The sequence below is a fragment of the Dermacentor silvarum genome, chromosome 2 (genome assembly GCF_013339745.2).
Source record: "Dermacentor silvarum isolate Dsil-2018 chromosome 2, BIME_Dsil_1.4, whole genome shotgun sequence".
Classification (NCBI taxonomy): domain Eukaryota; kingdom Metazoa; phylum Arthropoda; class Arachnida; order Ixodida; family Ixodidae; genus Dermacentor; species Dermacentor silvarum.
Window position 1 is genome coordinate 172,595,448 of NC_051155.1, and position 63,429 is coordinate 172,658,876.

Here is a 63,429-nt window from a genome sequence, read left to right on the forward strand (position 1 = left end):
AGTGTTCGAAGTAACAAAAAAAAAAGAACGCTGTATATGCAGACGTCATTTGCTATAGCGTCGACGAAATGAGGCCATGAAACGTATAAAATGTAAGGAATTGACAGACTATATAGGCAAGTGTAAGCAGATCGCAGTGTAAATGTTTGTAAGAGTTAAACGTTTGCCGCATGCGCAGTCAGAACTCAAGAAGAAAGAAATGGCAGAATGTGTGTCAAAGGAGAAAACAATAAGACATGGAAATTAAACATTTCTCCAATGGTGTTGCTCCTTATCTGGCCATTGTTTACAACATCATTTCCCCTGCTTTTTTTTTCCTGAAGCACGAAGCAGCATGCCACTTAATGATTAACCAAGCTTTTGATGACCTCTGTGATAGCGCAATTGAATGCAATGTCCCCGTAACGAGCCGACGACCTTATTAAAGAACGTATTTTGTTGCAAATGTCATTAGTTGCCCACCACTAATATTTTTCTCAAACCCAGCTTGTCAGAAAGTGAGTGCTAAATTGGCCATGACTTAACTATTTCGTGTGATAATTTGTTTTGTCATTGGTGACTTTACTTATCTGTCGAGCATACGCATATATCGCGAATGGTGAAAGAAGAAAATAATTCAATGAGGTTCATGGTGATAAATACTTAGAAATCATCGTTCAAAAAATGATAGCATAGACTCTCACGAGGTCCCAGCAGATGGTAACGGCAAGCACGTAAGGGTCAGTGCTCCAGGACACACGCCCAGGAAAAACGTGCCGTTCTTGCACCTCGCTTGCATGGATGCGACACAGCAGCCGCCAACTATAGGCCTTGAAAGGCATCATTACGAACGTCAACACGGAAAGCAAGTTTACCGTCGTTGCTTTGGAGTCCGACAGAAAGCACAACCGGAACATTGCATTCGAAGTGTGCATAACGCCTCGAGACGCGGTCCTGCATGCTACACGTGAGAGGGAACGGGGTAGCCGACCGACATCGTCTGACGAGAGTTTCGCAAGTGCGTTCTGCGAAGCTGTATCCGAGGGCTCGAAAACCCAAGTGAGCGGCTTTGGAGGAAGCCACGTTCGCGAGTTGGAAATAGCCAAGCGGAGCCCAACTTGGTCACGTCTGACAGGAGAGGAGTCAACGGAGGAACATACAAGTGAAGCGAAATGGTAATGGGTATGGACCGAACAACGGCCTTCACCGTTCGAGAAGTGAAGGCCAAATCGAAGAGCTTGTTTATCGGGGAGGGGGAGGTGTCGGTGTATGTGATAGTGTGTAAGCACATGATTGACTGCACGTGCCGGCGGCTTTACCCGCGCCATCGTGACAAAGCTACTAGTGTCCCCGATTCCTCATTCAAGAGTCGACCAACCAGCGCGCATGCGCAGCAAAGCACTCACGTTTCAGTGACGGCAGCAATACGCGGGGAGACTGTGGCGGGCCAGCGCAGCAAGCGCGTGCGCCGCGCCATAGTGAAGTCTAGTCGCCTATGTGTTCGAACGCTCGCTTAAACATTTTTCAGAGTTCATCTGATGTATTAACTTATTTAATTACCGTCTTTTCATTGTGACAAGGCCATTTACCTCTGGGACTCGGGGCTGCAAAGTATACTGCTTTGGTAACCCGAACGGAAGCGACGACGTTTCAAGGTAAATGCCCTTTTACGGAGCCTTGACGAACGTCCTGGCTGATCGCGCGAACTGCGACATTTTGTTGGATCGATTGATTGTTCTGCTGGAGGCAAACGATTGATCATCAAGAATACAGGGCTAGGTATAAGACACGAAAGAAAATCTATTATTCCCTTTATGTTGATATGATAATAAGCTTGGTGCTCTCATTTGTCATATTCTCAGTGCAATTCATATTCAGTAATGAGAATGTGCTCACACTTTGCATCCTGGAAGGCACCGAATCGTCATTATGCGTTACCGAGGTGGAGGGTTTAGAAGGAGCCAATGCGTTTAAATGGAACGAGGACATAGCCAGAGAGAGTTATAATACGACAGTGAAGCAAAAGTTAACCTCATCTGGGAAATATTTATTGCATTGCTTAAGTACCAGATAAGAGAATTTCAGCAGTGGCGAAGCTTTGAAATGATTGAAAATGACGCGAAAGTGATAAACCTGGGGGCGGTCTGTGTCCCCGTTAAATTCAGCGGAGGAGCTTCTTATGGAGTTAGAAACGAGGGCAACGCCTAGCTTTGGCTAGTATATTTTCGTTTAATTGCAAACGAGATTTCATTACGCGCAAGAGTAATGGAAGAAAAAAATGAAGCCTCCTTCCTCAAAATGGTTCTGCTCAAACATAGCCTTGTTCAGAGAAAGAAACCAAGAAAACACACCCACAAACATTGTGCAGCGTAATAAATTGGACATTGTACACTAAATTGTACAGGCGAAGAAGGACCTTCGTATTCATAGCCAAGAGGCCGTATTTCTCCGCTGTCATATTTCTTCGCAGTAGAGGTACAAATATATTTGAAAGAGCGATCTTCCCGTCCACTGGCTCATTTAGCGCTTCTGTTCTGTGTCCATTTTGGCGTGATATACTCCTTAACAGCCAGCTTTGGGAAATCACTATACTGTCTCTGGACAATCTCCTTTCAAATGGTTCAGAGATAAAACTGCAGTATTTCCTGAAGGCCGTTTCCGGCGTGCGTTGAACATGGTAGTAACGTAAAAAAGCAAAGTGCTGTTAGCAACTGTGCCTTTATCAAAACCTGCCAGCACGCGTCCTGTACAGCTGACACAACAGTGCTTGCTACGAAACATGTGTGCGTCGCCTCGGGTAAAATAGCTTTTTTTCCCCTTTTTTTGTGTCTCGCCTCTGTGGGATCGTTTCAGATAGATTTGGCACGCACATTAAAGCATGCCTTACTCCAGCTGAAGCTCTTTGCCATATTCGCCCCAGAGGGCTGCACAGCAGCTTAGGCGGGAGAGCGCGTAGCGAGCCAGATTTAGAGTTCAAATCGGACTCCGTATACGTTGGACTCTGTACGCTTTCTCATTTATGTGAAATGTACATTTTGCGTACTGCGCATATGCTGTGTGCCGTTAAAGTGTATCACGCTAACATTGTGCAACGTTCTAGCCTAGATGAACTTTGACGACTATAATTCTAACCTTGCAGATAAGCCCACTTCGTCATGCCTATTTTTTCCATCACAAGAAGCGAACGATCGTCACAAGCGCCTCAAGAAGGGACGCCTTCTGCCGGGGACGCAACTCAGTCCATGGAGTTTGAGAAAGTGCTCGAAGAAGTGGGTGGCTTCGGCCTCTTTAACAAGACCATCATGATGCTGGCTCTGGTGATAGCCACGGGAAATACCGCAATGGCCTACTTCTTTCACGTTTTTTTACTCATCACGCCAACTAGCCAGTGGTGCTTCGTGAACGGCACTTCTCCCGAAGACTTTGCCGACTTCACAGCGCTGCCGCAGCAGCGCTGTCAGCTTGTGGGCCTGTCCAGCGATGGTGCAAATGCTACCACGGTCGACGGCAGTGCCCACACATGCCCAACTGGATGGAAGTTCAACCCAGACGAGTTCTTCACATCGATTGCGATGGAGGTGCGTGAGTATTTGCCGTGATACATATATCCCCTCCAGACCTGAAGGCAGTTGAGAACATATTCGCTTTTCAAGCGCGTTTTTATTACCCTCTTACTGGTATGTGATGGACTCCAAAAACTCATTTTTTTTTCAAATGTCATCTTTCTCAAGCTTTTGAGTTGGTTTGGTCATTCATTAGGTTTTTCGGGAGTTCAGCATTGGCGAAGAACGCCCCAAGTTAGGACAACACTAGATGTCTTACTCGAACCAATTTTCCCAGTGCACAAAAAATTATGCGAACCATTTTTTCAATTTTCACACTGCAGTTCTTTTTCACAATTTTCGTAGTTACACAGGTGCGAAAAGTGTAATAATAGCACGAATAGAAATAAAGGTCACTTGTCCTACATCTTTGCTGGGCAATGTATACTCTTGTGCAAAACCGATAGCGGTCAGCCCATTTACTGAATGACATCTGATACAAACACCTGCGCAAAAAAATTGGAGCATTGCGTTTCGATATCTTCCTTATAAATGGGTTGTAGCGGGTAGATCGAGGTGGAAGATAGCTCGGCTACTCCATTTATGTCATTTACAGCGGTGTCGCTGCAACCGCTTTTACCGCTTTTCGGCACCGCTTTTATAGCGGTGCCGATTTCCCTGCCTGGGACATAAAGAGCTGTCACGCAGCAGTGCCACAGTCTAATCACTTGCCTCAAGGTTAGGCTTTCTAGGCACAAACTTAGCATCCAATTGGCCTATACGCGATCTTCGAGATCGGGGAAAAATGGTAGGCTCACAAAATGTAGGAAAAAATATGTAACGGAAATAAACATTTTTCCAACAAAAACAACTATTAATCTACACGAAATGTTTTCAGTAGATAATGTCATCTAATAGGAATAGTTTTATGGAGAGACCAGCAAGGTTATTAAGCCTGCAAAACTAAGATTGCGCAAGCGCAATTTGTCTGCTCCGTGTCCGTGCGGGACAACACTGATTTACGTGGGTTTGCGAACGTTTATGGTTGTAATGTTTTCGCCTATTTCTTTTTTTCTTTGACTGTGATCGTACAGGTTGCAGTGGATTGCGCTTGTAGTCGCAGCTGGATGACACCTGATTTCCTGGAGCCTCCTCGTTAAGAGCATTCTTGTTTTAACCAACTTGAAAAGAAAAATAAAGCTTCCAGATTTATCGTGATGGCAATGTATATTAGCAGATATGTTATTGGGGCAATGGTTCGTGTGGAAACCATGCGCTGGTGTAGCACGCTTTCTATTCAGCGCCACTCCATTCTTTTTCGTCATTTGTTTACGAAACGAGAGTTTTTTTCGTTGAATACCTTGAAAATGTGTTTTTTTAAGTTTCTGTTTGCGAGCTTTTTGTCACGGACATCTATTGCGAGTTTCAGGACAGAGGGAACGCTCGCGCGCATTCCTCGGCAATCTGTTCTAGGCCGCAAATTTGGACCGTTTTAATAATGCGAAAGCATTATATGCCCCATTTAGCAAAAATCCGTCGTTGTTGGTGTGACCGAAATATGGTACCAACAATGGCCGACGGCGCAAAGAGTAAAAACACGTAAACAATGCTCAGATTCACGTAAAATTTCTCAGGAAAGGTCCTGTAACCAAAGTAAATTAATGGATCTGAAAAGAAAAAATAATTGGCACATTTAGGTCTGTGTGGGAATCGAAGCCGGACCTCCGAGATGCGAGACGAGCACGCTTCTCCTGGTTCTGGTTGACTAAAGATGTTGCCTAGTGCGTGCGTCATTGTACACGTCACGTCGCAGTCATCTGGCTCACTAAAGGTCTTGCCTAGTGCGTGCGTCATTGGGCACGTGACGGCGCCGCCAATAGGGAGGAGGTGGTGCCACGTCATGATGTATAAAATGAGTGCGTTCATGACGTTCCGAGGTCTACAAACGGCATAATGTTTCGCATTCCAACACGCAAACAATCTTAAGTGCCTATGCTGAATTGTTTTTTTTTTATGGTTACTACATTTTCATTTGTTCATTCCATCTCCGACTACATGCCACGGCTCTTGCTCGTTACGTGAGGAGCACAATAAACCTACCGCTTAATATACCCGATGCCATAATGGCAACAGCGTGACGTGCTTCAATATTGATCGGTTACTGTTGAACGACAATGTCTGTCGTTGATTCTACCTCAAAGTTCGTTGATTATATCTCAAGCGCAGGTATAGTATATTGTTCTGAACGACCTTCGTAAAGAATGCTTAATGGCCTCGTTCGCCATGAATGGGTAGCCAGAGCCCATTACTGCCTAATTCAGTTTTTTGGAGTGGCAGGAACGTTTGCCTCTATAATTCTGCCTCATACCTTGGCAACAACGTTCATTTTGACTTGGAAAAGTGGCTATAGCCTGAACTGGTGTTAACTGTGCTACAAGTGCTACTGTGCTGTGCGGTTATAGTATGCGGTGACAGTGACAAACTGTGATTGTGTTCCCTTTCTCTCTCTCTCTCTACTTTCCTTTCATGTTACCTACCCCTGCCCTCTGTCCCCAGCGTAGGGTAGCAAACCGGATATTCCCCACTGATTAAGCTCCCTGCCTCTACCCCTTAATTCTGTCCGTCTGTCTCTGTCTTTGTCGAACTATGCAACATGGCATGCATAATTCTTGTAGTGAAATGGTAATATGAGAGATTGCATTGATTACTCTTGAATGACCATGACGTTCTTAGCGCTAACTTCTGTGGTCACTCACATTTCGTCTTGAATGTATTCAATGAGCAGAATATTTCGGCCTCGTTCGACATGTAGTATAAGCAATTTGATAAGCAGTGCCTCTGAGAGCAGCTTCACTTGAATGAAGCTCGGTATATCGAAACAATACGCCAGCCAAAATTAACGGCACGTGGACCTGTCTATAATGCCAAAACAGGGGTTTATGCTCCCGCAACTGTGGCTTAGCGGCTATGGTATTGCGCTGTTAAGCACGAGGTCACGGGATCAAATCCCGGCCGTGGCGGCCGCGTTTCCATGAAGGCGAAATGAAAAAAAAAAAAAAAAAAAAAAACGCCCACGTCCCGTGCATGTGGGCCACGTTAAAGATCCCCAGGTGGTCAAAATTAATCCCGAGTCCCCCACTACGGCGTACCTCATAATCAAATAGTGGTTTTGGCACGTAAAACCCCATAACTCATTCATACAGAGGTTTATGGGGTGAAGAGGCACCCTCATTAAAGGAGGTGCGCTGTTGTGAACCACCCAGAATTAATTGAAGCTTGTTTTAGTATTCAATATGACGCATAACACACCATCTCCCAGACATGGAGGGTTGAGTCGCAAGAAAAGGCACGCGATTTGGCGGCGCCATTTCACAAATACTGTTTCCAGCTCTAGCATTGCGCAGCGCAACGTCTTCTCTGTATCGTTTATTTGTCTTCCCCCCCCCCCCCCCCCCCCTTTTTTTTTTGTTTCAGAATGGCTGGGTATGTGCCGACAGCTGGAAAACGTACACCATTCATACAGTTTTCTGGGCGGGATCAATGACGAGCTACTTTGTCTCCGGATTGCTAGCCGATAGGTATGAATGACATTCATGTCATTTCTTGTCATTCACGTCAATTCCCGAATGCGTGTTTTCCTTGACACGCATTCGGTAATTAAGGCAGTTTTCACAGCGTTGTACTTTGCGCAGTTGTACTTTTTCTTTTGCACTTGAAGCGGACTGACGTCCGTGAATATTGTCTGTTACGCTGCATTTATGAATTCCATTTTATATTTTATTTTTCATGATATGTGTTCTGTAGGGTTCGTAATAACCCGCCGCAATATTTTTCATGTACGAATGCAATCAAGCGAAAAACTAAATTTGCTGTAACAGCAACGGAGCTTCGGTAAGTAGAGGAAAAATTCCTTGATAAATCAGTCCTTTAAGACAAGTAACATGAAAAGAACAGGAGAACAGAAACAAAGCACTAACCCGCTGCAATATTTTCCATGTACGAATGCAATCAAGCGAAAAACTAAATTTGCTGTAACAGCAACGGAGCTTCGGTAAGTAGAGGAAAAAGCTCTGCTAAATCAGTCCTCTAAAACCAGTAACATGAAAAGAACGGGGGAACAGAAACAAAGCGCTTCTCATTGGGCCAATGCTCAAATAATTCCTGAGAATATCTTTAGGGCTAGTGAGAGAATGGCGATGCAAATGTTAGTTAAAAAATGAATGAGCTGAAGACCTTTTTAAAATAAACTTGTCACACCACGAATATAAAATGCACTGTCCGTGAAGTATTCGCTCAATTGCTACTGATTCCCTAATATCTGCCGATAGAAAATACTAACACTAATAAATCATACATAATACGATCAATGCTGACAACTGCACTGATTCTTTATTGTCGGGTGCGCGGGGTTCCTGCTGTTAGAACAAAAAAAAGTTATTAGTGTTATTCCCGCAAACGGCGCGAATAGCAATTCTGTGCGGTTGACGGTCACCTGTATTGACTCAGTCAATTTCCATAAACGCTAAATAATTGCTTGTCGAAAAGAGATCAAAGTTCTGAAAAAAATAATGCTGCTGAAGGAAGTGTCGTCGACACATGTAATAAGGCCCATTGTGAGGAAAACATTACAGGATGTAGCGTAGTACGTAAGAGATAGAATTGCCACATGAACGCCAAGTGACAGACGTCAAACAGAAATCGCAGATTATCATGTGTCATGCAGGCTTCCGCCACGAAACCGAAAACAAAGCTTGCGTAAGCCATTTTGTTTCTGCATTGCTTCGAAAACTTTTGTCGTTGTCACACATCTGATAAGTTCATCTGATAAGTTGCGATACCTTGTTTAGCAGATGAAGAACAGTAACCGGACGTTAGCAGTCTATAGCCAGTAAATTTCTGTTTATTTTCGAATATTCGAAACTACCGAAGAGTTCCTTTTCGAATACGAATACGAATAGTTAGTGTGTAGTATTCCATTACTATTCGATACTTGTAATATTCGCCCGCCCTTACCGAATGAAAAGATTTTGTGGTAGTGCGTTGCGTACCCAAGCTTCTGCGGGAGCCAGACAGGAATACCGTTTGTGTTGAGAGTGTCACTGCGCGAGTTGCAAGAAGTGTTGTACAAGTTTTGTTCTCCACCTGAGTGTTCCATATGAAATCATGGCATAACGTCATGCCAAGCAGCAAATTGTGCATGATGTGCCAGAAAGTATTTATGTTCTCTAAGCCAGAGCTTGAAATATTACATCAGGAGGGCCTGCATGCTTTCATTTAAATATTCGCATATGACGCAGGGAAAAGCTGTTTGAGTTATAAAATACATGAGCGAAAAAAATTGTACCACGGGGATTGACAAACTCAACCGCCATCATGTATATTTAAAAGAAAGGACAAACCACGCAATAACAACATGTTACGTTGAAATTGCTGGAAAACGCAGGCCTGCGCGAACCAATGACCTACTGTGGCTGCGATGGGCCAAGCTCGCACACGTTATGGTTAGAACTCCAGTTCGTCGACTTGCGTCCCTGGCTTGGGTTCCACGGCTCTCTGACATTTTAAAGTCAGTTTATTCTATTTATTGCGTTTTCTTTTTGCGTTTTCTTTTTTTTTCATCTTGCAGCGACCCCGTTGGCACTTCCTATGCATTGAACAGACAACCGGTAACGACAAGCGCAAGAAAGACACGAGAAAACCTCGCTCTGTTTTTGAAAAAAAAAAAAAAACTTAGTCCTGATGGAACACTACACTTGCAGTGAAAAAGTCATCAGATGACTTTCACGAAAAATTAGTGATGACAAGAAGTCGACCCCATGACCTTTGCGAATTAGAGATCGCAAGGCGACAAAAACGGCCGTCTGCCTTCAGACACATCTGCACGGGTCGTTCATTCAAAACACCATCAACATCTAAATATCATCGTTATTAGTTTCCTACACGACATAAGTACGTGACTCTCGAAAATACCATGAATGAACGCGAATAAATTAGTATTTTTCTAACGCGTACCAAAACTAAAAATTAAGTGAATGACGTCGGTGGCGGACTGTTTTGTCACTGCAGCAATATTTCACGTTGGCATCCTGCGCACATCTGACCTATTAATGCCCAAAACTAAAAAAAGAGAAAGAAATCATATATACGTACACCGCTGCGCTTGCAAAACATAATTTATCGCTAGTCAAAAAGATGGACATGCCTGAAAAATATAGTGGGAAATAGAAAAACGAAATTGCCTTGTGTGGACGTACAGAATAAGGCAGCATGGTGCCCGCGGAGCGCTGTGAGATCATGGCTTTTATAGTGTGTGTGTTGTAATGTAGGCCATGCCATTTATCACAAGCCCACGCAAATGCAATCACACATATGCCTGCGAAGGAAGGTTGTTTCAAGGGCCCATTCGCGACTCCAGATCCAATGCATCGTTTTTTTTTATAGCGCAGCTCTTAGGCGCCCGTTCCTTCGGCTCGCGTCGGCGTTACGGCGTAACCGAGCTAACGACCACAGCGAAAGATGAGAGCGAACGCGGCGCGCAGCGGATGGTGAGAAAAGTGGCGAGAACGAAGAGGCGCGAGGCGGAAAGCGGAGAGGAGAGTGCAGAGGAACCATGAGGCGGAAAGCGGAGGAGGGTATGGCGAAAGCGTGAGAAGAACAGCGTAGTGCGGTTACGATGGCTACTACGGCGCCAGAGTTGCGCGCGTCTTCTGGAAGGTCTGTCGGCGGCGGCTTCTGTGAATCGCGCCCACGCGCCACCCACGCGCTGACCCCACGCATTGGCTCTCGCGATCTCCAAATTAGCGGGGCAGTCGCGCCACACTTCGCTCCGTTTGCAACGTGCCGCACGAGAGCCATTGTCCGCGCCAGCCAATATATCGCGAAATGAAAACACGTATTGAGCTGCGCTCAGAGTTTGCATTAGGAAGCATCGTAATCGTCGGATAATATTTTGATACACAAGCCAGAGGCTGGAAGCTAAGCCTTTCGACAGAATTGCCTTTCTGGTTGGGCTACTTCACTATAAAGTTAATGACGCGTCTATATAAAATAAGAAAAAAAAGTGGGATTTAATGAACTTATCGTTTCGGGGTGAAGTTCTCTTATCAGTTAAACGACGGATGACGGCGAACTGTATACAGTGGTGGAACAGATGCTGCCGATTCCACAAATTTGCTCCGAGAGTGCTTCTTTGCGCCATCCTGCTCCAAATGGCATCTTGGCGTATAATTGCGCCAACCCTGTGCAGAATAAGCATAACAGCTGCCTCTATAGTAAAACTTAAAACTATATATATATATATATATGTATACATTCCCTGACGAAGGCCGGACCCCGGCCGAAACGTTGGAAATAAAGTATCGTTTTTTTCGTACGTGCGTCCTCAACCTACAAGTTTATATATATATATATATATATATATATATATAAGGCTGGACCCCGGCCGAAACGTTGGAAATAAAGTATATTTTTTTCCTACGTGCGTTCCTTAACCTACAAGTTTATCTATATATATATATATATATATATATATATATATATATATATATATATATATAATGTGCGCTATCACAAGCATTATTGTCATTATCACGGAGGTGAACCGAGTGGTCATAGCTGCGGGTACAGCCTGCGGGCACACATCGGTCCCACATTTGCTGTTTTCGTTCTTTGCTTGCATTTATCTCTGGCATAGTTTCCAATGTTCTGCCGCTGTGTGGTCTTGTTTCCGCCGTTTGGTGAGGGGCAGTTTGATACTTCTCGTACTAGTGCTGTCGGATCGAAAAGCAGAATCGAAAAATCTTCGGTCGCATATTGTTTAGCGTAGTTGTCGACGGTGCCATTTTAGGTGCCATTTTAGGTGCCAATACGCGTACACGTACTCAGCCGCTAGCTAGGAAGAGGTGGCGCAGAAAAAAAAAGTATATATGGGCAGGTTAGCAACCACTGGGTATTAAGTTGCTATTAATGGGGACCTTCCTTCAACCCTGCACAAATGGAAGAGCAAATCCCCGTGGTTGTAATTTAAACAGCTTTCACATGACCCAATGCAGAATTTTGTGTAAGAGAGACTTTGTACGTTAGAAGTAAATAAACGGCCGTATTGACGGTTGCTTTGCTTTAGTCGTGCGATACTTTTTCCCCTCTTTTTTTTTTGCTCGATTCGGGAGAGGCGAACGTGCAAACATCTGTCGCAAGTCAAAATGACAGAAGAGGCTTTATACCGCGATGTGTACAGAGGGGAAAACTTTGTTAAAATTTAATAAAACTAGCCTGGTAATTTTTATCCTGAATCCAGTATTGAATCGCTTAAAGCCGGCTCTGCTATATTTGTTGACAATTTCAGGTAATATGGAGGCCATATATATGGTGTTGTATGGATATGCCCTGGACGCTGCGCCGAACGTGCTAATTGAATTGAATTGAATTTTTATTTTCATGTATCGTACATGAAGGATGGCGGGAGTAAAAGCTGCATAATAGCAGGTTGACTAGCTCCCGCTACCTACAAAAGGGCTGCAAAGCAGTGACATCTAATAGTTAAACAAAACATAATATACCAAACAGGAAATATGCCAACTTTCACAATAACAATAATTCAGAATTATTACAAAAAATAAAGTTTAACAAGATACAATAGTTAATGATAAAGCATCGCAAAATAGAAGGGAAAGGGGAAATATATATATATATATGCAGGTTGAAAATACATAGAACTGGATTACAGTGATAACATTGAATACATCACACATATAATGAATAGCTGGTATAAATTAGCATTAAAATTACAAAACTAATGCAATAGCGCCTATTGAAGTCATATCTGCGCTTTTATCCCAGATCTAGAGCATGGGATTGACAAGATTAACAATTACTTGCCGAGGCACGCAGGAAACATTCTGCGATAGCGTCTTTTATATATCTCTTTACATCATTTCGCCGCCTGAGAGCGAGATGCGCCATAACCTAATAACATGCTAGGTTATGTGGGCTTCAGGTCAAGCAGGCTGATCGTATAGTTTGAACATTGCATTGTCTCTCTGACTCTGAACACGTAAGAACGCAGTGATTACACACGAAGTGTTATGAAAGAGATATTACACTGGATTACAATGAACTATTCCAAACATGCAAGAACGCTCAGAAGCCGGTTTACGGAAACAGTGCCTTCCACAAACGAATCATGCACTGCTGCCGAAATCATGCAAGTATGATTGGTCTGTAGGATATCAGCAGAACGAGAACACGATTGCGACGCGAGTCTACTTAGCGTGCGCTGAAATATATATGGTCTTTTAGACCTCATATGCCCATATTTGCATACGACTCGTAAGCAGTTCCTCAGTGTTCGGGTCGCTGGTGAATACCTACACTGAGTGCTGGGACCAGCGCAGTCGCCCTGTACGTGCGCACAGCTGGATCATTTGAACATAGTATTGGGCCATTGTAATCACCGAATGGCCTTCAACACACAAGTTTTGGACGCAGTACATTGAATTCTCATGATGATGGCGGACCAATGGCCAAAGAGAGAGAGAGAGAAACGACTTGATTAATTAAATATTCATCCAAATAATCATTTTTTTCTTTCGCCTCCATAACTCTGGGTATCATGGAATGATAGCGTATCCTTGAATACCCATCTGCATGGCTAAGCGATAGCAGTAAAAAAAAGTTTCGATCCACCCTGTGCCTCCAAATATCCGGTGATAAAGGAGCCGTAGCCTGCTGTAGCATAGCTTGTTCGACTGGGGTCCTTCCCGGCCTCTGCTATTATCGTCCGTGACTCAGCAGGCAAAAAGTATGCTGCACGAAAGGAAAGATTAGTAATGTACTCCTGCGCCAAAACAATTTAAAATAAATGCCATGCTCCTTACTTTATCATTAAACTTTAATTCGTCGGTCAGTAATAAACAGCAGGGACCGCTGTAGCGGTAGTCTGAAAGCACAGGCATCCTGTTCGTTTCGTGACATCCCTTTTGATTGTTATTATTATTTTTTGGACAATACAAGGCATTGGCCACGAGTCAGGACAAAAGGAGGCAATTAACTTCCTGGCGGGGTCCAGCTCGCGCTGGGCGCAACGGAAATAGTGTCCATGTTGCAAAATAAAAAAATATATATCTTTAGAGATATCGACAGTATATACGCTAGTTCTGTCAGACACAAATTTCAAAATTTCACAATAATTTCTCGTTACACAATAACAAAGTACTAATAGTAACATTTCACACATTTAGTAAACATTTTTACCGTGCATTGTGCAGAACAGTATAACATAAAAACAAAAATTGAAAAAAAGTCACAATAAGTTAAAATGTATGAGAGGTGGCAGTACACATTTAACCGTAACCAAATTGCACCTTAAATCTTACTCGATTTCTTAAAAACTGAAAAGGGAGCCAACATGGACTTTGATAATTTGAGCAGTTGCGCTTGTTTTGCTCGATGCCGGAAACAATATGCCGCCTTAGACACTTTGGAGATGGATAAAAATTATGACAGCATAGCACATACCATTTGAATAAAAGTACTTCAGAATGTAGCAATACCAAGGGTTTTATAGTGTGGATATACGCATTTTTGAATGGCAAAAATTTTACTTTTCTCAATGCAGATTGTCATTTTTAATATATAAACAAACTATATAGGCCTCCCCTAAGGTTCAGTCCTATCACCATTATTATTTAACGTTTTATTAAACTCTGTCCTATCTCAACAGGATGTGCAGGTGTATGTTTACGCCGATGACATAGCGTTTTTTGCTGCATCAGTTGACATACATACTCTCTACCAAATTCTGCAGAGCTATAAGAGTAACCTTGAAAAGGGTCTTGATAGCATTAACCTCTCAATGTCAGCAAAAGTTCAAATCTTGTTTTTTCTAAAACCATTCCCGTGCACATTTTGATGGTATACCGAAAAGAAGTTATCCCGCAAGTGGAGTCTCTTAAGTATTTGGGAGTTATGCGCAACGAGAAACTCAACTAGAGCCCACTCATGGACCGCATTGCATCCAAGGGAGCACGTGCAGTGGGCATGATGCATACACTTAGCCACAGTCGCAACAGAATGCCCAGGGTTCCCCTAACTTTGTCGTGATTGATGTTTAATACCGGTGTCACACGTACACTTCTGATCGCGATCGGGGCCGATCCGGAGCGGATTATAATATATCAAAAGTGGTCGCTGCTATACACGCTCCAACGATCGGGATCGAGTTATTATCGTCTGCTGATCGTCGGCATCTCTCAGAACTGCAGAGTGCTTTGACTACAAGTTCAGATTTGCAAAATATGGTTAAATGTGGACACTATTTCAATTTTACAGCTTACTATTGCTGATAAAATAGTTTTGAAACGTTTTTATTCAGCTGCCTTTATTTTTTGTTTTTAGAGTTTTCGGAATACTGCGCTAGAGGGCGCAGCCATCAGCCTGCGATTGCGATCAAGGGGCCTGATCACGATTCTCGGATCGCGATAGCCCGGATCCGGATCCCTCAAAATCGCGATCGCAAATGACCGTGTAGCGTCACTCGATCCGGATCAAGTCCAATCCGGATCGGCCCCGATCGCAATCAGAGGTATACGTGTGACACCGTTATGATATAAAGAAACACGCATGCCTTCTCTTCTCATTCGATTTCATATCCCATTAGCGTAAACTTCTATAATCAGTACACTTTCTATAATGAGTTGGACTCCTTTAAATGTCAGTGGACTCGTTTACGGTGCCCTCAAGTTGTTTTTGTCCAAACTGTATTAGACCAATTACAAGTTTATCTTTGTGAGATGAACTTGTAAGCATCTCTGCTCCGATAGCTAAGATTGAGTTCGATTACCTTTTTCAAATAATGCTAAACATTTCCCCTTTCACTTCCTAAATGATATTTTAGAAGCTGTCGTTACACAACTAGAAATAAAATCTGTTATAGTGACTCACGCTTTCGTTTGTGGAGAGAAGGCAGGTGTGGGCATTGTATCACCATCTCTTAATTGATCTTCTCAATCCCACTACCTGAATTCACACCTGTTTTTCAGATTGAGTTGTCGGCAATTGTTTTAGCTTTACGTTAATTACCTTTATCTTTGACCGCAGCTGTAATTTTAACATATTGTCTGTCTGTTTGTTCTTCCCCAGCCACTTCTACTTTATCCAACGCACTAGAAGCGTTCAATTCGTTCGTCCTAAGACATTTACGCCCCATTCGTTTGGTGTGGGTGCCGGTGCACAAAGGTCTAATACTAATTGAATCTGCTGAATAACTCGCAGTAACATTACATGGTGACCCGATAACCCATATTGTAGCATCATCTGCGTTTGTAACAGTGGCACGATTTAGAAAATTCGTCGCCGGGAATAACTTTCAAAAATCTTCATTTTCCGCCTCTGAATTTTCGCATCAAACTTTTTCTTAGAACTATAGATGGTGTTCCACTAGAAAGGCTGAAATGCCGCTAACGAGACTTTGTTGTCGAGTCCCCCCACTAAACGTTTACCTTCAGAGGTCTGGTCTGGCCATTTCACCATTGTGTCATAGCTCTAATGAGAGCGAGTCTCTAAAACAATTCTTTTTAGCATGTTGCTGTTTTAAGGTTCAAAATATTGTCGGAAGAACCATTACGCAAACTTCACTTGACGTTGCCTCTCCCGTTGGTCCTTTCCTTTGGTGCTACCAAACTGGGTTTTAGCCACAGGAACGTTTGTGATGCCCCCTACAATTTTCTGTGCCTGCGAGAAGAATCTAATACAAGAAATTTCCGTTTCAGTTCTCCTTCTTAATTAAAATTTTTGAATGTGTAATATGTAGATACAATATAGTTTGCATCTATATCACGTAAATTTTGCTTCACACTAGTTAAAATCACCACTCTCATTGAAATCATATTCCTCAAAATTAGTATTAGTACTTTTTTAAACCCTTGCACCATCCGATTCATCGTCGATCCCCCAGCGTGGGTTGCTCCAGGTCAGTGAGGGACAACAACTTGTTTGTGCCAGGTCAATCATAGCAGGGCGTCGCAAAAAAAAAAAAAATCACGTTGCTACATTCCTTGTGCGTAGCCGCGCGTGGCAGGGATGTCGATCGCAACACGTGTGGTGGCTTGAACCTGCTCACACGTGCCCCGTTTCTATTTGAAATAGAAACATTTTAATGACTTCCTGACGCCCCCGTACAGTCGCATGATAAATTGACTGAATGTGTGTGTGCCACGTGCCGTACGTTTCACAGCAATGAGAATTCTTGCCACTGCTCCTCTAAAAACGCGCACCAAACTCTATGCACACGGGACTTGTTTTTCCCCTTTTTTTTCATGCTGCCTCTGTAATGTAGAAGCCACGGTGCGACGTGGGGATCTGGCTCGTCGGTCATCGTAGAAAGGGTCATGTACGCGATACATACCACACCCCTCGAGTTTGTTCTGGAGAGTGGGACTTGGATAACGATGGAAAGCAAAGGTCAAGCAGGGATTGCTCGCCAACTGTCTTCGAGCGTTGCTTAATTTCCCTGGGTGAAGTTTACTCCAGATTTCAGGCACGGAAGTACGAACATACAGATTTAGCAAGCGCATCAAAATGTTTCACGCGCGGAGAGATCCATGTCATTCGCAGATGCGAAGCGCGAGTTCATTACTGATGAGAAGGTTCGCAGCATTAGTTTCCTTGGTCAAGCAAGGCGACTTTTCCGAATGCACTCGGCTACTGAACGCCCAATGCTGGAGGGCTAACTTCATGGACGAGAAACCTAGTTGCACAGCTTTCTGACTCGAATACTGGGAAACCTTGTCCACGCCAATGTACGACCCTTGACAATTGCTTGTTTCAAAGGGCGTGCGCTGCACGACATGACCAGGCCCATCGAGCCCTGCTAAGATATCTGAAGAATACTGCCCTGCCCTCCCGTTTATAGACATTATTGGTGTTTATGTTTTGTTCTGTCTGTGTCTCCGTCATTTTTTATTTCCTATTTTCTTTCCTACTACTTTCATTTCCTCCATTCCCTCCTCCTGAAAGAGTAGGCAGGCGTTGTGCCCCTCTCGGTGGCAGTTGTCAGCTTGTTCCCTCCCTATTTCCTTCATGTTCTTGTGTGTATATATGTACAAACCAAATAATAATAATAATTGTCGAGCTCGAAGATGGGCTTCAATATAACTTTGTGGTGCTACTTTTTAAGCAGATGACAGTTCGGGTGCCTGGAAGTCGGCGTGGCAAAATGTGGAACCTGATTCGAACACCGATCTTGATATCCCTTAAACAGAACGGGGCGATGTCATTGAGAAATATTAACACTGACAAGTTCCACTCAAAAGGAGAGAAATTCAATTCTCACAGAAGCACTTATTAGATTGGTCAATGTAATCAAAAGTGAGGAATGGAAGTACCGTCAACTCGAGAACTATGAATTTGTGTATATGCAGATGCTGTGAAGCACGTGCATCAAGGTACACCATTTTATTTCCTTATAAAGAAGCAAGTAAAACTCTGCCCTATAAATGGAACGTAGAACACTTATTATTCATAGATTTCTCCTTTACGGCATAAGGTTAGTACTTCACCGAAGCTGGCAGTCACTATAAGTTGCGTAGATACGCTATAAAGTTCATGAGAGCAACTTGTTGGGCTAGCTGGGACATGGTTATACTAGGAGAATGCCAGCAAACTTGAAAAAGAGAGAAAACGAGGGGCAGACATAGACAAAGCGACCGGAAGGTGGCTTCCAGAAAGGTGGGCAGCCACCTACCTGTCTCTTTGTGTATGTCGGCCTCTCGATTTTTCTCTTTTTTCAAGTTTGCTGGTATTCTCCTAGTATATGCTATAAAGCGCGAGGAAAATGCCGTGCGGATTCAATTCTGCACAATTCTTGCTTCCATGCTAACGAACCGTGAATGAATATCCATGCTATAACCAAAGTCTGTTACTTTGATTTGTCCTTCCTGTTATTTGCAGAATTGGGCGAAGGAAAACAGCCTTGCTGCTCATAGCAGTGGGTTCCATTTGCAACCTGCTCGGCGCCTTCTTCACAAGTTTTCTTAGTTACACGGCACTGAGGTTCTTCGCCGCCGCTGGAACGTACTCGGTGACGACAACGGTCTTCGTGTTGGGTAGGCCTCAGCTTTCCCCGAGGTCCCTCTTTCGACATGCGCGTGTCTCTCCCTTTCTCCTTGCTCTTTATCCTCTTTATGCCCTGTCTCTGTCTTCCAAATTAAACTCAATTTGACACTCATTCAATTATTTCGCATTCACGGGCGTGGATCTCGCCACAAGGTCCAGGCACATTGTGAGGTAGATTACTGCGTGTGGCGCGTCGATTGCAAGCAGGGCGGAGCTGATAACAGTTACGCTCTTACTCTCGGCTGCCGAAAACAAACGACTGACTTTCTCTCACGTTGACATTCCCTCACAGTTTGACATTGTGTTGAGAGCCACGCCTCTGAATGCTAAATTAGCTGATCGAGTGTCTGGTTTGATGATGAAAATTTCGGAAGGCAAGCGCTCCAGGAAAATCAAAGTGAACTTAACTTCAAAGAGAATTTTCCTAACGCGTCTAATATAAACATATATCATAAGCGTGCTAACAAGAAAATTAAGAAGCTTCTGGTTATTATGTGTTTAGTTATTATAATTTGTCGCGAAAATTGTGTCCGCCAAAGCGCATGAACTGCATATGCGAGCACATTCTGCGTAATTAGTAGAGCGTTCTTATTAAAATTAGCGTTAGTTTACATTCAATACCCAGATTAGTTGTACGTGAGTGGCAACAGGCAGTAAACTTACAACGCAAAACAGCCGCGGTGATTTGTTGAAGGATAAGAAAACAATCTCTGTTCTTCGTTTAGTAACCACGCTATTCCGAAAATGATATTCCAAGATGGTCAGATTAAGTCGGAGGGCTGATGTGTGTGCTCTCTTAATAACCCCTTTTCTATTGAGGAGGAGAGAACAAAGGTCGACATGGAACGCATTTTCACCAATGAGTTCCTCACCTTTGGAATTCCGGAATTAGGCACATTACTAGTAGCTCGTAAGGTTGTGTGTAGCCGCCTGGTAAAGTTCTGTGCATCAAGAATTAAGCTCTGTGGCACGAATGTTACAACACTCCGTAATACCCACCAGGCCGTAGTGTTGGGCAGCGAAAAAAAAAATCACTAGAATATGTAAGACAGCTTTGAGGGAAAAAAAAGAAGAACGAAGAGAAATGTATAGCTACAGCAACTAAACTAGTAAATGAATGAACGTTGCATAACGGGCCGGTGGGCTAGCTGGCGTATTCCCCATTATGTGCTGAATAGAACGGCTTACATCGATTCAATTGTTTTTTTTTTTGTTATCGCTGCGTTTCAACTTACGTAATGACCAGCCAAACTGCCCATTAGTACATGTAGGTCGAGTGTTTCAAGTGAGGTTAGTTTGAAATAATACAGCCGCTAAGCGAAGAAAGAAATTCAAAAGACCTAGTGAGCCCTCATGGTAGTCCCTCTGCAAGGTACTTGCTTCTTCTTCCTGTGCATGTGTTAGAGAGAGTGAATGGAGAGCAACAGAAGAGAGCATGTCGATACTTTTTAAATATTCACAATAAGCTACTCCTGCTTACTCTCCACCTCTTATCTGGACAGTTGAACAGTCTCATAAGCGCGCTCATCTGGCTGTGGGTCTGGAGTGCGGCAACCAGTCAAATTGCGTAAATGCCTGATCGAGTTGAAAAAATATTCCATGGAGGTTACAAGAAAATTCTTTTGGACGCAATGATGCTTTTTTTTTCTTTACCTGTCATATTATCCAAAGTAGATGAAAAGGAATTTCTTGATACAAACAAATTGATTAAAAGAACAGTGTTTATTGACTTCTCCTGTTATTGGTTAAAAGAACAGTGTTTATTGACTTCTCCTGTTATTGACTTCTCCTTCTCCTGGCCAGCGTGGGAAGTTCTCAATGCATTTTTTATGTTAAGCTGTTTTTAAGGTATGTTCGTGGTAAGCAGCCTCTGAATGCACACAGCTGGGCACAGCAACGCCGTCAATTGTCACTTACACCAGGATTGAGAATTTCTTTGAGGTTTCGCACCGAATGACTCTGCATTAATAGCATTACCAATTCAACGCGATGCTCATAAATGTCCGTTTGTCATTACGAATTCGCACAAGGGCACTCTCGAAATATCGCTACTGTGTGCAATCTAAACAAAATATATACTTGACTTCGTCATGTCTGTTTCCTAATTTAACAATAGCCGTGGCACGTTCGGAAGCATTCATTAGAAACACTGAGTACTATAAGAACCAAGCAATTAGTTGGTCATTCAATATAGTATTCGGGAAAGCAATTCTCAAGGCTGTTCTTATCTCTTCTGCTTTGAACGCGTCACAAGTCTATTCTGTGCGTCACCCATGCAGTCATGGAGTACACGGTAGCTGAAAGGAGGACGCTGGTCGCTTTCGTATGGAGCATCGCCTGGACTACCTTCGGCATGCTGTCACCCTGGTACGCCTACCTGCTGCAGAATTCGAGGGCCCTCATCGAAACCAGCGTGGGCTTCAGCGCTGTCCTCTTCATATTCACACTGTGAGTGATCCATGCTTACTCTTGAATCCTCGCTTCGGTCGTACGCACGCTTAAGACCCTTAAATTAAGTGTGTGCAATGCAAATGCTAAAATCATATAAATAACAGATGACAGCACCACTATGGTAAGCCATCAAACACCGAGCTAAGGAGCTTGCTACGGATATTTTTATACAATGATCGCTGTCGCTTCGGCGTGTAGGATTAAAGCTATCTCACTTAGACACTGAACCGATGGTTTATTGGACCCCAAATCCTAACGAAGAAAATATTGTTATCCTATCCAAACGATATGCATCGTTCTGCACAGACAACTGAACCGTGTCTATTTCCAATAGTATAAGCGTGTGAAGTGGAAGCAGTAATGAGCGCCCAGTTACAGCTGGCGCAATAATGCTCTTCTATCAAGTGACATACGTTTTATTGCGATAGCAATTATATGGACACTCCAAGCGCAATTTTGCCGTCGGCGTCGCCGTCGCCGTGATGTTCCGTGTTAAGTCCAAACACGATAACATCATCGCCACGCGCCGTACGCTGAATATGCGAGTGAAAGCCTGCGAGGGGTCAGCCGATGTTCGCGGCTCAATCTCGCGTGTGCGTGGGAGGAGGGTGGGGCGGAAGCGCACCATCTTCTTTCGCGCGCGAGGCATTGGGGGGACGTGAGGGAGGGGAGGGGGGCGTTCTACACCGGCGGCTTCTGCGTACCGCGCGGACGCACTGGCGCCGTATCCTGAAAGCTATCTGCAATGTGGTCAAAGTGCGCGTCAGCGCGGGTGTCATCTTCAAAGCGATCCGCGATATGGACAAAGTACACCACGACGAGTGCCAGTAGCTTCGTATGCGCTGTGCTTTTAACGGTTAGTTCACGCTGAAGCGAGAGAAAGCACGAAGGTCGATTCGCTCGCTCCTGCTGCCGCACTTCCTCACTCCAGCGTTTTGACAGCGAGCTTCTGCGGTCATCGAGCGACATGTGTTCATGTTCACCTGGGCGCCAGCGACACCGTGCTTGTTAATTTAGTTAGTAAGCGAATGTTTACAACGTTATACGGCCGATAACACTACTATTCTTACTTAGTATAGCTGTCTACTAATTTGCTACCGCAATCGATGATTCGCCTATCGGGCGAAACTGCAACTTTCTTTTTAGTCTAAGAACTTTAATAGAGGAATTAGTTCTTACTGCGCGGCTTTGTTCTCGCTCAAATTCCATGAGAAGCGTGCATTGTTTGGTCCGCATCATTCACTAAATTGCTTAGCACAGCTTACGTGACGGAATACAATAGTAATGCGGAGACTGCTGGTATTAACTATGGGTTCTTAAATGTCTTTAGCACTTTTCTATTAGGTTATATACAAAACATTGCACCTGATGGGGACGGAGGTTCCGCTTACCATGACAATTGTTTACTCAATACAAATTTATTCTTAAGTGGCTATATAAGAATTAACCACGGTTGTTAGATTAGCCTCAATTGCTTAAAGATAACCAGGTCATGATTCTAGACTGAACATTGCGCGGTGTAATAATAGACTCTATGCGTTTTGCCCGTGTCGACGAGAAGCGATTAGAGCGAATAACTGCTATCTGAAGCTGGGTGGCTGTAGGAGGAAGGCTTTATGCAGTCTCGACAGACGGTTGAGCCTTGGGAAGCTCTGTCGTTTCCAAGTCCCGGGATGCCAAGGCAAAAGATCACACCTCCGATCGAATTTAAACATGATTGGATAACTTGCCTTGGCGAAGCCAAAATTGGCCACTTACAAATATATGAAGAAGCAAAATACGACGAAATATAGTCGAATTTCAATCTGTGTAATCACAACATTGTAGTTGAACGAGTTGTTTCACATTGTATTTCTAGTTTGATGCAGTGGGTTCCATTTTTTGTGTTCCGTCTGTTTTGTGTCCATGACACAATCATGTGTTAGCATGCAAAACTTGGAGGACGCTTAATCTACCCCTTTAAGAGTGGAACACGATAGCATTCAAAGGTCCCTGACTGCTTACAAGTGTGCACTGGTGGCATTCACCCGCAAACCAATGACACCCTACGCCATCTCTATAAATGGCCAGATGATTACTTATGAGAAGACTCAGAGATTTTTTGGCATAATTGTTTATAGAGATCTCTCACGGAGCCCGCACGTGACCTACTTGAAACAGCGTTTGACAGCACTCTCCCAACTTTTCAAGTTTCTGGTGGAAAAACTTGGGGAATGTCAGTACATGCAATGTTGGAGTTGTACAGGGCTTTTTTTCTGGGCTTCTTGACATACAGTTTGCCCGTACTGACCAACACTTGCCAGACAATCCTTCGTGCTCTACAGGCTATTCAAGCTCGGGCTCTAAGGGTTTGTCTTGGTTTGCCGAAATGCACATCAACAGTGGCGACTATTGCAATCGCCCGGGACCAACCAATACAAACGCACATTGCGGTGGAAGTGTTGAGAGTGCACATTAGGCACTTTGCCCGGGCCCGTTCCCATCATCTGGCAACACTACCGTCAGAAAGGCCGCAGGTATCATTTTGCACTACGATTTCGGATTATTACACTCGCCTTCCATCATCCCCCCCAACCAAGCCATCGATTCCTTCATGGTGTTCGGATCGACCTGCAGTGCACCTCACCGTACCAGTAATCAGAAATAAATCTGAGCTGTCATCACCTGCTCTTGAACAACTCACTCTGCTCCTTTTGCACGTCAGGTACGCCGACCATGTATACACATTAATACTGACGGATCGGCAACTCTCCAGTGTTCCTCTGGAGCCGTGGTTTTCCCAGCGAAAGCCACCACCATCAGTTTCAAGACGTGTCACCCAAGAATATCGACGGCAGCGGAACTTGCAGCTCTTCGCGCTGCACTTCATCTCGTCAGCCAAGAACAACTCGGAGATGGTCAATATTCAGTGACTCGAAGGCAGCACTGCTGTCTTTGCTATCAGCCCTGCGACGTGGACCACACGAACAACTGGTATTCGAGATTAGATAACTAATTCATACCTTGACTGATAAAGGACACCACGTGACATTTCAGTGGCTTCCAAGTCACTGCAGTGTCATAAGAAACGAACACGCCGATAACGCTGGTCGGTCGGCTCTTCAAGGCGACGAAGAGGAACCAATACCGTTATTAGGGCCAGATGCCGCTCGAAAACTTCGAATGCTCAACCGTGATATCACGTTCTCCCTGCGGAACGCAGGAAGTTTTCAAAGCAACCGGCTGCACAACTTAGACTCCTCTCTACGCCTTTGCTCTACGCCCAGCTGGACTCTGCCGTCGAGAAGCTACCCTACTTTTTCAATTTTGCCTTCGCGCGTTCGAGGCGCACGCTGCGAACTATGCTACTCGCATTATTGAAGCTGAGCGCGTCGCAACACACTTGGCTGCCCAAGACACTTGGCTGCCCAAGACACTACGGTGTCCGAACAAAATGCTCATACCGTCGCCGAAGCGACTCGGCAGCTGTGCGCTGCTCGCCAACAGGACGCCGCGCGCCGCGCACCAAGCAGACCTCCAACACGGCCATCGTGAGTTCGCGAAGCGGACCGTGAGTTCACGAAGCAAACATGCAACAGCTTCTGTGAAGACACGTTTCACTTTCGTGTTTACCGATTCCTATGAAAGAAGGATCAACCATAATTTTTTTTTCTTTATTACATGTTTTTTTTCTTTATTACATGGGAGCAGAATGTTCAGCAAAACAAGAAAAAGAAAGCGCTGCAGAAATTAAGGTGGCAGAAAACACGTTCAAAAGTCTGGCAAGCACGTGTACGGGTGCACGAGTGCGCTACATATCCGTTTCCGCAAAGCAGCGCAAAACCACATTTCTATCGTGTTTCGGCACCGAGCAACGTGGCGGCACAGGTGGCGTGATGTCGAAAACACAGTAAACATGCAGAGCGTCAGCGGCAGTACAAGTTACGGCAGACATAACTCAAAAAGGCAGCTAGGACGAGCGGGGAACAAACAACAGCTACAAGAGTTAATAGGTGATGATGGCGACCAAGAGCTACGTATAGCAACGACAGAAGAAGAAAGAAGCTCATGCTGCCCGACGCTACGGGCAGCATGATGCCGTCGTCATTATGCTGGTCTATTTAATATCACGCAATTGTAACCACGTTTCTCCGTTTCCCTAAATGACTATCGTGGTGTGTCTCGCCATTATACCAAACACAGCAGCATACGACGACGAAAAGCCGGCGATTAGTAGCAAATGCTTACGCATGTTTTAGTTAACTCCCAGAGGCGTTTCTGCGTGAATTGTTTTCTATCTTTATTGATTCGGGCTGTACTCGTCTCGTCATGGTGGCTTAGTGGCTATGACGTTCTGCTGCAGAGAACGAGGTCGCGGGTTCAGTTCCCCGCAGCGGCGGCCGCATTCAGGTGTGAGCGGAATGCAAATAAGGCGTTTTCTTTTTCTAAAAGGGCCAAGTCCACATTAAAGGGAACTGCGAAAAACGCAGTTGTTTGCTAACGGCAATATGGTCGAGCTTGCTTTAACAATTTTTTGTCAGTGCGCTCATGTCACCACAATACCTCAAAGCTATATTGCAGTTAAAATGTATATAGCCTACTATCGCCGTAATTCAGGAGTAAAGTTTGGATTTGGCTCTTATACATATGTAACACAGTAATTGGCTCATTTTGACTGGATAATTTTTTTTGTGCTTGCATTGGCTACCCAAAAAAAAAAGACTAAATATCAGCGCATGAGCAATATCGCAATACTTTGCGACAAACTTAACATCACTAATCTGTCTTCGTCGGTTGAGTCCTCACTTCTTCTTCTACGAATGGAACTACTACTCTTACGAATGCTTCTTCCGAATGGCCCCCAATCTCTTCATTTCCGTCGTCTTCCATTTGAAATGTACCGTCTTTGACCAAAAACACCATAGCAAGGCAACTAGAGCACGCGAAACAAACTGCATGCGGCCATGTTGGTTGTTTTGATCAGGAGGCGTTCACGCAGCACTGGTTGAATGGATCTGGCTCACTTTGGTTCAAGCAGGTGCAGCACTTGGCTCATTTTTTATGGTAACATTGGTAACAATATGTGGCGCTGGCTCGTTTTGTTGCGCGGTCATCTGTGCTTGAAGCGCGGAAACACTGTGGCGCGCAGGGTGCGCTCATGTTGTCATACGCGGCTTTATCTCGACATTTCTTTTTGCCTGCTGTTATTGCACGTTCCTTGCTATCTCCTTTCACTGACTGCCATCGAGCAAACTCGGGTAAAACTCGTACGAACGAGAAACTCGGTGCATCCTGCATAGCACCCCTGATCTCTTATATGTGGGTTAAGTGGAACCGCAAGAAATGCACAAAATGGGGCCGGTAGCTTGGAATGCGGTAGCTGCAGACGTGGTGCTGAGTAATCGAGTCACTAATTTAGAAACACATTTTCAACACGGCTTTGATTACAAAAAAAAAAAAAATTTGCTGAGCCAAGGCTCTTGCATATTTCCAACACTTCGTTATCCCTCGCAGCACGTCCCCTGAATAAAAAAGTAATGTTCCTAGAGCGAAAACTGAGCATATATGATTCCTGGTAATGAACACATTTTACTGGTAGTCTCGCACGCATGAGCCTTTCTGTTCGACTTGAAATTTCTCCGTATGTCTCGCTTAAGTACTTCAAATTTCAATCTAACAATTTAAGTGTAGCGGATGCTTAATTTATGCTTTTTTGATGGCGTTTCCGGTTTCCTTATGTGCGTGCTCCAAGAACCTCCTGCAGAGGGAAAATTTGCATGCTATTCGTCTCGGAAGGCGACGCAACTGGCAGACAATCACAGAACCTTTATGCTTTAGGTTACGGGACTCGTCGAGTTCAATGACATTGCAGCAATAAAGCCAGATTAGTGACACATCATTGGTTTGCATGTGCAACTCCAATACGAGTTGACGGTACGTTGGGTAGTATTCTGTTTCTTGGCGTTTGAAAACGCGGCAAAAAGTGAATTACAGGGAATGAGTCACAAACACTCCAACGTCATGTCCGCGAGAAGAATTTGTAGGTCGTGCGTATACATGATTGAATTCATATTCTCTCTCTCTGTGCGTGTGTGTGTGTGTGTGTGTGTTTGTGATTGTGCATGTGCGTGCGTGTGCGTGCGTGCGCTTGCGTGTGCGTGCGTGCGTGTGTGTGTGTGTGTCACAGATATCAACAACGAATGTTCAGTGTATCTGGGATCACCTTGCTTAATGCAGCCGAAATATTGGCGTCATGGGCAACGAAAAACTTTCAAGATGCCGTCGCGTCTAGCGCTAAACTTGTTTCATCATAGTTTGCTTATGGCTTAACGGATGCTCACTAGCGCCGCTCACTGGACGAGCGTTCAGTCTGTATTAATATTTTCCCGAAATTGGTACTCACAGCGTTTATAGCCACTTTCTTGTTGGTTATATATCCGGAGGTGGCTTCCCGAGTCCTCCAGCTGGCTATTGTCGGTAAACCGCAAGGAAGAAGCTTTCGCCACCCTCCAGAGGATCGCGCGCATCAACGGCAAGGATGTATCTCAAGAAAAGCTGAGCAAGTTGTTACAGGTGAGTTAATTGTACTTTAGCTCTCTGCCCATGCCTATATACGATTGCGCTTGCGTTAGGAGTTGCTACATTAAGCAACGTGACATTGTGACACATTTGGTGCATGCCTTGTCGGCGCCTTCTACCAAAAGACCAATATGATTTTTCATTGGTCTCACATAGCACTCCTATCGGTTCTATTGGTAACGTATTCGAACTCTACGGGTTTTATTTGGATTATATTGCTATCAACAGGACCCAACAGGTGCCATCGATTTGTCGTCTATAGCACCAATAGGGTTGCGTTGGTACCAATAGGGTCCAATATATAGGTGGCAGCTATTTGTGTCATGTAGGGACAATGAGTTCGCATTGGCACCAGATATTTCTCGTTAATACAGCCAATAGGCTTGTATTGGTGCCAGTAGGGTCCAGTAGGGGACGGTAATTAATTATTTAATCAACTTCTCAAATACTATATTTAAATGCAAAGAGTCAATGAGGAAATTGGAGAGCAACATGAAAAAAATCACCGCCCTAGCACTCCGTACAGATGGTTAACCAGCGAAGCTGAAACGTGCGGCCCCGGTGTTTATCACAAGGATTAATCCGGACGGTTCATTAAAGTCTTTCTCAATTAGTGGTTACGTCTTTGTGTTTCTTAATGAGGTGACGCGCACGTTCGGCTGCGACGGAGAGAACGATGTCACTGACGGTATGCCCGCAGAAGGCCGTTGTCGCTTGCGTTCGATGCCTCGAGTTTGCGCAGCGTGGTTAGCAGCATCCGCCTGCCACTGCCGCTTGCGATTCTTGTAATTTATATTGCTTCAAAATTAAATCTGTCCGTCACGTAAGACAATAAATGGTTCATACCTCCTTAAGCAATGGCTCATACTTCCGCGTAAACGCGGCCTCACCATTACGACGACAGAAGAGAAGCGAAATTCTACGCTGGAATGATGAGCGGCAACGCAGCCATCTGTGGAAGAAGACAACGATGAACGCGTGAGCAGTGGCACGAGCGCGTGACGAGCACGAAGACACGAGCGCAACCCGAGGGGCGCCAACGAGCCAGCTGCGGAAGAAGACGACGACGCTCGAGCCATTGCTGATGAGGATAGTTTCTGCGTGCATCGGATGGACGGATTTTGGTTTCGCCTAGCCATATACAGCTTGGCTGTAAAACTCCCGATACAGTTTTCTCTTGCTTAATCGTACTACATAAACGTGTCTTACAGCGAAGCTGTTTACCTCTGGCTCCCGTATGCATCCCCCGCATGCGTTCACAGGGGTGTACCCTGGCCGGCTTACGTCCCTATCACGGCGCGTGGACAGGAATGCGTGGGCAGATTCCGGAGATAGTGCAATACCGGGCCGACCCGCAGCAGAAGTGAAGCAGGCTTCAAGCACTCCGCCTGCTTCCGAAAATAAGTTTAATATCTTGGGTCCAAATAGAACCTCATAATTTCGGCGTTGTAAGAGAGCCGCTGTATACATATAAGAAAGTGCACTTAATGTAGAAAGTTGGTCTTCATACGCTTTATTTGTTTTTAATCCTGCTTGACGAATAATGAGAGGGGGAAAGAGTGTGGCGACGGCGCCTGTGCACGTGGCCTGTGCTTCTGGGGTTCTAACGTCACGCGCGTCGGAGGTGCCGCGCGGCTGCAGCAGTGGTTGCGGCAGATGCATGGGAAGCGCGGTGACCGCGGCGGCGCTTGTGTCGGCGTAGTGTGGTGCCGTATGAAAGAAAAGATGTATGATTTCATAATGCATGCAGCCCATGTGCACAGCCTAAACAGCTTCGCTAGTAATCCGTCCCCGTATGAATTTTTTATCCTGGCATGAAAGAAGCCCGGAATACACGCAAAGTGCCTCGAGCGGCCAGTCGCGTTGCAATTCTGTGTGTATTTGCGAAGGGCTTCTTTCACGCTCTAGAATAAAGTTGTCTCTCTCTCTCTCTCTCTTTCACGCTCGGAAAAAAATTTATGTAGCACGTATTGAGCAACAGAAAGCTGTATCAGGAGTTTTTCATGTTGCTATACAATTTTCTCATTGACACTTTTCACTTATAACTGTAATATTTCAGAAGTTGATTAAATAATTAAGGCTAATTTTAAAATTAGGCGGAATGCTAAAAAATAATCTGAGTATCTCCAAGCGACGGTAAACGACATTACCTTGGTTCTGTCCAGCTACGTGGCATTTGCCTATATTTAAATCTTGGTACATGATATAGTTGGGACACCCTGTATTGAACTGATACACCTATCGGAGTTAGAAATCGGATGGGCTATTGGTTCACTCATATTACTCTCTAAAGCATTTGGACAAGCAGGATCGGCAAGCAGGGTGGGCAAGCTGGGCTACTTGGTTCAAGTTCTAAAATACAGCGCAAAAAAAAAAAAAGAAATGGCTAGGACGAAAGAGGAGAAAACGGGAGGACGCTGGCCGAGTGTCGCGCACTTGGGTCCATGACGTTGTTTGGCCTTTCCTGCGCGTGTTAGTTCTAGGTGTATACACATTGATTCAGTAGAGGTACCATGCAGCAGTCATACAGGCATTGCGTAATCAAGGAGTACAGGAGGCATACGTGAACATCTTCTAAAAATTCTACAAGGATTCCACAGCTACGTTGGTTCTCCACAAGAAAAGTAAAAAGTTACCTATCAAGAAAGGGGTCAGGCAAGGAGACACAATCTCTCCAATTATAATAACTGCATGCATGCTGTTAGACTGGGAAGGTTTAGGAGTGATGATGAACGGCGAATATTTCAGCAACGTTTGGTTCGCAGAGGACATTGTCCTATTCAGCAACAATGAAGACGAATTACAACAAATGATTGAGGACCGTAACCGAGAAATTTTAAGAGTGGTGTTGAAGAATGATATGGGCAGAAGACAAAGATTATGTTCAATAGCCTGGCAAGGGAACAAGAATTCAGGATCGCCAGTCAGCCTCTACAGTCTGTAAAGGAGTACGTTTATCTAGGTCAATGACTCACAGGGGACCCTGATCATCAGAAGCAAATATACAGATGAATAAAATTCGGGTTAGAGTGCATAGCAGACATTTCCAAATCCTGACGAGGAGCTTACCGCTGTCGTTGAAAAGAAAAGTGTACAAACACTGCATTCTACCTGCGCTAACATGTGGGGCAGAAACTTGGAGGTTAATGAAAACTTGGAGGTTAACAAAGAATCTCGAGAACAAGTACCGCACAAAGAGCGATGGAACGAAACATGTTAGGCCTAACGTTGAGAGACCGGAAGAGAGCGGTGTGGATCGGAGACCAAGCGGGGATAACCGATATTCTAGTTGACATTAAGAGGAAAAAGTGGAGCTGGGCAGGCCTTGTAATTGCGTAGGATGGATAACCGGTGGACCATTAGAGTTACAGAAGGGTTACCAAGAGAAGGGAATGTGCAGTCGAGGACGGCAGAAAACTAGGTGGGGTGATGAAGTTAGGAAATTTGCAGGTGCAAGTTGGAATGAGCTAGTGCAAGACCGGGGTAATTGGAGATGGCAGGGAGAGGCCTTCGTCCTGCAGTGGATATAAATATAGGCTGATGATGATGATGACATATACTCGCTTCCGCGTAATAAAGCTTTCATTTGATAGAACACTCGTACAGCGCCATCCCGTCTTCCCTTTCGTCCACTCCCGTGGTCGCGCTGCGCATTAAAGCAGTATTATAAGACGTAGAGGTCGCAGATTCACATATTGTCACTGTTAACTAGCATTGCACCTTCTTGCCTCCTATGTATCTCTCTCTCTCTCTCTCTCTCACGTAGGCAACATCTTGCGATGCACAGACACAGATGGTTGCTGACAAGGCTCCAAGTTTCTGGCGTGGCACGATGGTCATGCTGAAGTCTCCTAACATCCGCAAGATCTCGCTGCTGATATATGCCGCCTGGTGCGTTACCAATTCAACAAGTTACGAACCAGAGATTGAATATGCGTGGCCGAGTGGCGTGCTTCAAACACTTATGATGAGTAGAGATGGGAGAGCTGGGAGAACACAAAAAGTGCGCTGGCTCGGCGAGCGATGTCGCATTTTGCAGAGTTCCCCTTAAAATTCTGTACAAGGCGAGAGTCTAGGTTTAACAGCAGTGTTTCTTTCACTTTGAATGATTAATGATTTCATTGACTATTCATTAAGACCGCTATAAAGTAGTATAATTTCAGAAATACTTGGGAATATCGGCGGTGACGCGTGAAAGGGACAAGCCCAGTCATGTTTGTTACTCAAGAATGAAATGAGATTTTATGTAATGCGGTTGCGGAATGCAAGTGTGAGTGGGTTTACACTGGAGGGGAATGCTAGGTTTCGAGTGTGAGTGCTCACATTATTTTGAGAGATTGGTGATTATAACTCCCTATTTTCTGCTTTGGTCACTCCAGCAGATAAGTTTGAAATTCAAGCCCAGAGTAGAGCTATCGTGATCGCGAAATACCTCAACCATTAAAGCTCAAATGCCTAAAACCTTTAAGGTACCATTTCGTGTTTTTAACCTCAAGTGCGAACTGGCCAGTGCACACGAGTGACATAGTTTAGCGCCTTTAAAGAGGAGGTTATCAGCTCAGGAAATATGTTTAATGAGGCATACATATATAGTTGAAGTCATAAAATTTTGTTTCTTTTGAATATATGTAAAAACACTTTCTCTCTTTTTCTACAAGCATGCCACATATAAACGCATCCTATCAGTGTCTCGCCAAAAGTCTATATTTCACGCCAATATGTCACAATGATTACAACAGCATCAAATTCATATTACAAAAAAAAAAAGGTAACACACATCGATTTTTTTTCCTGTTAGGGAAGTAACGTTTGTCTCACTAATGAAAATCTGGTTGTGGACCGCGTATGCCGGACCACTGAAGAAACTAAACCCATTAATGAACTGTGTGCTCGGCCCCCGCTTTCTCTGCCGCACCCAGGTTCATGATCAGCATCTGCTACAACGGGACCGGTGTGCAGATAGGAGCACTGAGCCTGGACGTTTACACGGCCTATTCGGTTGCCTTAGCATTCGAGCTTCCCGTGAACTTCTTCTGCGTCTTTTCACTGGACGTACTGGGACGACGCTGGCCCAATAGCATATTTATGCTGGCTGGTGGAATCATCTGCTTTCTTATGTGGGCAATTAGAAGAGGTGAGTGAGGGTGCTTGTTGGCAAAGTTCTTTCTTTCTTTGCGTCAACAAAACCTAATAATCTTCGAGGCTCTTTTGAGCGCATGAAAATTGTGCCGAACAGATAGAAGAAATATTTGGCGATAAATATATTAATTAATTATATCAAAGTAGCACCTATAGTTCATCGACATAGCCGTTCTCGACCTGATAAAAAAAAGTGGTAGCGTTGTATTCCCACGTTAAGTATCATCATCATCATCACCATCAGCCTATCTTTATGTCCACTGCAGGACGAAGGTCTCTCCCTGTGATCACCAATTACCGCTGTCTTGCGCTAGCTAATATTCCAACTTGCGCCTGCAAATTTCCTAACTTGATCACCCCACCTAGTTTTCTGCCGTACTCGACTGCACTTCCCTTCTCTTGGTACCCTGTCTGTAACTCTAATGGTCCACCGGTTATCCACCCTACGCATTACATGGCCTGCCCAGCTTCATTTTTTTTCTGTTAATGTCATTTAGAATATCGGCTATCCCCGCTTGCTCTCTGATCCACACCGTTCTCTTCCTGTCTCTTAACGTTAGGGCTAGCATGTTTCGTTCCATCACTCTTTGTGCGGTACTTGTTGTCGAGCTTCTTCGTTAACCTTCAAGTTTCTGCCCCGCATGTTAGCGCAGGTAGAATGCAGTGATTGTATACTTTTCTTTTCAACGACAGTGGTAAGCTCCTCGTCAGGATTTGGAAATGCCTGCTATGCACTCCAACCCAATTTTATTCATCTGTATATTTCCTTCTCATGATCAGGGTCCCCTGTGAGTAATTGACCTAGATAAATGTACCCCTGCTGGAATCAGCTACTGCAAGACAGGGGTAATTGGAGATCGCAGGGAGAGGCCTTCGTCCTGCAGTGGACATACATATAGGCTGATGGTGATGATGATGAAACGTATTCCTTCACAGACTCTAGAGGCTGACTGGCGATCCTGAATTCTTGTTCGCTTGCAAGAGTTAAGTATCAGAGGTTGACAAACAAGCCAATGGACCCGTTTTAATTTAATAGAATTTCATAATTCAAAATGTTCGTGGATGTCCTGGCATTTCCCGCAACGTAGAACTGTTAAGAAGCCGTCCCTTTTGCCTCCGCGCAACCTCTTCATCTTCATTTTGGTTTGTTTGGTTTAGTGGCAGTACTGATGGCATACATACCTATCAAAGGGGATTGGCCAAAACTTGGAGGGAGTAAGAATAAGTTTAGTTCAAACTAGAAAGCAACACGGAATAGCATCAAATGAACGGAAAATAACAGTGGGTTAAGAGTTTAGCATTCAAAACGCCTTGAAACGAATAGAAATTTTTCAATGGTAAAACAAGCATGCCTATGTCATTGTCCAAGGCAGGAGTTCTGACTCGTTCTAACAGTTTGACTGGTTTGTTTTACTTACTGGCTTTGCCCGTTACCTCTCGCTCGCAGAGTCGGAAACTTGGACTCTCATCATGGTGGCCTTGCTGACAATGTGCTTCTCCGGCGGCTATAACATCACGTACCAAGTAGCATCTGAGGTGTTCCCCACCATGATCCGGGGCCGCGCCGTCCTGCTTCAGAGAATGTTGGGAGATGTGGGCAGCCAGCTTGGAGCCCAGGTCGCCTCACTGGTATGCGAACTGTTAGAAATTCTTGTGATATAGCCATTTTCACTATACTGAGCATACTTCTTCATGAACCTACTATTTAAGCCAAGTTGCGCGCAGTGATGGCTGTTGAACTGACATTTGTTCCAAGTTCCCGGGCGCAATTCGTCCTTTTTTAAATGCGAAGTATTTCTTGGCGAACGTTTGCTACTTTGACAGTATCTATCTATCTATCTATCTATCTATCTATCTATCTATCTATCTATCTATCTATCTATCTATCTATCTATCTATCTATCTATCTATCTATCTATCTATCTATCTATCTATCTATCTATCTATCTATCTATCTATCTATCTATCTATCTATCTATCTATCTATCTATCTATCTATCTATCTATCTATCTATCTATCTATCTATCTATCTATCTAGCCGCCTACGTCTTAGTGCTCTCATGGTCGTTTCGTTAACTTGGTATGTACCAAAATTGGCATACTATGACAGGAGTTTATGACGAACATAAATGATATGTCATTTCTTGAATGTCATTACATGCGTATAATGTAGGTCATGAAACAGCCGCCTACGTCCTGATGCTCTCATGGCCGTTTCGTTAACTTGATAGGTACCAAAATTGGCATAGTGTGACAGGAGTGCATGACGAACATAAGTGATAGGCCATGACATAAATGTCAGGACATGCGTGTCATGTACATCATGACAATGACGCAGCGAAAAAGATTAAGATTCAAAATCCACTAAATGGGTTCGGACATGGGTGCTAAGTGAAGGAAACACTAAAGAATGTTGGTAGAAATCCTAGTCATGAGCATGACTCAGCAAACATGACAATGACGAAGCGAAAAAAGATTAACACTCGACAACCACTGGAATGAGTTCGGACGTGGGCACTAAGTGAAGGAAATACTAAAAGATGATGGTAGAAGTTATAGTCATGAGCCATGACATAGCAAAAATGACATTGATTCAGCGAAAAAGATTAACACTCTAAAACCACTGGAATGGGTTCGGACGTGGGCACAAAGTGAAGGAAACACTAAAGGATTGTGGTAGAAGTAATAGTTATGATCATGACTCTGCAAAAACGAGAATGACTCAGCGAAAAATAGATTAACACTCAAAAACGAATGGAATGGTTTCGGATGTGGTACTAAGTGAAGGAAAAGGCTAAAGGTTGATGGTCGAAGTAATAGTCATGACCCTGACTTGGGCTTTCCCCTTAAATTCACTTAGGCGTAACTAAAGTGACTACTGAGGACACATGACATGAATGTCATGACATGCGTGTCATGTAGGTCATGAAACAGCTGCCTACGTCCTGGTGCTCTCATGGTCGTTTCGTTAACTTGGTAGCTCCCCGCACACTGCTTCGCATAACATCGATTCTCACAGGGCGTGGGATCTGCCGGCTTTTTTTTTTCTGCCAGCACATTTCTTTTCATTGTTGTCGTGAAGTGCTAAACGGCCTTTCTTAAAGCACTCACAGTGATTGCATACCTACTACTTACGCATGCGCGAACACTGACGGAAATGATCATGAATGCACCTGAGCGAGACTGGCTGCCGCTTCAAGGATTAGCAAGACAGGCGGAGAAGAACCTGCACTTTCGCCCAGTCGCGTTTTTTCAGCGTCGAAGTAGCCCGCCGACGGCATAATTACTGAAGCGGTTCATGCTGGCGCCTTAACATTCATATGATTGGGAGCAATTCTCGTCGCTTGCATTAATAATATGATTTCAAAGTTAGTACTGTTACAAATTGCGTAGCACTCGTTTGACAATTTTTTCAGCATTCCTGTGTATGCGGCGACGACTCATTGGTCATGGCACTCTGCCGCTACGTACGAGGTTACGGGTTCAGTCCTCGATACCTGCCACCACGCTCCGATTTGGGTGCAATGCAAAAAGCCTTGCTTAAAGGGATTCAATTCACTATTAGAGAAACCAAGGGGTCAGTATTATTCGTGCTCATTGATTATAATATAAAACGATCGATCGATAATGAGTCGGTAGGTCGGTCGGTTGGTCTGTCTGTCTGGTTCGTCTGTCTGTCGGTGAATGAATGAATGAATCAATCAATTGATCAGTCAATCAGTCAATCAACCAATGAATTAATCAATCAATCAATAAAATCACCGTTTACCTTTGACAAGAGTAAGCGAGAATGCGGTACGCTCCGCGTCCTATCGATGTCCTTCTAGGCAGTGCTGGACGAGTACTCCCCCTTCCTGGTGACGGGAAGTTTGGCCCTGGTGGCGAGCGTGCTCTTGTTCCTGCTGCCGGAGACCGCCGGCACAATCCTTCCGCACACCATCGAGGACGGTGAGAGCTTCGGAAAGGGACAGGGCCTCTGCTTCTTCCCGCTCTTTGCCAGCGAATCACAGGCGCCGGAAAAGAAGAAGCCGTACTTGAGTGAATGGTGGGTGAATACTCGACACATTGGCGCTGCTGCCAGGCATCCAGGAATGCAAATTTTCTGTGCAGTAGTACAAGCTATATACATTCTTTTCACTGGCCTGGGAGACAAAAAAAATTCCCGTGCAGTGCTCTAGGCCACTTGTGTTGTCTTGTGCCAGGCCGTAAATTGGGCGTCAACTCTTTTCTCATTGTTACTATGCACGCATCTTACATGAAAGATGCCCAACTCTCAGTCTGGTTCTTTTTTTTTTAATGCGAAGCATTTCTTGGCGAACATTTGCTACTTTGACACTATCTATCTATCTATCTATCTATCTATCTATCTATCTATCTATCTATCTATCTATCTATCTATCTATCTATCTATCTATCTATCTATCTATCTATCTATCTATCTATCTATCTATCTATCTATCTATCATCTATCTATCTATCTATCTATCTATCTATCTATCTATCTATCTATCTATCTATCTATCTATCTATCTATCTATCTATCTATCTATCTATCTATCTATCTATCTAGCCGCCTACGTCTTTGGGCTCTCATGGGCGTTTCGTAAACTTGGTATGTACCAAAATTGGCATAGTATGACAGGGGTGTATGACGAACATAACTGATAGGTCATGACATAAATTTCATGGCATGCGTGTCATGTAGGTCATGGCAATGACACAGCGAAGAAGATTAACACTCAAAAGCCACTGAAATGGGTTCGGACATGGGTACTAAGTGAAGGAAACACTAAAGGATGCTGGCAGAAGTCATAGTCATGAGCATGACTGAGCAAAAATGACAATGAGTCAGCGAAAAAAGATTAGCCCTCAAAAACCAATGGAATGGGTTCGGATGTCGTACTAAGTGAAGGAAAAGGCTAAAGGTTGATGGCCGAAGTCATAGTCATGAGCATGACTAAGCCTTTCGCTTTAAGGTCTCTTCGGTGTATCTAAGGGGACTCCTGAGGACTCATGACATGAAGGTCATGACATGCGTGCCATGTAGGTCATAAAAGAGCCGCCTACGACTTGGTGGTCACATGGTCGTTTCGTTAACTTGGTAGGCTCCCCGCACACTTCGTGGCATAACATCGATTCCACAAGGCGTGGGATCTGCCGGCTTTTTGTTTTGTTTTGTTAGGACGCATAGACAACTGCAAGGATTTAAGTATTCAGCATGGTCCAGCTGAATATAGAGGAGTGGCGGCCGCTAAAGCAAACTTTTGTCACTAACACATCCCTTGATGTTTTCTTGCAGGACTGGCATCCTCTCATTCCACAAGAAACTGCCGGTCACCCAAGAGCCTGCCGTCAACAAAGCATTTGAAAGAGACTTAGTTATACCAACAATATACAATTCAATTAGGTGATAACTCTATAATGTGCGTACGTATATGCCTTGCGCGGCGTCTTGCGGCTGACGCTTTCGCAGTTTCTTACTTTGAGCTAGTTCCCAGGTGCAGCCAAATCTACGGGAAACGAGATGTCCTTGTGTTGCTGCACCGATGCAATGGGTTCTGCCTTTAACCAAGCATGATAACATGATCTCATTGCAAAGCACATCCGCTACGTTTGCGCAAAAGTATACAGTGTCAACAAGCACTTCGCTTGTCTTGGGCAGCATGTTTCAGTCATCATAATTCGTTGCACTGAACGGTGAAGAGAGGAAGAGGAGTATCTTGACCACCAGCTAGACTTTCAGCTTTCACGATGCATCGACACGCTTTTGCATTGTTTCCACTTCGGAACTGCTTACACAAAGCACTTCGAATTAAGCGTGTCACTTCTCCAACCTGTTCGTGCGGCCACGAGGACGAGGATGTATAACACCTACTGCTCGACTGCCTGAGGCATATTACTTATAAACGGCTCCTAGAACAAGAACTTCGTTCGTTTGATTCCCATCGAACATTTAATGCGTTCGCATTCTTATGGTACTTCACGCACTTTCCGGGGTAAACTATCTATCTACCTATGCATGTATGTATGTATGTATGTATGTATGTATGTATGTATGTATGTATGTATGTATGTATGTATGTATGTATGTATGTATGTATGTATGTATGTATGTATGTATGCATGCATGTATGTATGTAACCACTTTCCCACTTGCCTGGGTCACATATGTGCCACTCTTCAACGAGTTCTTTCACACCGACATGGGTGGTCACTGTAGAGGCGGGAGAGGGTAGGCACCACTGTTCGAAGAAACTCTTTGACAAATACCTCGAACGTTGGGTATGTGCCACTGGGTCTGTGGCGGCCTTCAATGAACCTCTTTGACACCAACTTGGGTTAACTATATAGGTATGTTCTGCTAAGAATGTGCCACCCTATACAATGACCAAAAAAAATGTCCTTAAATTTCTCCGATGCTGAGCGGAATCGAACCCATGCCACAAGGGTTCCTCACGAACAGCATCCTGAAGCTCTACCAGGCTGTGCCACAAATGCACTGGGTATGTGCCGCTTTTCTACGAACGTCTATCACACCAACGCTTTGCCGAGCTGCGCCATGAATGCACTGGGTATGTGATGCTCTGCAATGAACCTCTCGCCAAATTGGGTCACTGAGTAGGTGCCTCTGGGTGTCGGCAAGCAGGCACAGGCACTCCATGGTTATCGTCACGGAGACCACGCGTGGGCTTCACGGCAGCGCCACTGGATGGCAGAGCGTGTCCAGAAAGAAGCGCGAGAGAAGAACCCAGTTGACGAATAACGCGTTTCTCAGCGCTCGCACGCACTGGCGCGCCGTGCATTTCGGAGGTCACGCGCAGGCTTCGTGGTGGCACCGCTAGACGGCGGTTTTGCTTCGATCTTCCACGATTGTGGTGATGCCAACTACGACAGTTAACTGCTACTTCTACAAAGAAATAAGACACTAGGTTTTATTTAGGCGCCCCACCGGAGGCCACCGTATGAGTTACCCGTTTTATTTCTGTGTTGTTCTTTAAATAAAGGTGTTCTATTCACTGTCGTTTTCCTGTATGATCAACGTTGTCTATAAAGCAGGACTTCCTTGCGAACTCTCATATCTCCTTTGGTTTTCTCTAGTGCTCCGCTGTCCGGTAATTCTATACATTGTTACGACGGGGGCTAGTTGGTGAAACATCGTGGCTAGGCGCGCTGCTTAAGGCGTAACCTTCTCTGTCTTCTGGTCGCACCTAATCTGTACTTCCTTACGCCCGAAGCAGCGCGCCAAGCCATAATGTCCGATAATGCACTAAAATGTATGTAGGTCAAGAAATAGAAACTTGCTCCTTCACTCACACATTAAACTGCTTGTTCATTGTAATGGTAAAAAATAGTTTGAATAAACCAAAGTGTGAGCGACCAAACTCGAACAAATTGTAAGCAATTGGTCGCTTTTATAGGGCCTCATAAATAATCGTATACAGGAAGAGACCACGTACGGAGGTTAATCAAGCCGTCGCATGAACCAACTCCGCCCACAAGCGACCATATTTTTAGGCGAACGAGGACAAAGAAGTACTACGCCGCAGACACCATAATATCCGACCATCGTGGCAGTGAAATTTTTATGCAGCTTAGGAAACAGCTGCTGCGTGTAGGTGTTCTTTTTTTTTTTTTTTTTTTTGCAGCTACACCTACGCATATGCCCGACATTTGGGATGATACAAAGAGAGTCGTACGGCAGCTGAGTTTCCTTTCGGCCCTCTAACTAGTAACAGCTCGTTTTACACAAAATCATTGAAAGTGACTACGAATGGTATTTTCCTACAACTGAGAACAGCAACCTCTGTATTACAGAACAGAACAGAGAAGCAGGTTACGGCCACATGAATCTCAGAAACCGCACCCACAACGTTGAGCATCGCGAGAGACAATGTACAGGATCCAGACAGAAGTAGCTGTCGACTCGATTCCCGCCAACCTCTTAGCTTGCGTGCCGGCAGGGACACCTCAAGCGACCCTTTCGCGAGTGATCAGCGTTCATCAAGACTGTCTACCGTCAACGTATACATCGGAGCCGAAACCTTCATATCTCCTGGGTTGCCCTACGACTTCATCAAGTGAACATATTTGTTCCCTGAATTACCAACGAGGCCAATCATTCGTTCCTGGCTCTGAAGTAGCCGGCGCTGCTATTAATGCACCACACATACTGAGACCACATGCACATTGTTACGTAGAGATTGAGACGTATGCAAAATGTATTTACAGTATACTTACAGCAATCAAGCGCGGAACAAGATGGCTGAAAGCGCGTGCAGGGCCATGACGGCGTCTACATTGACACTCTTCCCGATGTCTCAGGATACAGGCACATAATACCTTAACAACATTTGCATAAACGCTTCACCTACCAACTCAGCAGCAGATCTCGTGGTTGCAGAGAAACAGGTAGGTAGGTAGGTAGGTAGGTAGGTAGGTAGGTAGGTAGGTAGGTAGGTAGGTAGGTAGGTAGGTAGGTAGGTAGGTAGGTAGGTAGGTAGGTAGGTAGGTAGGTAGGTAGGTAGGTAGGTAGGTAGGTAGGTAGGTAGGTAGGTAGGTAGGTAGGTAGGTAGGTAGGTAGGTAGGTAGGAAACTTTATTGACGTCCTGAAGTATTCACCTCTCGTTTTCATGGAGGGAGGACAGCGGGCCGCTCCCACGTCAGGACGGGAAGGCCAAGCCTCACCGCCACATCGTGGGCCTTCTGGACTGCCTTGAGTTGATAGAACCAGTCATGACTCTTGATCAGTAAATAAAATGTGTCTTGCGAGATCCCTTGATCCGTGTGGTGCTGTAAAAAGGGGCACTCCCAGAGCGTATGGTTAAAATCGCTGCATCCGCTGCAGTCGGGACACGAAGGGGAGACCTCCGCGAAACGACTATAGATCGAGAGGCTGGGATACGAGTGCGTTTGTAATAACCTAAGCGTAACCGATTGATGCCGTGGATAGATTTCCGTGGGGTGACGGAAATGCCCTGCGAGCAAGTTGATAATATTTTGTGACTTCGTTAAAGGTGGAGAGTATGTCCCTAAAGCGGGGGGGGGGGGGGGGGGAGGGGGTTTCCGTCTCGCCACGATCGAACCAGACCCGTCGCGGGCCCCTCCAGGTGCACCGGCCCCAGATAGCCCGGCGTGGCAAGCGAGACCTCGCGCCTGAGCATGGGCCAATTCGTTGGCGTTGACAAGCTACTTTTGACCCTACATGGGCCGGGAACCAGGTGATGGTGTGATGAACAAGTACTTTTCCTTCGAGTATCTTGGCGACTTCCTTACTGCCGGCCCCAGATGCGAATGCTCTGGCTGACAAGCCGGTAAAAATAAATTCAGGAGTTTACACATATCTACGACGGCATGACTCCGTGATGCTTTTAACCACGTTACCGAAGAACCGGCACAGAAATGAGTCGTGTTTTGTGACTAAGCAGCCCTTCAAAGCCTTTAGTCTGCTTTGCGCAACAGAACGTACGTGCCGATGGTATACGACATTAGGACAATAAACCATTACTTTCTGGGAAAACGGTACGGCATCATCTCTTAGTCTTCCGGGCCACTGTGGCATTGTCAGCCACGACTTTGCTGACAAGGCTACGCTGTATGTCAACCGAAAACACCAAGTTGCTTGCAATTACTTTAACGAGTACGAACGCTGCAACTTTGTGTGCTGGCCCGCGCTAACACGCGAGTGTTCTGGAGTTCTGCGAGTGTCTCCAATTGACGGCTACGTAACCTGGGCCCTTCGCTTAGATTACATCTAGCCTTTCCCGCTAAGAAGCAACATTGCTGTACCGCTTATGGCTGGATGCGGAGTTTACGAACACTTGCTCCTACTGCATTGGAATGGACCATAGCCCGACGCGTGATTTCTTCAGGTGTGAAATAACCATTGAGCACCTGTTCTGTACCTGTGCTTGGTACGACATCCTACGCCTCTCTCTCAGGACAACATTAAATCAGCTGGTGTGGAGAGCATTCGCAGAGTAAAATATGCTCAGACCCCGGCCACAACTGTTGCTGGTGAAAAAAAAAAGCTATTCGCACACTAGTGCATGTCATGAAGTACCCGCTTGACGCCTATATATACAGCTATGTTGCAGAGTTACCACTCCGGAATTGGAATGACTCCACAATCATTTCACATTTTGCGACCACGATATGGAATTGGGAATGGAATGGCGACACCGCTTGGAGGAATGGAATGGGAAGGGAATTAAGCGCCTTTTGCACGGAATGGATGTGGGAATGGAATTATGTACTTTTCCGAAAATAGTGCGCTTTTTCCTCTACGCGCTGCTTTTTGTCAAAATATACCGAAGAAACAACCAGCCCACGTTCAAAGATTAGTAAGTCAGAGCCTCGAATTTAACAATAATGTAGTATTTTTAAAATGGGTTGGCTGATTACAAGCACGGTACATTTATAAGCAACGCGCCTACTACAATTCGGACCTTATAGACTGAGTAGCTCCGTTGGTCTCCGTCGAGTGGAACTACGGTGGTGGCATACCCCCCCCCCCCTCCCTTTACGCCTTGTGACTTTTGTTTAACTCGGTGGCGCCTTCGTACAGGCCGCCTGCTGTCAGCCCACCCTTCAGTTCTTTGTTTTAGTTGCGCTAGCAATTATATGGACACTTCAAGCACATCTCTGCCGTCAGCGTCGCCGTGAGGTTCCGTATAAAGTCCAATGGTGATAAAGTTGTCACCGCGTGCCATACGCTGTGTGTGTGAGTGAAAGCGTACAAGGGTGAGCCGGCAATCGCAGCTCAATGTAGCGCACGCGAGGGAGGAAGGCAGGCCGAAAACCCGCGTTCTTCTTTCGCGCGCGAGACACGGGGGCAAGGCTACGGAGAGGGAGAGGGAGGGGGTGGGTTCTGCTTGGTCGGTTGTGCTCACAGCGCGGCTGCGCGAGGTGCCGTATCTTGAAAGCAATCTGCGATGTGAGCGAAGTGCGCGCCCGCGCGAGCCTCACCTTCGAAGCGATCTGCGATGGGGAGAAGGAAAGTGCATGTGCCGACTGCCGGTAACTTCGTATGCGCTGTGCTTTCGACGTTAACTTCGCGTTGAAGCGAGACGAGAGACAGCGCGAAGGTCAATTTGCCCGCTGCTGCTGGCGCTGCTGCTGCTTTCTCACTTCGGCGTTTTCACAGCGAGTTTCCGCGGTCATCGAGCGAGATGTGTTCATGTTTACCTGTGCGTGTGTGACAACGTGCTTGTCTATTTAGTTAGTAAGCGAATGTTTACAACTTTATACGGCCCATTAAACTACTATCCTTGCTTTGTTTAGCTCTCCACTAATTTGCTATCGCAATCGATGCTTCGCCTTTCGGGCGAAACTGCCAGTTTTTTCATGGTGCCATAATAAACTGAATAATAAATAAATAAACTGACCTTCGTGCTGTCTCTCGTCTCCAACGCGAACTAAGCGTCGGAAAGCACAGCGCATACGAAGCTACTGGCACTCGGCGTATGCCTTTTGTCCTCATCGCAGATCGCTTTCAAGATGAGGCCCGCGCGGGCGCGCCCTTCCCCTACATCACTGATCGCTTTCAAGATACGGCACCCACGCAGCAAAAATGACAATGACTCAGCGAAAAAAGTTTAACATTCAGAAGCCACTGAAATGGGTTCTGACATGATAACTAAGTGAAGGAAAATGAAGGTTGATGGTTGAAGTCATAGTCGTGAGCATGACTATAGCTCTTCACCTTAAGGTCTCTTAGGTGTTGCTAAAGGGCATCCTGAGGACTCATGACATGAATGTCATGACATGCGTGCCATGTAAGTCATGAAAGAGCCGCCTATGTCTTGGTGCTCTCATGGTCGTTTCGTTAACTTGGTAGGCTCCCCGTACACTGCTTCGCATAACCTCGATTCCCACAGGGCGTAGGATCTGCCGGCTTTTTTCTCTATAGGGGCGTGACAAGATGAAATGCAGAGAGACTCTTCTGAGACGAAATGCGTGTTCCAGGCGTGCATTTCATATCCTACCATATTCTACATTTTTATCGCTACAACAAGACATGTCTTAATCCTGTTGCCGAAAACGGCGAAGTTTAATTCCGTCAATGCATTCACGATTGTGCCTTCTATTTAGACGGGCGGTCGTTCGTTCGGGACCCCTTCCGCGTCTTTGTCGGTATGTGAGACGTCCTCGTCCGCGGCCCCCCGTCTGTCAATCGGTCGCAACGCGCGGCGTCCGGCCGAGAGCGCCCCCAGCGCAGGGCAACACAGCCTTCGTGCAAGTAAGAAAATGCTCGCCACGGGCGCGGTGCAATACGACAACGTGGTTCAAATCGGAGGGATCTCGCGGCGCTAACCTGAGACAGCGTTGGAGTGACGCACGCGTCACCGCTTCGGCCTCATCCACGGAGGTTGAAGGCCTCATCGACCGAAGCAACATTGAAAAGACGCAAGGTACGCACAGGTGCGTTGTAAAATTAACGCGAGAGCGTTAAGGGCCCCGTGTCGCAGAAAATCCTGTTTCGGCATCGTTGTCCGTTAGAGAAAATTATGTTTAGGTATATGTATATTCCAAGCCTTGCTATTTGACCTGAGGCATATGCGGGTTATATTGTCGCACCATTCTATCACTAAAGTTGCTCCTACCTCGTGTTACATTCTTGAGAAAGTTATTCCTCTGAATTTTCAGAATGAAAGGCCACAAACAAATGTCATGAAAAAAAAAATACACCGACAGTTCATGCCTTTTATGTTAAACCTTCTCATACCGAAATATTAAAAGTACGAAATAATAACAGAAACCTGAAAATTATGTGATTTTTTTCTTTTTTTTGCGGGACTGCGCACTACCTCTGGGATTGGCCCAGAAAAGAGGCCGCGTTCCTGCCAGAAAGCTCGCCCTCGTGCAATAGCGTTAGCCGCAAGCATTTCCCGGTAAACATTACGGTTACATAAGCTGGAGTTTCCGGGAAGCGAGAGAAGCAATTCAAGCGTCCTCCTAGTTTTTTTTAACAATTTAGCTTTTGCAAGGAAAAAGAATTGGGGACTTTAGCGTGTAGAAGCTGCACAGAGGGCTATGACGGCCGCTGTAGTGGAAGGCACATCTCTGCCGTCAGCGTCGCCGTGAGGTTCCGTATAAAGTCCAATGGTGATAAAGTTGTCACCGCGTGCCATACGCTGTGTGTGTGAGTGAAAGCGTACAAGGGTGAGCCGGCAATCGCAGCTCAATGTAGCGCACGCGAGGGAGGAAGGCAGGCCGAAAACCCGCGTTCTTCTTTCGCGCGCGAGACACGGGGGCAAGGCTACGGAATGGCGACACCGCTTCAGGTTAATGTTGACCGCCTGGGTTTCTCTGACGTGAACCTAATAAAGCCCGGTACATAATCGTTAGAAGTTCTGTGTCCATAGGAGTGCGACTTCCGCGGCTTTAAATGAAACCTGCGACCTCGTGCTTAGTAGCAGAACATCATATCCACTGACCCCCCGCGGTGGGTAATTATCTGGAAGTAACTGAAACAGCTCGGTGAGTCAATGACAAGCAATTATGCATAGAAGGGCATCCTGTAGGAGAATGAATAATTAGTTGCAAATATTACGTTGCAATTAATTATAATTAGCCAAGAAGCATTTGCTTCTGAGTCATTTCTTTAGGAATAAGCAGCCCACTACCTATTCAACGACATCTTACTTTGTTTCACTTTACTTTCCAAGAGAGAAAGAGAAAAAAATAAAAGCCAAGGAAAGACAGGGAGGTCAATAGAGCAAATCTCCTGTTTGCTACCCTGCACTTCGGATGGGAAAAGGATTACAAAATATGGGAGAAAAAGACAAGAAAGAACAAAAGGCCCCTTTCTTGAAATATGGTTGAACATGGAAGCTTTCACCCATACAAACTGAATTAAAGCCCAAATCCAACGACCACGCAACGAACCGAAGAAATGCTGAGTGACCGGATGCGATGCATCTGTGATTTATTGCTTGTTTAGGATTGTATTTTTGAACGTTGAAGTTGAATGAAGACACACTTCGTTAAGTTGCATAGCCTTTATTTTAGATAATGTAGCCGTTGATTACACGCACACACACTTTATGGACTGCATGCTGTTGTCGATACACGGGATCGGCCTTACGGGCACGATCGCGCTCGCGCTTACGTTCGCGTACGGCAGCCTCTTGTGCCATGCGCTGCGCCCGCGGCCTACGCATGGTGAAGGTCGGGAATGCATTGCGTGACGCGCGTAATGCAATGCAGATATATACAGTTCGTCTGAGTAGCGTAGCGTTGCAGTTCCCTCTGTTGTTATAGGTACAACTGCGAATGTAAACTAGTGTTCTATGATTGTGTGCGCAGATGCGCAGATTGTTCTATTGTGTGCGCAGATGCGCAGATAGCTTCCATTGTGTAAGTTGGCTTTCCTGCAGTGCGTTTTCGGACGGACGAAACAGTGAGACATAGAAAGCTTCGCTTAAGTATAGAAATGTCTCTGTGGCACTTTCACACAGTCTGTGAAGGTGCCACAAAGTCAAATACAGTGTCAACGTCACACAGTGCCCTTTCCAAGGGGCGTGCACCGAATACATTCGAATATTTTGTTGTTGTTTTTTTCAATATAAAGTTTCAGGTAGATTCCCGTTGCCTTGTTTCACAAAACTGCTGTCGTAATAAGAATGTACGGTAAAGTCCATGCTGAGCAACGCAACACATGTGTTAGTCAGTCGTGATTTACCTTCAATGGCCGAAATTTGCAGCGGAACTACCAAGCTGCCTTCCTCTGAAAAAAAAAATCGGGGTAGCTTGCACCAGTGGCGCAAGGCTAAAGACACAGCGGAGATAATCGGTTCCTACCTTGTCCTGGCTATACGAAGTGATGCTAAGTTGTACGAAGTAATTCCAAGTGATGCTAAGTTATACGAAGTGTATAAGCATTTATTTCCTCGTGGTCCCTGGCATCGGGGAACGCCTCGCGAAGCACGTGCAGTCCGAGCACACGTAGGGAAAGTGTGGCGAAAGCTATGCAGAGTGTACGGGCGGCGTGCAGCAGACGACACGTCAGCATGACGTCACGGCGCATGCGCAGTAGCGCGCAACTGGTGGGAGCTCGGCCGAGCCGCCGCCAGAGGCGCCTGCTGCAGTCACGCACCGCGAGCGTTCGGCGCTAATGCGGGGACACGGAGAAGCGCGGATGGCGTCGGCAGCACCTCTGCGCGTTGCCTCGTTGGTGCTGCGACAATTTGTTTCTCCCTCTCTATCGCTCTCATTTTTTCTTTCTCTCTCCCGAGCATAGCACGCGACGCTCCACGAGGTGTTTCTCCCTCTCTCTCGCTCTCATTTTTTTCTTTCTCTCTCCCGAGCATAGCACGCGACGCTCCACGAGGTGGTTTAAAGGCAACGCAGTGGCAGGCGGCACACATTACGGCCGGCTTAAACATCTCCGGTGTTAAAAGTCGTCAATGCCCGACGTTGATGATTTGTGATGATAAAGCTGGACGTAAAGCAAAGCCAGAAGCATGAAATAAAGCACGAGAACGTGCAAGTACAACAAAAAACGCTTATCCGGAGCTGCAGAAAAACAGGATCGAGAATCGACACAGATCTGTGGGTGAGAGACTGGAGTAAGTGAAAGTGCTAGCGATTATAAATTTACAGCGGGAGGCAGCTGTTACTGATTTATTCGATGGAAGGGGTCGACCCAGCACGCCGCTCTTGACAACTACGCAACGGTGGCGTTCACCGGCCCCGTGTTCACGTTTATAACGAGAATTTGACATTTGTTTTCTACGCTTCCGTTCGTCTGCCTCTCGCATCGCTTGATCTGTTTGACTCCACTGCTATTTTACGTCCGGTCATGTGCGCTATATGTTATATTCGTTTTTGTTTTAGCTTTTAGCCTTCTATGAATAGGTTTCCGCCGACCTTGTGAAATGTGTACCAAGCGAACTTCGCACGCATTTCAGTAGTCGGGGTCGTTGCATTTGGCATACTTGAACTGCCTTCAGCTGTCTAAAAAGGCGCATTAGAGATAGCTTATGCGTTCACCTAATTTTATTAAAAAAAGAAATAGTGCAATGTGACAAAGCTTTGCTCAGATAATGATCAATAGCACTCGAAATAAAAATGATCCTTAGAGTATGAACTTGTCAACTGACAGCAAATATTTCTCTCTCTCTCTCTATTTCTTTTTTTTTAGAGCGGCGTTCTTCGTGAAAACTTTAAAGGCATCTGAACCTACAAGGGCCAAATATCTTCTTATTTAAAATATTTTGCTACGCTGGTAGCACTTCGCTAGACCAAAGACGAATTCAGCTCACGGGAAACATCGTACTGCAAAGTAGTCTCTTTCGGCATCCATGAATTTTATGAACGCTTGGTATGAAGTGACTGCGCCCTTTCATTTTTCAGAAGGCGAACTTTACCACGCGAGCGGCAGTTTTGCCGTCTACACACATTCAGCAATTTTCTCGAAACCATGGCAGGCTTGCGCAAATTCGAAGCAACTCTCCGGAATCGTCTTTGACTGGTTTTTACATTCCTGGGCTACTAGTCAAGTGGCTTGACTTGAAGTTGTTCTTAGATATACAGATAGCACGCAGGAATGACAACCCCTGTAATATTTCAAAACTTTCGCTGTATTCCACGTCCTTGTTTATTCTGCAAAGCTGGCTCGAAATTACGATGCATAATCTAGCAGACAATTGGAAGGATTGTCAGTCCTCCTTCTAACTTTCTTCTTGCTCCTACAGACTACTCTATTGGTTTTGTTTGCCAGGACAGCTGGTCATATATTTCCAAACATTGTCGCGCATTTTAGCAGAGTAGCCTCATTCACTTTGATGCCAAAGTTCAATCGCCCCAGCCTAATACCCTGTGCAGATAGCGATCAGGGACGGCCTACAGAACGAAGCGGCTAGAATGTACATCTCACTTTGAAACAAGACAAGCAAGAGTGGCACCAATGCTTTCATTATTTATTGAGGCGAAAGCCTTATATGTCTCATCGTTCAGTCGACCTTCAGCGTGCTTGAGCGAAAACGCGCCGACGACTTGGAAGGTATAAAAACTGTCATCGTCATTGGCTCATACCCCCGTAAGCAAGCAAGAAGGATGAGAAAGTGATTTAAGATGGATGATAAAGCGAATAAAGTGTATGACTCAGGCGAGTTAAAGGCAATAGAATTAAGATTGATGACTAAGCGATTTGAGAGGATGACTAACTGAAATAAGAGGATGTATAAGCGAATTAGACTAATCGAATGAAGAGGATGAGTAAGCGAATTAAGAGGATGACTCAGAAAATTAAGAGGGATGACTTAGTGAAGCAGACTAAGCGAATTAAGGGGGATGGATAAGCGAATTAAGAGGATGAGTAAGCGAATTAAGATGATGAGTAAGCGATTTAAGAGTATGAATAAGCCATTTAAGAGAGATGACTAAGCGACGAAGTAGACTAAGAGAATTAAAGGGGATGTGTACGTCATGTGTCCGTCTTTAATGCATCGGCCCTTGGGCTTTCGCCTTCAAGTCGTTTTAGGGATAACATAAGAGACCCTGTGAATTTTTATTTAGCAAAACGTTTAGCCATCTGAAGATCAGTCTGGTCAGAGAAATATGCGGTGTGACTCGCCACACTAATTGATATGTTCTGGACATTTGTGCGTGTATAAGAAAAAGTGCGCAGCACTTTCGTACGTTACAGCAGGTCGTCTTCTACTGTGGATAGTGACTAGAAAAACTACAACAAAAATGCCACATTGGATGGTTAAATATTATTTTTCTAATAGGAACAGCAGCACATTGTATCCGTAGCCACCACTGCCATGCGAAAACCTGAACTACCAGCTTACAATTCCTCGATCCGCAAGAAGCGTTCTACACCTGTCCGGGAGCTGTATCATTGGGGCTTGAACACTTCGAGAGAACATATGGCAGACTTCTTAAATTTTTCACCTCTGGCTGGGTAGATAAGGAGCGCTGAGCCAGCGTAACAGCGTTCGTGATTCGCACCCTCAAGGTGTCCTTGGCTGCCTAACTTGGCTGCACCATTTTGTCGACGTATACAGAAACATTCCTTTAAGGCAGCCTTAGGAAAACTCAGGTCCTGCCGGGCATTGTAGTGCTGTCGGTCACGCTCTGTGGTTGCTGAAGCGAAGGTTGCCTCGGGAAAGGTGCACAAGGTTCATTCAGTCTTCTGAAAAAAATATTCAGAAACTCCACGGAGTTGTTCAAGTATAAGTAAGCATTGTGCCACTTGCTCATCTCCACGCAGCCCAGTGTAATTATCAATCTTATCAAACTTTTATCCGACCAGTATAAACCCTTATCAACCCTTATCCGTCGTTATGAACCTTATCGGACTCGATTCGACCGGTATCAACCATTATCAACCCTTATCGGTTGTTATCAACCTTATCGAACTCGATCCGACCCTTATAAATCATTATCGGTCGTTAGTAGCCTTATCACAATCGATATGCCCTTTTAACACGAAAGTGTTTTATGCCGGGGTCCACCAAGACTTCACTGACGTATTTCCGTCACGGAAATACGTCATACGGAAATACGGAATGACGTTCTTACAATGTACACGAACATAATACAAAGAAAGAAACCAGAAGAAAAAGTTCCACAAACATGCAAAATTTGGAAATCGAACCCACGACCTCTCGGTCCGCGACGATAGATCGCCGAGCGTTTAACCCATTGCGCCACAAACGCATTTGCAGAGAGCTACACAGACGCGCCTTATATATCTAACACTCCTCCGTGTACCCGCGCTCTTGCTCGGGGCGGTGCCGCCGCCTACGAGCAGAAAAGAGAAGTACTGCATTATGACACTAACACGCACCGACAGTGAACGCTTCGGTGGTCTCAGCACTACGACGCCTCGATGCCAGCATTCGAAGGGACGCTGGCATCAAGAAGCACTACCAACGTCACTGGCGTTCACCGTACTCAGCACAGCGGAGCGTGGCCTCCGCAATTAGCTCTGAAAATGTTTCTGAAGTTGATCGCGGAGGCTGCAATTACGACGCGCTGTACGCGCTGATTTGACTCGGTGACGATTCAGTTACGTGCTTTGTCTTGCGCGTTGTATTAGTGTGTCAGTTACGTGCTTCGTCTTTCGCGTTGTGCTAGCGTGTGCAGCGTAGTGCAGCTTCCATATGCACGACGGTTGCTCATGGTCATCGACGTTGGTAGTCGTGATGGAGGAGACGTGCCACCAGGCGTCAGCGTGGGTGCATCAACGCCTAAGGGCGCTTTAGCCACAAAACACCAATAGACATTATATATCAATGTGCAATAAACATTACACTACTTCTGTGAAGACACGTTTCACTTTCGTGTTCTATACCGATTCCTATATAAGAGGGATCAACCACATTTTTTTCATCCCTTATATGTGCTTATCAACTTCATTGGAGATGATCCGACCTTTATCAACCCTGATCGGCCTTACAACCTTTTTCATAATTGCTCCGACAATTAAAAGCCCTTATCGTTCTTGAGCACCTCATCCATCCGCGTCGAATCATTTTGAACCGTGATGAGACCCATATAACCCCTCATAACTCCTTATCATACTTATCAACTCATTGACTGCTTATCTGTCTGTGTTGCGCGACGCAAAGCGCATGAGCGCTCTGATATCGGTGGCATTTCTGTCGGGGAAGGAACTCCCCAACGGAAGGCGCATCCCGCGACCACCGAAACGCATCGGTTTCGATATTAAATTTTGGCAAAACCGGAATTTTCCTTATGTCTCCATGGCTCTAAATCGGCTCTACGTGTGGTCCTAGAGATGGATTTTATTCCACCATCACCAAATCTTTCAACAAAGCCTTCATAGAAACTGTTCTCATATGAGATTTGTTTTGTGCCACCGCTACAACACATTCATATGGTTCAGATATATTCACCTTCTGCAAGCGTGGGTGTTTAGCCCAGTGGTTAAGGCACTCACCTTCCGAGTGTGGGGTCGTAGGTTCAACACTGACCACCGCCAACATTTTAAAAGCGAAGCTTTTCTTTGCGAACCTCGCCTATTGTTGTGACCGTGGCTGCAGCTTGGCTGTACCCTTGAGGAATATACCAACCCAACACCGCGGAGCCCACGCACTGCGTACGCCGCTGGGTTTCTTACAGCCCCACCAGATGGCACTCGTACAGGATATAACTGACTGTACGAAGTTTCGCCCGGAAGGCGAAGCATCGATTGCGATGGCAAATTAGTGGAGAGCTACACAAAATAAGGATAGTAGTTTTATCGTCCATATAAACTTGTAAACAATCGCAGATTAACTAAATTAACAAGCATGGTGTCATCGCACACAGGCAAACAGGAACACATCACACTCGATCACCGCCGACACTCGCTGTCATAACGCTGGCGTAAGGAAGCAGCAGCGAGCGAAGTGCGAAGCGAAGCTGTTGACTGTCACTTCAACGCAAACTGAGCGGCGAGAACACAACACGCGCAAAGGTATGAGCCGTCGGCGCACCTAGACTCTGCCCCCAACGCAGATCGCCTTCAAGATACGGCCAGCGCGGCAACGCGCGGCTGCGGAATACGCAGTTAGTGCCGGAGTACAACGCGGCCCCCTCCCTCCCCTCGATCCGGTGCCTCACGTGCGAGGGAAGACGGCGCGCTTCCTCCCCGCTTCCCACCCTTGCGCGCGCGAGATTCGTCTGCGAACTTCGGCTATCCGCTCGCACGATTTTACTCGTACACGCAGTGACGGTATTATCGCCCTTGGGCTTTATACGGAACATCACGGCGACGGCGATGGCGACGACGACGGCAAAAATGCCCCTGGAGTGTTCATATAATTGATATCACAATAATACAAAGGGGCTCACCGGTGCACATGCGCTCCTTAAAACTAGGGCTATAGGTACTTTTGAAGTTCATGTTCGAGTACGTGTCACCGTTGTCGTTGTTCTGTACCTGCGTGTTCTTTCGAAGAAAACCACTTAAAACACAGACGAGAAAGGAATACAGGACGAGTGTTGTCCTGTCTGTTCTTGCTTATCGTACGTTGCTTGATGGAGCTATCTAGTACTTTGTTACCCGGAGACATTGTGCCGTAATACCCTTGGTAAGCTTACCTATACCAATAATTCTGCTTAATAGATAGCGAAATGACGCCGTCTACCTTTTTTTTTCATATGTAATATTTAGTTTCTTATGCTTTTTACAATACCATCGACATATTATGACAATGCAAGTGGCACTTCGTAAATCGAATGGACTTCATTGCATCGTTGGTAAATATATTTCAGTTGCGTTAGTAACTGCACTACCGAGGTAGTACTAAGTTAGTGCGTTTTTCCTGGCTTCAGCAAGTAGTGAAAAGTACAACCTATAATTTTACTACATACACTTACTAAGGGAGTAGTTCTTTTTTGTGCAGTAACATGTTAGTATTTGGTTAGTGGATATGAGGACTCATTTTTTAAATTTTTGTAAGAGTGCACGATTGCAGCTACAGTCGGCGTCAGAGATTACGAACCTAGGGATCTGAGGAAACGTTTACTTTCCGAGCCACTTCGTGACCGTAGGCCAGCTAAAACCATAAAACATTGTGTGGTTCGTGCGCGCTAGTACAAGCTGGAAATCTGAATAACAGGTGCCGTGCCCAGGCTGCTTAACTGTTCAGCTCTTCTGGGATGCCACCATCCATAAACATTCGACGCCGACTGTACACTGCAAAGCCTCGGTACAGTTTGAGTCACAGCAGAATCGGGCTGCGCTTTCTTGAAACAGGTAGTACGTGCACGTCGTCTTTCTTGTCGATATCCCTTATGAAATTGCCGCTGATATTTCGCTGCTTGCTTAAACGGGAACGACCGCTGTCCGTTCGCATGGGGCTGACGACCCGACGCCACCCGAAGCCGCATTTTGTTTCTGGCCAGTGCTTTGCGAAAGAGCGCCAGTTCTTTTATTGAAGGCAATTCGCTCGTTCCGACACCACAGTTGTCACGGTGCCCTCTACACGAGTGTCTGGAGGCTGGCTCTCCGCAAAGCCAGCCTGAGATTCTTCTTGCTGGTGTTTAGGCTTTAAGGACGTTCTCGCGTATTCTGGGTGCACGTATGTAATTGTAGGATTTCGCCATCAGCAACTATATATATGGAAACGCCAGATACGTGTTTGCCCAATGTGAACAAGTATAATTTTTTTCTTTCAGTTTTGGAAGAATAAACGGCAGCGCGAACAAGTGTACTTTTTGTATTGCTGTAGTAGTGTGAAGGTTTCTATTGTTTATTTACGTGTAGAAATGTAACTTAACTTCATTACCGCTGATCATGTTATTACTTTCTTATAAACCGACCAACTGGGGCTTAGAGCTTCCATGGGTGTAAGAAACTATTGTGCGTCCTAAGTAAACGCTTTCCGTCAATATAGAGGGAGTTGTGGGGCACAAAACAGGAGCACTTATATGTACACACTGCACAGTGACAAAGACAACATTGGTAGAGTGCTTTCTCGAACTGTTGAACAGCCGCAACTTACGCTCGTATAATCTTTCAGAGGCTTCTTCAAAGGCGCAGATACGTGCGTGACCAAGCACGACAGCGCAGCCCATGCTACGCGTATAGACGTTGGTCACCCTAACTGCTGATTTGTTGATGATTCGTGTCATGACTTGATGATGGCTAATTGTTCCCACAATTCTAATAAACATACTAAGCTAAATGCAGAATGACTGTTCTTATTTGCGACGTCGAGCACTGCCTGGAGTTGATGAACCGACGTGAACTTCCCAAGCATATCTCTCCATGTTTTATAGAGAAATAATGTCTGATTAAATATTTCCTATGTCCTACTTTTTCTATGTCCTAATTATGTCCTAAATTTGTCCTATGCGAACAGATATGCTTTCCACATTTTTAAGTGTGATGCTGCCATAGAAACCCAATTACTTCCTTGCTAACTGAAGCTTTATTTTTGAATTGAAATACTGCTTGCCCCGGCCGGCGATCGAATTCTAGGTCAAAGCCTCACGCTAACGTCTTGGGTCTTTGCCCTTGTCAGTACTGAACTGTTCACAGAGCGGCAGGCCATTGTGGCTATTATGGGTACGACACCAGGGGCGCTACACCGTAAAATGATTCCAAACTATTTTGATTCCAATTTCTGCAATCAGCCTTCACGATTGGTCAAAACATTTTCGGGCCGCTCCCAACTTCGCCTGTCTGTCACGCGACGTCACGAAAGCCGCGATAGCTCCCCATCTGATACAACGTGTACACACTGATTATGCATAATTAAACCGCAAAAAATAAAAACAATCATTCCTGATTCGACGCCTTTTCATCATTAGCCCTCTGCTATTGGTCCAATGTTTTCTGGCTACGCCCACTTCGCCTGTCTGTCACGCGACCTCACAAACCCGCGAAAACTCATCTCGTCAAAGTGACGTGTACGCCAAAAAATGCATTAATATGCCGAACAAAACTGAATTTTTTTGCTGAATAGCCACAGACTGCCCCGTTCTGAAAGTAATAGAAGATGGCTGCCCACCGATCGCTCAGGCCCTCGCTACTCGCACCTGCCGGTGAGCATGTATTTATTTGCGCATGATAAACCTTTTTGCGTGGCAGTAAAACGTTATCGAGCCCTTTCGGCATGCACACGACATCGCTCTTCTAACTCTTCCTTGCTGAGGATCCGTTTTAGGGGCATTCTTATCCTTCCGTTGCACGCCGCCGCGATTTACGACCAGGCACCGCATGGTAAGTAAGACGAAAGCGGACCAATCGGAGAATCCGGCATCACCCTTTTCATGCGGTTATCTATTTTCATTGTGCTGGCTCGGCCCCGTCGAAACCCTCTCCACTAGAGCGTGCTCCTCGCCTCTTGTCAGCCAATTAGATAAAAAAATGTGGTTGATCCCTCTTATATAGGAATCGGTATAGAACACGAAAGTGAAACGTGTCTTCACAGAAGTAGTGTAATGTTTATTGCACATTGATATATAATGTCTATTGGTGTTTTGTGGCTAAAGCGCCCTTAGGCGTTGATGCACCCACGCTGACGCCTGGTGGCACGTCTCCTCCATCACGACTACCAACGTCGATGACCATGAGCAACCGTCGTGCATATGGAAGCTGCACTACGCTGCACACGCTAGCACAACGCGAAAGACGAAGCACGTAACTGACACACTAATACAACGCGCAAGACAAAGCACGTAACTGAATCGTCACCGAGTCAAATCAGCGCGTACAGCGCGTCGTAATTGCAGCCTCCGCGATCAACTTCAGAAACATTTTCAGAGCTAATTGCGGAGGCCACGCTCCGCTGTGCTGAGTACGGTGAACGCCAGTGACGTTGGTAGTGCTTCTTGATGCCAGCGTCCCTTCGAATGCTGGCATCGAGGCGTCGTAGTGCTGAGACCACCGAAGCGTTCACTGTCGGTGCGCGTTAGTGTCATAATGCAGTACTTCTCTTTTCTGCTCGTAGGCGGCGGCACCGCCCCGAGCAAGAGCGCGGGTACACGGAGGAGTGTTAGATATATAAGGCGCGTCTGTGTAGCTCTCTGCAAATGCGTTTGTGGCGCAATGGGTTAAACGCTCGGCGATCTATCGTCGCGGACCGAGAGGTCGTGGGTTCGATTTCCAAATTTTGCATGTTTGTGGAACTTTTTCTTCTGGTTTCTTTCTTTGTATTATGTTCGTGTACATTGTAAGAACGTCATTCCGTATTTCCGTATGACGTATTTCCGTGACGGAAATACGTCAGTGAAGTCTTGGTGGACCCCGGCATAAAACACTTTCGTGTTAAAAAAAAACGCTGAGTGTAGACAATGTTATTGGCTTTTAAAGTGAACAAACGTGACCTCCTATAAACGAGGAGAGTGTTTGATAGGGTTGTTCAGACAACACTGCGGGTCACCACCCGATGCTTGCGTCGGTGGTTACGTAAATTGGACGTCAGGAGTTTGGAATCAAAACAGTTTGGAATCATTTTACGTTATAGCGCCCCAGGACAACAAAGAGCTTTGCCTCAACCACGAAGATTCGTGTTAAAAGAACCAAGCTTTTTTTCTAGTTCGGCATTAGGATACTCTCACGAAATAGGGAAATTTCATTTTCACCCACTATTATGCATGGACGTCAAAACTGAAAAGTGACGGCATGTTCATCGAAACGATTTCAGACTCAGCACAGGTTTGTTTATTTGTTGGCATTGCGATATCATACTTTGATAGTCGACTTATAAAATATTGGTTTCGCTAACACTTACTGCGAAAGCCTCCAGTGACACACAGCTCACGATGCGCCGTTCCGCAGAACAATGTTTTCAGCCAAACAAAACAATAGCTATCGGGGTGTACAACATCGAGGGGTTTTCAAGTTGGTCGAGCGCAACAGGTATGTCGCCATGATAGTAGATTTGTAAGCGCAACATGACAGATACGCCATGTGATAGTAGATTTGTTAGCGGAACATGACGTGGGAATCTTAGACCGTTTGGGCTAATAAATAGGGGAAATTATCTGCATTTCTTAATTGAATTAAAGAAATGATAAATAAGTGGAAATGAGAGTGGAAGAAAAAAGAACTCGACGCAGGGGGGATACGAACCCACGTCTTGCATTACGCATGCGATGCTCTTACCAATTGAGCCACCGCGGGGCTGTTTTGCCATCCACGTTCTGGGATATATTTATGCTTTCTACTACAACTCATCATGGGATTCTTAGCCAGCGCCTGTGACTAATAGTCCCAGGGTTAGTTCTATATATTAGCACTCATATTAGCGACACGGTCGTCGTGATGATGGCCGATACCGGGTGGCATTTACGTAAAAGAACATTTGTGAATACCGATCTCCAGATCTCACTGTGCGTTGAACCAATGACACAATTATGAAACTGATGTTCCACGAGAAAAAAAAATTGCCGTGGTTGAACGCGGTTAAACCAAGTTTGTCGAGCGATAGCACTGTTTTGCTTGCTTTGGAAGAGGACACAGTCGCTGCTCGGCGCCGTCAGCAACTACCGCATCTACAATTACACCACAAGACAACACACAGGCGCTGCTCGGCGCGACAGCAGTAGCTAACGAATTGGCCTTCGTGCTTTGTCTCGCTTCAACGCGAACTAAGCGTCGAAAGCACAGCGCATCCGAAGCTAACAGCAGTCAGCGCACTTTGTACACATCGCAAATCGCTTTGAAGATGAGGCCCACGCGACCGCGCACTTTGTCCACATCGCAGATCGCTTTCAAGATATGGGCGCCCACGCGGCGTACGCAGCTGCCGCCAGATAGTGGCAGGCTAAGTCCCAGTTTGGCTTTGGCTGAGCTTGAATGTGAGATTTACGGAACCAGGCGTTTTCTGGGTTTGTACCTGGAGTAGTAGAGCTATCGCTCTAAAAAACCTCATTTCATTTTATTTATACAAGTACCTGCAGCGCCCTTGGGCGCTGCAGGGGGGGAATTTGTAGTAAAAGGAAAACAAACAAAAAATGAGCTGATTCAAAAAGCAAACAGCAAGGTACAAACGCAACAAAAAAGAAAAAAAAGGGGGAAAGAGAAGAAAAAGCGTAGCAATGGTCTGACAGGCGCATTCTCATCATAGAAAAGGAAAGGATGCACGGAGCGCAATAATATGCGCTTACGACAAGTTAGACGATAAAAAAAAGATTGAAACTCAGAGCACGTTTTACATTGAACAATAGTCTCAGGAAGCTTATTCGAGTGCGTTGAAGTAAGGGGGAAAAATGATTTGCAGAAAACATCAATGCGACAGCGTGTTTCAAGTACTTTAAACTCGTGATCACATCGCAAAGAAATGAAAGGGGGCGGAAGAATGGACAACTTCTTTATTCCTGTAACACCAGAGTAAATTCGGAAAACAGTTATAATTTTGTTGCTGAGCGTCGTTGCGCTAGCTTTTGCCAGCCAAGGTGTTCTTTAATTAATTTAATTCTGCTGTGGAAGTTGTAATTTCTAGAAAAAAAATCTGGCAGCGCGGTTTGGAATGCGTTTAAGTTTGTCTAAAGCTATGAGGTTTGAGGGTCCCAAGCCGCGAAAGCGTACTCCAGTATTGTGCGAACATTTGTGTTGTAAAACTGCTCTTTTACACTTTTGTAAAAGAGCAGCTTTACGTCTAATTACGTCTAATGAGGTTTAGCATTCTTGATGACATAAGGTGATATATTCAACATGTCTATTCCAGGTTAAATGTTCTGAAAAGTAGACTCTAAGATATTTGTAATGTTCAATCCGTTCAAGAGGCAGACCATCCAACTTATATAAGCGGGTCTCACAGGGAGGCGTTTACGGGTAAAAGACACTAATTGACATTTCCCACTGTTTAAAGACGCGCCAAACTTCGAACAAGCTGATACTGCAGGCGTGTTCCTGTAAATACCTGTACAGGAATGTATAGGCCGAAGAAGCTTAATTTGGTACACATGCGGCAAATTAAAGTGACTGGTGAACGTAACTAGCTACCGTCTACAAAGCTATAGTGCAAATCGAAATGCCTGCAAATTTTGTCTAGCAAGAGGGAGAGAATAAACATTTTTATTGCGTAAATGAAGCTTTGGAGAGGCATCCTCATTCCAAAATGCATGCCTTGAGCTCAGGTTGAGTCCTGAGCCCTCGCAATCAGCCGTTGCTGATCCTCGAGGTCGGAGCTGGCTAAAGCTCTCTCCCAAAGCTCGTTGGTTTGATAAAGGTTCGGTGGATGCAATGGTGCCTGTCTGCAACCCCCTACTATGTGCCTGAGGGACCCGGGCTCTGCGCAGAATCGGCATTGCGGAGAGAGAGAGAGAGAGAGAGAGAGAAGAGAGGGGAAAACCAGGGAGGTTAACCAGATGGGAAGATCCGGTTTGCTACCCTACGCTGGGGAGAGAGGGGAGGGGGTGGTAAAGTGACAGCAAAGTAGAACTAAAGAAAGAGAGGAGCACAGACACACAATCACAGTCGGTGACAGGTGGCACAGCACAGTTACACTTGCAGCCCTATAAATATCTGTTCAGGCTGCAGCCGCTTGTCCAAGTCTGTTGCCCTTAAAAACTCCAACAGTGCCATCGTCGCCCTCCGCTGCAATGGCTTGTGATGTCGGCATTCTAAAATAAGTTCCTCTGTTAGAGGTCTTTGGTCAAAGCGCGCTATCGCGATTACGAGCGATCGTCTCTGTAAATTGCAGCGAGGACAGTCACAGTGAAGGTGCTGAAGGGTCTCCTCGCTACCACAGTCATCACACGAGGTGTCGTCGGCCCATTTGATTCGGAATGCAAAAAAACTTCGTAAAGGTCTCTCGTAGCCATATTCGACAAAGCATGGTAGCTTCGCGACGGCAAAGTCCAGCTGGGATGCAAAGGCGTAGAGAAGAGTCTAGGTTGTGCAGCCGGTTGCTTTGAAAACATCTTGCATTTCACAGGGAGAACTTGATATCACGGGTGAGCATTCGAAGTTTTCTAGCGGCATCTGTCCTTGATAACGGTACTGGTTCCTCTTCGTCGCCTTGAAGAGCCGATCGAGCAGCGTTATCGGCGTGTTCGTTCCCTATGTGGTCAACGCCACAGAGCTTATAGCAAAGACTGCAGTGAGGCCTTCGAGTCACTGAATATTGACCATCTTCGAGGTTGTTCGTGGCTGACGAGGCGAAGTGCAGCGTGAAGAGCTGCAAGTTCCGCAGCCGTCGATGGCATTGGGTGACTAGTCTTGCAATTGATGGTGGTGGCTTTCGCTGGGAAAACCACAGCTCCATAGGAACACTGGAAAGTTGCCGATCCATCAGTATAAATATGTACGTGGTCGGCGCATCTCTCGTGCAAAACGAGCAGAGTTAGTTGTTTAAAAGCAGGTGATGACAGCTCAGATTTTTTTTTCTGATTCATGGTTCGGTTAGGTGCACGGCACGTCGAGCCAAACACCATGGAGGAATCGATGGCTTAGTTGCGGGGGTGAAGCCTGATGGAAGCCGGGTGGAACATTCCGAAATCGTAGTACAAAATGATGCCTGCGGCCTTTCTGATGGTTCTGACGGGCATTGCGGAGAATTGTGCAGGGGATATGAGGTGATTTCTGGATGGGTTGGGTGAGGGAATGTATTAACTTATAGAGCTCAGAGGAATCGCTCCTGTTTTCGAGGTAGTGATTTGTGTGAGGGTGCGTATGTTTGCGGGTTAGCTTGTAATGTTGTACGCTTGGATGTTCCGCAAACAAGTGGCAAGGTTTGGTGGTTTCCATACTTGGCTTGCCAGTATGACTGACCAAGCAGTTTTCATAAGAAATACCTACCGCAAGCACGTAACACGAGTTACATGAACGCATTTATTTACCGTACTGAATATGTGGATATGTACTGCATGACCTCCTACAGCGTAAGTTTGTGATGTAGTTGAAGCATGCATGCTCTGATGTATGGACAGATCACTGGCGCAATGTGTGCATATGCGCCACTCTTTAATTTGTGTTCCTTCTTTGTGTGCGCTGCACTAAGGAAATCATGTATCACCAACTTGATCAAAACCACCACCCTAGTCAGCAATTTATAGCCCGCAACATCTCCACACAAGGAGACAGGCCGATACCTCTAGTCGGTAGTCTACACCGATAGCCGAAGCACGATACCATGAAGTGATCGCTGACTCCCGGAAGATGGTCTCAACTTGTTCTTTCCTGAAATTATCCGCCGTCATTGTTTGAAAAAAGTGGGCTCAGAACGCGGGAACCTGAATAACAGAAAGCCAAAGTAGGGCACCTGCAATAATTTGTTCAATATAAGTGATTAGCGGGCCTGGGTCACTCCCATGGCGGGAAGATCCAGTATGGCGTCCCAAAGCACCTATTAAGAGGGCGCGGGGCGTCCTCGAATTGGAGAGAAACACCCCTTTCCAAGCGTTGAGGTCCCGTAATGGCTGAGCACCTGGCCGGGAGTGCACTTGTACCTATTTCCCCAGTATAGGCACCCGGCGGCAGCTTTAGTCTGCCTCCGAAAGCCGTGGCAGATGCCCTACAACAAGGTCGTCTGTGGTTGGACAAGGGGCGCCCAGAGTCCCCCCCTCCCCCCACAAAGCCCTCGAGCACATGCGTCTTGAAAGGTACTGAAAACAATTCTTATGGTACCTGCTTTTTATTTTTTTGCTTTTTTTGTAATGCAACGGAATGCTCACCAGCCAGAGTGTCCAATCCTACAGTGGTAACGCGGGAAATATCGTGGATCATTTATTATCAGAATTTTTCCATCTGCACTCACGATCGTGTTAATCGCAGTGTTTACATGGGGGTGACGGACGCGACAGTAGCGGGTCGAGCTTATGTGTAGAAGCATTTACAAACGCACTTTCATACAGTTGGTTAGCAGTAATGGAAAGTGGAAAATTTTATAGTTTAGGCGACTTGTGTGAGCTTCAAAAAGCTTTTGAACGTTGTATCGTTGTTTTATTTGTAATTCTCGGCAAGCACCATAGGAAATTGAAAGCTTATTTCTGACAAACGTAGATCTCGTTGCAGAGACAGGCTAAGTTGTTTGAATGAAGCCATGGTCGCCTATGATTCAATATAGCTTTGAATGCTTTACATACATCTGTTCAGAAAAATCTTCTTAGACAGGATACCGGAACAACTGAATTGCTTAATTATGTGTGTGCACCTTGGCCAATTATCGGTTTCGCCTTACATCGCTCTGAGCACGCGAAATAGCACAACCGTCAACAAAACGCAAGCTCCAG

General features: G+C 45.4%; 1 protein-coding gene and 1 non-coding gene across 3 annotated transcripts; one reads left to right on the forward strand and one right to left on the reverse strand.

The window, feature by feature from the left end:
• The first annotated feature begins 1,434 nt into the window (after positions 1–1,434).
• Positions 1,435–38,223, forward strand: LOC119442128 (solute carrier family 22 member 7). Of its 2 annotated transcripts, XM_037706881.2 has the most exons (11): positions 1,435–1,634; positions 3,119–3,557; positions 6,996–7,099; positions 18,468–18,622; positions 20,912–21,080; positions 27,506–27,635; positions 31,408–31,532; positions 32,561–32,775; positions 34,228–34,409; positions 36,609–36,826; positions 38,081–38,223. In XM_037706881.2, the coding sequence occupies exons 2-11, from the start codon at positions 3,135–3,137 to the stop codon at positions 38,190–38,192; spliced, it is 1,833 nt and encodes a 610-aa protein (XP_037562809.1). In that variant the 5' UTR covers positions 1,435–1,634; positions 3,119–3,134; the 3' UTR covers positions 38,193–38,223. The 2 variants fall into 2 exon arrangements, with proteins under 2 accessions (XP_037562809.1, XP_037562808.1); XM_037706880.2 differs by lacking the exon at positions 1,435–1,634 and having other exon boundaries at positions 2,894–3,557.
• On the reverse strand, positions 28,951–29,142 carry LOC119443229 (U2 spliceosomal RNA). Its single transcript, XR_005190204.1, has one exon. It is a non-coding gene; the product is annotated as a U2 spliceosomal RNA (small nuclear RNA).
• Positions 38,224–63,429: the final 25,206 nt, after the last annotated feature.

What these genes read in the sequence shown, in the direction of transcription:
- LOC119442128 (XM_037706881.2), top strand. Translation starts at nt 3,135, where the DNA reads ATGCCTATTTTTTCCATCACAAGAAGCGAACGATCGTCACAAGCGCCT. An exon ending in GACAACGGTCTTCGTGTTGG is followed by an intron (nt 18,623 to 20,911) that starts GTAGGCCTCAGC and finishes TCACCCATGCAG; the next exon opens with TCATGGAGTACACGGTAGCT. An exon ending in AAGCCGTACTTGAGTGAATG is followed by an intron (nt 36,827 to 38,080) that starts GTGGGTGAATAC and finishes GTTTTCTTGCAG; the next exon opens with GACTGGCATCCTCTCATTCC.